This window comes from Benincasa hispida, chromosome 3 (genome assembly GCF_009727055.1).
Source record: "Benincasa hispida cultivar B227 chromosome 3, ASM972705v1, whole genome shotgun sequence".
In the NCBI taxonomy this organism is placed as follows: domain Eukaryota; kingdom Viridiplantae; phylum Streptophyta; class Magnoliopsida; order Cucurbitales; family Cucurbitaceae; genus Benincasa; species Benincasa hispida.
In genome coordinates this window covers 69,873,514-69,945,602 of record NC_052351.1, presented here as the reverse complement: position 1 = coordinate 69,945,602, position 72,089 = coordinate 69,873,514, and the positions used below count along the sequence as shown (strand labels likewise).

The 72,089-nt window shown below is 36.3% G+C and overlaps 4 protein-coding genes across 4 annotated transcripts in view; 3 read left to right on the top strand and 1 right to left on the bottom strand.

The window, feature by feature from the left end:
* LOC120072713 (RNA polymerase II transcriptional coactivator KIWI-like) overlaps window positions 1-7,161 on the top strand; it is a 13,517-nt gene extending 6,356 nt beyond the window's left edge. Inside the window, exons 3-4 of the mRNA XM_039025177.1 lie at window positions 6,745-6,767; window positions 6,872-7,161. Coding sequence (XP_038881105.1) covers window positions 6,745-6,767; window positions 6,872-6,940 — 92 coding nt within the window. The 3' untranslated portion in view covers window positions 6,941-7,161. The remainder of the gene's footprint in view (window positions 1-6,744; window positions 6,768-6,871) is intronic.
* A 13-nt stretch (window positions 7,162-7,174) lies between these two features.
* LOC120072712 (lipase-like PAD4) lies at window positions 7,175-13,858 on the bottom strand. The gene is made up of 4 exons (XM_039025176.1): window positions 13,724-13,858; window positions 13,309-13,642; window positions 8,144-8,863; window positions 7,175-8,061 (listed from the first exon to the last, which is right to left on the bottom strand). Exons 1-4 carry the CDS (start codon window positions 13,741-13,743, stop codon window positions 7,309-7,311), a joined length of 1,827 nt encoding a protein of 608 aa, XP_038881104.1. The 5' UTR covers window positions 13,744-13,858; the 3' UTR covers window positions 7,175-7,308.
* Window positions 13,859-45,125: 31,267 nt separating this feature from the next.
* On the top strand, window positions 45,126-45,602 carry LOC120073691. The gene has a single exon (XM_039026493.1). The coding sequence runs from the start codon at window positions 45,126-45,128 to the stop codon at window positions 45,600-45,602; it is 477 nt and encodes a 158-aa protein (XP_038882421.1).
* A 2,210-nt stretch (window positions 45,603-47,812) lies between these two features.
* On the top strand, window positions 47,813-48,507 carry LOC120073690. Its single transcript, XM_039026492.1, has 2 exons — window positions 47,813-48,012; window positions 48,108-48,507. Exons 1-2 carry the CDS (start codon window positions 47,813-47,815, stop codon window positions 48,505-48,507), a joined length of 600 nt encoding a protein of 199 aa, XP_038882420.1.
* The last annotated feature ends 23,582 nt before the right edge of the window (window positions 48,508-72,089 follow it).

The following is a 72,089-nucleotide window of genomic DNA, read 5'->3' as shown; positions in this document are numbered from 1 at the left end:
AAACTTATTTTTTATTTGATGAAAAATAGAGTAGGGAAAAGAAAACAACACACCAAAGATTTACGTGGAAAACCCTAATTAGGGAGAAAAACCAAGGGATAAAGGGATTCTTATTAGAAAACTGATACAATGGAATACAGTAGACCAACAACTTAAATAGAGAACAGGGAAACCCTAGGGTACAATGAAAAAGATAAAATTGTCTCTAGAGTGCAAAACCCTAATTTCAACACTCCCCCTCAAGTTAGGGCGTAGATGTCAATAAGTCCCAACTTGTTCACACATGCGTCAAACAACTGTCTGGAAAACCCCTTTGTTAGGACATCTGCAATTTGTTGATTGGAGGGAATATAAGGAACACAAATGTTGCCACTATCGAGTCTTTCCTTGATAAAGTTCCGGTCAATCTCCACATGCTTTGTTCTGTCATGTTGAACAGGGTTGTTTGCTATGCTTATGGCTGCTTTATTATCACATTAGAGTTTCATTGGATTGGTATGCTCTTGATCAAGGTCTTTCAAGACATTTTCAAGTCAGATCTCTTCACAGATTCCCAGACTCATGGCCCTGTATTCAGCCTTAACACTGCTTCTGGCAACAACACCTTGTTTTTTGCTTCTCCATGTAACAAGATTGCCCCATACAAAGGTACAATATCCTGATGTTGATTTTCTGTCTACTACAGATCTTGCCCAATCAGCATCGGTGTAAGCTTCGATACAACGTTTTTCAGTTTTCCTGAACATCAAGCCTTTCCCTAGAGAAGTTTTCAGATATCTCAAAATGCACTCTACTGCCCTCATGTGTTCTTCGTATGGTGACTGCATGAACTGACTTACCATACTTACTGCATAAGAGATGTCGGGTCTAGTATGAGAAAGATATATTAATTTCCCAACAAGTCGCTGATATCTTTCTTTGCTCACTGGAATACTTTTACTCATTTTACTCATATCAATTGGTTTACACCCCGTCATACCTGTTTCCTTGAGCAGGTCCAGAGTATACTTTCGTTGGGAAACTGAAATTCCTTCTCTTGATCGAGCTACTTCTATTCCGAGGAAGTATCTTAGTTTTCCAAGGTCCTTGATCTCGAATTCCTCAGCCATCTTTGCCTTCAATCGGTCAATATCTGAGGTATCATCATATGAAATAACAATGTCATCAACATAAACAATCAAAACTGCGATTTTCCCGGATACAGACCTTTTAGTAAACAGAGTATGATCAGAATGACCCTGTTTATATCTTTGAGACTTTACAAACATAGTAAATCTGCCAAACCAAGCCCTTGGTGACTGTTTTAGCCCATATATGGACTTTCTCAATCTGCAAACTCGGTGATCAAACTGTTTCTCAAATCCTGGGGGGAGACTCATGTAGACTTCTTCCTCCAGTTCTCCATTGAGAAAAGCATTCTTCACATCAAGCTGGTGAAGGGGCCAATCCTTATTAACTGCAATAGAAAGGAGGACCCGAACAATATTTAGCTTTACAACTGGCGAAAAGGTCTCTGAATAATCAACCCCAAACGTCTGAGTAAAACCCTTCGCCACTAATCTGGCTTTGTATCTGTTAACAGTTCCATCGAGCTTATATTTTATTGTGAACACCCATTTACATCCGACTGCTTTATGACCATTTGGAAGATTGACTTGATCCCACGTATGATTTTTCTCAAGAGCTTTCATTTCTTCCATAACTGCTGCTTTCCATTCAGGACTTTCCAATGTTGTGTGTAGGTATCACCACTGTGTCTAGGCTTGTAGTGAGGGCCTTGAATTCAGAAGATAAATTACTATAGGACAAGTAACTTTGCAACGGATATTTAGTACATGATCTCGTACCTTTCCTTAGGGCACTCGGAAGATCAAGGGATTCATCTCTATCTTTATTTCTTCTGACGTACTGCATTCTCCCTCCGGTTCTGTTATTTTTCCACTCTTAACATTTTTTCCAGCGGGAATAAGGGAAACTTCTTTTCCAGGTTCTACCATGTCCTCAAGAATCACACACTCATCTGTCTCTGCACCATCATCAACCTCAATCACATCCCTGCTGGCATTATCTTCCCTGCTTTTGCTCTCAACATTTTCAACACAAGCATCAGTATTATCACATTTATTATCATGATCAGGGATAGGACTACTAGTACCTGGAACTGATCTCTGTTCAGACTCATGAATTGGAGCCGGAGAGATAACAGGTGGCGCTATTTCCTTCCTGAGATTATTTCTATAGTATGTGATCCAAGGGACTTGTTCAGTTGGGAGGATAGGTGCGTTGGTATTGAGACATCAAGGATGGGTTCAGGTTCAGGTAAGGCAGAAAGGCTGGGACTCTAATTGGTTTCTTCACTGGAATGCTCCCCTTGAAGAGAACCATTGGGAAAAAATGGATGATCTTCGAAGGTCACATCCATAGAGACAAAGTATTTTCTGGAAGGAGGGTGATAACATTTTACCCACGTTGATGTAGAGGGTACCCTAAGGAGTAAACTTGGTACGGTTAGGTCTGTGTGTATGGATGAACACCACACAGCCAAAGACACGAAGGGGTACATCAGAAAGAAGTCTGGAGTTGGGGTAAGACTCTTTGAAGAAATCTAATGGGATTTGGAATTTTAGGACCCGGGATGGCATGTGGTTTATTAGATGGGTTGCTGTCAAGATAGCATCACCCCATAAATAAGAGGGAAGAGAGGTTGACAACATAAGAGAGCGAGCAACTTCGACCAGGTGACGGTTTTTCCGTTCGGCCACTCCATTTTGTTGAGGAGTGTATGCACAGGAACTCTGATGGACAACACCTTTGGAGATAAGGAATTCTCGTAAGGTGTTACTAGGGTATTCTTGACCATTATCACTCCTGAGAATAGCGATTCTAGCGTTGAACTGGGTTTCTATGGAATTGTAAAATTGTTGGAAAACTGAAGTGACTTCTGATTTATCTGTCAGAAGGAAAACCCAGGTTAGATGAGTATGATCGTCAATAAAGGTTACAAATCAACGCTTCCTAGTTATGGTAGTGACTGGTGAAGGACCCCAGACATCGCTATGGAATAGAGTAAACAGTTTAGAGGGTTTATAGGGATGAGAAGAGAAAGAAACACGAGGCTGTTTTTGCCTGGACACACACATCACATTTCAATTTAGAAATATTAATATTGCGAAAAAGATGAGGAAACAAATAGTTCATATACTGGAAATTAGGATGGCCAAGACGATAATGCCACAACATATAATCAGTTTCAGAAATGGAAAAATGAGAAGAAAACAAACTAATCCTATCACATAGCCTAAAGGAAGCTTCTTCAGTAGGGAAATAGAGTCCCCTGTCATGCTGGGCAGTGCTAATCGTCCTCCCCGAGGTCAGATCCTGAAAAACAATATCATCAGGTGAGAAACTAACACGACACTTCAAATCTCTTGTTAGTTTACTAATAGATAACAGATTGTAATACACTTTTGGCACATGCAACACATCTTGGAGTATTAAGCCGACAAAGGGTGACACTCGTCCTTTTCCAGCAACAGGAGCAAAGGACCCATCTGCAATTCTTATTTTTTCATTTCCAGCATCAGGTTGATGAGATAAAAATTGATTAGAAGAACCAGTGAGGTGATCTGTGGCTCCTGAGTCTAATATCCACGGTTTATTACCAGTTATACTCACAAGACCAAAAGATTGAAAAGTACCTGTATGGGCGATCGTACTTACACCCACTGTAGTAGTGTTCTGAGTAGTTTCCTGGTTCTGTGTCTGAGTATCTTTAGTAACAGATTCACCTACGAGAGCCCGACTTTCGTTTCTTACCATCAGGCGGTTGGTCGTGGAGTTTCCAGCACTGATCTTTAGTGTGCCAGGGTTTTTTGCAATGTTTTCGCATACTGGGGGCGGCTTACTGTTCTATTTATCTTGTACAGGGCCTGATGTTTTGAAAACAGCGGAATCTGTTGGTGTTACAGGTGTACTGTTCATGGCTCTCGACCTATCTTCTTCCAGGCGAACTTCAGAACAGACCTCCATTAGGGATGGTATAGGTTTGGTCCCCAGTATATGACTGCGCACTGTATCAAATTTAGAGTTGAGTCCCGCAAGAAAGTCATACACGCGATCCGTTTCTTCAGACTGATAATGTAACACTCCTCCACACGGACAGTTCCAAATCATCTCACGGCACAAATCCATCTCTTGCCACAACAGAGATAGCTTGTTAAAGTAAGCAGTAACGTCCATCGTTCCCTGTTTGCATTCATGAACCTGCTTACGTAGATTATATAACCGTGTGGCATTCTGTCTCATGGAGTAGAGTTTCTGGGCTGCCTCCCAAATATCACGGGCTGTAGCTGCATACAATAAAGGTTTCCCAACCTGAGGTTCCATACTTCCAATTAAAATCGACCTCAACAAAGAATCCTCTCCTTTCCACATTCGTTCTTGGGGATCACCGATCCTTGGTTTTGGTATTTCACCTGTCAGATATCTAAATTTATGACGACCCTCCAGGGCCATTTTAGTAGATTGAGACCAAGAGAAGTAATTATCACCATTCAACTTTTCTCCTATAACAATTTGCCTATAGTTCCAGAACATAAATTTGAGGGGTAAGTAGGGAACGAAGATACCGAGTTTTCAGGGTATGGTTGGATCTTGGATGTCGATCCTAGGGCTTCCCCAATAGCAGCGAGCTGCTGCTGAAACATCTCGTTCTGTCGATTAATCTGCAACTGCAACTGGGTAACTTGATCTTGGATTATATTTCCTTGGTTCTGGTGGTATGACGAAGAGTCACCCCTTCCAAATTCATCCGTGATCGGCAAAAACTGCCCTATTCGGTTGCTCATACCCGGCTGGAAAATACCCATAGTTCTCCCATCTGTCCTTTGGTGCGACATAGGTTGAGATGAGACTCCGATCTGAGATGAGAAGGCCGGCAGCACACGGAAACTTGACTGATCGGCGCTGGGCATCACGGTTCTGGACTGGTCGGCAGTGGGGATAGTAAATCGGGGCTCTAACAGATGGAAATTGGCAGTGGGCATCACAGATCTGGACCTGTCGCCGATGGGTACATCAGATCGGGGCTCCAAGCCGTCGGTCGGCACCGTCTGAGATCGGTCAAACAGGATTCAAGTGGCCGGTTGCGTTTGCGTGCGTCCAAACTGGGTAATATTGGCTGGTTCGCTGGTGTCTTCATCTGCGCGTGGCTGGATCGGGTGGGTAGCGGCTGGTTCGCTGGTCGCCGGTCGCTAGGTCTGGCGGCTAGTTGTTGGGTCTGCGAAGGAGATGGCCGTCGGTGGGTAGGGCGGCGGCAGTTGGTCTTCACGGAAGTGGGGAAGAAGGGTTTGGAAGTACCTGTTGATGGCTTTTTGGATAATATTGGTTATATCTGGGTTATTGGTTTGGGATTCTCCTGTTGGATTTTCCTCAATGGTGGCCAGGATTTCGTCTCCATATTCTGATACTGATGAAAAATAGAGTAGGGAAAAGAAAATAGCACACCAAAGATTTACGTGGAAAACCCTAATTAGGGAGAAAAACCACGGGATAAAGGGATTCTTATTAGAAAACTGATACAATGGAATACAGTAGACCAACAGCTTAAATAGAGAACAGGGAAACCCTAGGGTACAATGAAAAAGACAAAATTGCCCCTAGAGTGCAAAACCCTAATTTCAACATTATTTTTAAATTTGGACTTGCTGAGATGTTACTAGGGACAAGAGCATACATGCGAGCACTCATTTGTTCTATCTGTAGCCAAGCTTGACACAAGATAAGATAGGAAAACACAAAATATTTTGGATCCCACGTGTAAAGCTGATGTAAATTTGATCACAAGAGTGTTTCTCCTAATGAAAGATTACGCAATAAAAACACTGATAGGCCTCTGTTGTAAATGCCTCTCCAAGAAAGTGAAAAAGGGGAATAATTTGCTATTACTATTAGAGGGTCATGGGTAAGGTATTTGCAATTTTGGTAGGGTAATTGAGTATATGTTCAATCCCTCAGTTTGAACTTCTGTGGCTAAGGACTTTTAGTGTTTATGCATTATCTCATTCTTCTAAATTGGGGTTTTTTTTTGGTAGTTAGTCTTTTGTTCTTCGGCCATTTTGTTTTCCTAGTCTTGTATATTATTTCATTTGTTCTTGATGAAAGTTGCCCTTTTCATTTTTCTTTGATGATTAACCAACTTAACATTTGAAAAAAAAATGGAAACATTCAAGAAAAAAGAGAGCCCACTTCTTTGGAGACTTTGGTTTGAAAGAAATGCCACAATTTTTCGTAGTCAAGAAACTAACAGGGATAGTTTTGGGATTCAGTCACACTTTTTACATCTATGTGGTCCTCTACTTCAAAATTCTTTTTGTAATTTTAGCTAACGTAGAAGTTAGATCTACACCAGTTGGGCTCCTTTTTTGTAACCCGTGTATGGGGATATCTCATCTCCCCCTTTCTTTAGTCTCTCTTTGATTATTGAAAGTCTTGTTTCTTACCAAAGGGGCAAAAGAAAAAAGATAAAAAATTGGCCTTTGCAGTTAAAAAAATGTTGCTAACAATGAACTTACGTTGATAAATTAGTCATGCTTTTCGTTCCAAGTTATCCATTGTTGATTTCACTCTCGATCTCTTTTTTATCAGCATTAACTTGCCATAGACGATATGATTGATGTGTGGATTGCATATAATACTGCAAATGCAGAAGTTGAGTATGCTTTTTTATTTTCTTTTTGTTTCCAGGCATCTCGCTATCCTTGGATCAGGTATGCACCTATATTATTTTCTTGAGCTCTAATTTTTTCTTGTGCTTTTTTGTTTTAGAAAAAAGAATTATCTTCTGCTTTTTACAATGGTTGTCTTTCTGTAGTGGAACGTTCTCCGAAATCATGTAGAAGAAATTGACAAGGCTGTTAATGAAAACTCGTCAGGCGATTAGAGCAGGCATCTTTTGTTGATATTAGTTGCAAATGTATCGCTTCCTAGGGTTATTCTGCTTTATGATGACGTAACTGAGACCTTTGTACAGCTAATGGGCTTGTTTTTGGTGGAAATGAAGACCAGAGAGCATGTATATTAGCATTTGTATTGGATTGACATTTTGAATCGTAGACCAGAGACATGATATTATTATAATATAGTATGGCATAACTGACAACATTACTATTCTCAATTAGTAGATAATTGGGTATCAAATTGACATTTTCACCAATAATCTGATTAGGTTACAGCAATTTTAAAAGATACTTAGTCCAAGGTGCTAACTACTTTGAATCTCTTTGCCATAAAATTCTAACTACTTAGTTATTACATATTTAGCTTCAATGCCCTCAGTTCTTGAGCCCACAAAGTGTAGCTTGAATTCTTTGCTACAACATCTTTAGAAACCTCCTTTCTTTCAATCAATCCTCTGGCATACCTTTCAAAGTTATCTAGACTTTTCCATATTGGGGCCAACTTTCTCACATCTCCTTCACATTTAATTCTTTCCAGTAGGTCTTTTGCTTCCTCCAACCTTGCCCAAAAGCATGAATCTTGAGTCAAGCTTGCATATTTCATCCTCTGAGTATTCCCTTCCTCTGTAACTTCTCTCCCTTTCCACCATTTGTCAAAAATCTCATATCTTCTCTCCCTTCCGTATTTCAAATAATGACCATGGACAATGTGCTTATCACGACGATAATATTCGGCAATGTCCAATGGCTCTACCAGGAGTTTGTAGAAATGTGAAGCATTGACCCACTTTGCCCTTGTGTTAAAATCTGGAGGAAGCTCATTGTACTCCCACATGTCGATCACTCTGTTCCAGAATGTTGCGAGCTTGTGCCTGTTCATGTTTACTCGAGCATGTCTTACCGAAGCATCTACTTTCTTGAAGCAATCGTAGTAACCCAGTTGGTCATCTGCTTCATCACAAGAGACTTTATACCATTCTATCTCAGCTCTGTAAGGTGTAATCTTCGATAAGCTTATAGCTAGTTTTGCCGCATTCAAGTTCGGTGTTTGTCCTATTCTCCTTGCCGTTCTCAAGCTATGTTCGGCCATTCGAGCAACTTCATCCTGCAATTTTGAAATAAACTCTAGTTAGTTCTAAAATCTAAGTTGTAGGTTCTGTTATAAGGAAAGTTTTAAGGTTTATTACTTGGAAAGGTATTCCTGCTGACTGCAATGCTAGAGCAAGCCCTGCTTCATAGCTTGAATTAGGAAGACACTCTGAGGTGAAGCTTTTCCTCTCTATATATTGAACTCCAACTTTTTTCACATGATCTCCATAGTTGAGATGGTCCTCAATGCTCAAGTTTGGGGCACTTGTTTTGAGCATCAAATCGAGCATCTTCAGAACTGATATGGCATTATCCAAACAAATGGCACCATGTTTCGAGCAAAAGAAGAAGTTCCCAAATGGCCAAAGCTGACTTTGTACCGACCCCTCTAACCCTGGGTTAGATATCATGTTGGAGTGAGCCAATACGACCTGGAAGAGCTCGTCTTTCTCTCTTTCTGTCAATTGGGTAGCAAGCTTCCCAAAGTGTGGAGAGGCCATTGACAAATGCCAATATCTAAAAAGGATATGGAGTTTAGGGGAGAGAGAGGAAAGTGGAGTAGAGAGAAGCCTTGGCATAATGTCGTGGTTCGAGATGACATGGCAGAACTTGCCGCACCATCGTTCTCTTTGAATGGCTCTCGAAAGGGACTCGTTGCCTATCAATGGGGAGCCAAAGGTGATGCATAGAATTGGGTGATGAATTGTTTTGGGGTGAAAGAAAGAGAGCAGCCAAAGTGTACACAAAGTGGCTGCTGCTCCTCCAAGTGAATGACCTGTAATTACTATTGACTTGCTTTTCTCCAATACTCTTGTCGTCTGCAACATTTGAGATTGTGAATGGTATATACCAATAATACTTTTCAAAACACACACATATATATAAGCCTAGGCTTCTAATTGAAGGTCTTTAGGCCTTCCTGAGTCGGTTCAAAGGAAATTAATGAGCATATCAATTTCTCTTTGTACACAGGAAGGGAAAAGGTTTAAAGAAAATCAATGGAACAACAATAAATATCTTTTCAGCTTACCAACATAATATAATTTTTTAAAAATAGTTAATGCAGCTGATTTGAACATAATGTAGTTGTTCATTGTACATCTTTTTGCAGGTTAAAGGTTTCGATTATTAAAAGAAAGGAATGAAGTCAAATAAAATAAGTTAAATCCACCCAAATAAATGAGAAAAATAGTCTTTAAGTTTTGAGTTTAATTTTCATTCGATCCTTAGGGTTTCAAAATGTTATACATATAATTCTTATGTTTTAAGGTTGGTTTCAAATTACTTCCTCAGTTTTAAAATATTACTTTTTTATTTTTGAGATTTGAACTTTATTTTATTTTGGTTCTTGGTTTCAAGATTTACATTTTTAACCTTGATTTTTCATTAAATAATTGGTGCTTATTAATTAATTTAAATGAAATAAATAGTATAATTTACTTAGTTTTGCTATATTTGAAAATTCACTTCATAATTATTTTAAATTAATTAAGACATTGACACAAATGGTTGAAAGTGAGTATTTAATGTATAATAAATATTGAATTTAATGATCAAATCAAAATAAAATTCAAATCTCAAAGTCAAAATTGTAACATTTTGAAATCTAAAGACTAAATAAAAGTTGAACCCAAAACTTGGGACAAATATGTACTTTTATCCAAATAAATTTCACAATTCTTTTACTTTTTAAAAACTCGGGTTAATATTAAGATAGTTTTGAAAAATTGAAGCACGAGACGAAGAAAAAGAATCACTAATTTTGAAAATATGAGAAATTCATCGAACTTGTACGATTATTAAAAATTAAAAAGTAGCTAACTCATTGATACTTGATATGACATTCTTCTCTAGAGATTGGAGATTCGATCTTCTATCTTAGTCGTACTAATAAAATAAAAACTAAACTAAACACATCTAAATTTTCTCTTGATCGAAGAATGGTCCAAATGTACTCATCTAACTTTCTTGTGTAGTTTCCTTTTAATTTCCATTGCTTTTCAATCTATTTTTATTATAAATAAGAAAAGGAATTATATTTTTGGTCCAAAGAAGCTTTCACATTTTACACTATCTTTTGCAATCAATCATTAATTTCTTTCCCAATGAAACTTTAATATAAAAAAAAAAAATAGGAAAAGAAAAAGAATGAAAAAAAAAGAACCATATATCTTAATGATATTGACATTGGCCAAGGTTGGTAGAGGAAAAAGTGTGAAAGAAATTCAAACGCTATTTATCTACATCTCAATTAGTGTTAAGAAGTTTCTACCGACTTTCTAACGTTTATTTTCATAATAAATGAATGATTATTACTAGTTTTTCACAAAAATATGTCGTCGATAAGAGTTCATTTGGTAAGGCTTAGAAGAATTCTCTCTTTCTTCTCCCTCCTGAAAACTGTTGAAAATCTTTTCAAATATAACAAAATATCATTTTCTGTCTTTAAAAACTTATTTTTATTTTTGAAATTTGGTTAAAAATGCAACTATTATATTTAAGAAAGATGCAAATCATTGTAAGATACGAGGAGAAAATAGGCTTAATTTTTTTAAAAAATGAAATGGTTACCGAATGTGATCTTAGTTTTCCATTTTGTTAAAAGAATTTTTTACTTTAATTTTTTTTTTTATAAAATTTTAAAACTAAACTTTTTGATAGTTCTTTATTGAAATGATTGAGATTTCAATTTTCTTTTTGGCTTTAGAGACATAAAGGGAACTCTTTTTTTTTTTTCCTATTAAAAATGAAAAATAATCAAACTCAACAACTAAGAATAAACTTTTAAAAAGCTTCAGGCCCAGTTCATCACAATTTAAACATTATATTAAGCTATTTGCCTTTTTTTTTCCCCCCTTCTTCAACCCTTCTTAAAATAGTTTTACAGTCAATGGTCAAATTACAAAAACAAGATAAATTAGATTATTAAACAAGATATGTCATCAATGAAAAACTTAATATCATACTACATTTTAAAAATTACAAAACTAATAATAATAATAATTAAAAAATAATATTCACCACTTTCCCAATTTTCCATTCAAACTTCAAAGTATTATTTGGTGAATTAATGTAGACTTTCTAAGTCCCTTTCCCAGACTTGTAGTCAACCAGACCACATTTGGTCCAAAAATTCATAATTCAAATGTCATTATAAATGTAAATAACAATAATTATATAATTATTAGATTTTATATTTGGTTCCTCTAGTTTTTCTTTCTAAATTATATTGAATTTTTATAGGTCCAATTAAGCTAACTATAAATATATGGACAATGCTTGGATGTATCTACCCAGCATGTATCTAAGTATATTTATTTTTAATTTTAAAAAATTTCAAAAATCTTGAAAATATTTTTTAATAGTTTCTAAAATTTAGATGTAAAAAAAGAAACTGTCACGTACAACATTCATCATGTGGGAGTCTTGAATTTATTAAAAAATGATTATTAAAATATATAAAATAATTTAAATTAATAATTAAGTTATTTTTATATCTAATTATTATTAGAATTTAAAGTTATATCCTGAAAAATTGATGATATGAGTATTATATCCTATATCATAGATATCCAATTAATACTAATATCAATGTCGTTATCGACAAACGTATATATAATTTATATTAATTATGATTCAAACTATGTTGAGTTAGGTTGACTTTGACAAATGAAAAATATTTTAGAGAATCTAATTTTTATTCATAAAATACATTAATTTTATTTTACATGTCTAAATTATTAATTGAAGTTATAAAGTACGTTAAATTACATATTCAACTCATAAACATCGATTTTTTTTTTTCTAATTGGTCTTCAATTTTAAAAACTACAAATTTCGTTTTCTATGCTTTTAAATTTTTTAAAATTCAAAGATCTACTAAAAACAAAACAAAATAAAAAGTTAGGATTCCATTAAACATAAAATTAAATTTTATATCTAATGAATCAATTAATTTTTAAAAATTTTAAATTTGTCAGGGAACTACAAAAAATTGAAAATTTAAGAACCTATTAAATATTTTTGAAAGTTCGATAACCAAATAGACACACGTCTTAAAGTTATCATAAACATATTTTAACCTAAAAACTATAACCATTTTCGTTATTATCATTGTTTTGCCAATTGCTTAATAGGCACGACTACCTTCAAACACATATAATAAAGTGCTCATGCGTGCATATATTAAAAAGAACAAGATGTATCCATTTCTGTGCATCTTCGTTCTAATTAAAAAAAGAAAAATAAAAATAAAAAATAAAGAATAAAAAATTGAAAATACATTGGTTGCTAAGATAGGCATTGACAATTGGGTTGGCCGCAAAATAAATATTGGCTAAATATGTCAAATGGTTCATAATTATAGTTCTCAATTTCATTTTAATATTTAATATTCTCAAATTTATCTTTTAATATATTGAAAATCTTTAATCAATCCTTTAAAAAACATAGTCAAAATTTGTAATCAAATAATTGACTGTCACTAAATTATTGTTTGATATAATCGACATGGGTAACTTACAAGGATTTTATTTTTATTTTTATTTTTTTTCATATAGTATGTCCAAATTTCGAATTTAGGTTAATGATTTTTTTTTGTTAACAAAATTTGCACCAAATGATCTAACTAAAAGATTTGTCAATATGTGGCATACCATTTTGATAGATGTATTTTGAAATTTGTTAAATTTTAGTTCATATCATTTTAAATTTTTTATTTTAGCCTCTATCATTTTAATATATCTTAAATTTAGTACAAATTGATTGTTTATTGTATTTTTTCAATTCTTAATTTTAAAATCTTTATTAACATTTTATAAATAAATTTTAAAAATATATTTATATATTATATTTCTTATCTAAAAATTAGCTTCAAATAATAAAATTTAAGATTTATTGAAAACAGAGCAAATAAAATTGAATAGATTGAAGAGTAATGATTAGGCTGGAGCTAATTCGATGCTCAATTTTCTTTACACACTAAAAAAATTTGAAAAATGACGAGGATACTGCGAGAATGTCAAATCGGAAAAACAAAATAAAAAAATTTGTCACATGATATACTGTTACTTGATGATTGGACGTTGCTTGAGTTGTAGTTACCGTAGTACTAGAAATTCCGTAGCCCATGCTTTACTGAAGTTAGTTTATTTTATTTTATTTATTATTATTATTATTTTTATATTAAGATTCAAAGTATAAAGATTGGTAAACAAAAAAAAAAAGTAAATGGTTAAAATTTGGAAGAGATTTGAAAACTGACCTTTTCAAGAAGATTCTGATGAGTGTAAATATCAACAAACATCTTGAGGATGCCGGAATCCGCCATGGCCGGTTCCCGGAGCTCCTGACGGTGGCGGTTCAACGGCAGAAACATCTCCTCAACTCCCCCAGCATCCAACGCCACCAACTCTCTTCCATCGCCGCATTTCGGAAGAACTTGGACACCGGAGAAAGCAAGATAAGCCACATCTCCAATCACCTCCGCCGTGAAACTCTCCGGCGCGGCGGAGTTGGCGGCGGCGCAGAGCCTCCAGGACTGCAGAAGCAGAGGACTTGAACCCAAAAGAGCGGCCATAATCTCACAACTCTCGAATCTACAAAGAAAAGAAAAAGGAAATTGGGAATTGAAAAGAAAGTTGAAAAGTTGTAATTAGAAAAAAGTTGAATGAATCTACGTTGAAGCTTCGGACTCCATGGATGCAAATTCAAAGCTCTCTGTTTTCTCCTCCTCTCTCTCTCTGACTCTTGAAATTGAGTGGAAATGTGGTGACAATTGGTAGAGGGAACTTTGTTTTTCTTTCTTTTTATATATTCTCAGATCTTTTTATTATAAATGATTTTTGTCTTAGTATATAATTATTAAAGTTAGGTAATCATGTAGGTTTTTATTTTTGTTTTTGAAAATTAAGTCTATAACTACTATTTTCCCTTTCAAATTTCTTCATTTATTATTTACTTTTTACCAATGATTTAAAAAATTAAGTCAAATTTTAAAAACTAAGGCCTCATTTGATAATCGTTTAGTTTTTTGTTTTTGTTTTTTAAAATTAAGTTTATTTTACTCACATTTCTTACGATGATTTGCATCTTTATTAAGTACAATTGTTAAATTCTTAGCCAAATTCCAAAAACAAAAACAACTTTTGTAGTTCTTAAAATTTGGCTTTGGAAGTGGAAGTAGTGTCTATAGACTTAATTTTAAAAAACATAAAAAAAAGAAGAAAAATAGTTACCAAACGGAGCATAAAAAAGTAGTTTTTAAAATTTTATTTTCGTTTTTAGAATTTGACTAAGAATTCACCTATTGTATTTAAGAAAGATGTAATCAATGTAAGAGATGCGAGAGAAAACTGACTTAATTTTCAAAAAACAAAAAACAAAATGGTTACCAAACGAGATCTTAATTTTTTGTTTTTATTTTTGAAAATTAAGCCTATAGACATTACTTGCGCTTCCAATTTTCTTCATTTGTTATCTACTTTTTACCCATAGTTTAAAAAAACAAAGTCAAATTTTGAAACAAAAAAAAAATAGCTTTTAAAAATGATTTTGGAATTTGTCTAAGACTTCAACTATTATATTTAAGAAAGATGCAAATCGTTGTAAGAAATGAAGAAGAAATAGGATTAATTTTCAAAAAACCAAAAACAAAAAACAAAATAGTTACCAAACGGGGCTAAATTACAAGTTTAGTCAATGAACTCTTACGTTTGTATTAAATAAATTTTCTAAATAGGCCTGGAAAGTTTTGTTTTTGTTTTTTTTTTTTTTTAACAAATTTATAAAGTCCCAATGGATAACGATTTTGTTTTTAGTTCTAGGTTTTTAAAATTTAAGTTTCTTTTCTTTACATTATTGTATTATATGGTTTTCACATATTTCATATAAATATTGACTTTTAATCAAATTTTAAAAGAAAAGATTATGAAATTTTTTCTTTTTTGTTTTTTTAGTTTTCAAAATTTGAGTTGATTTTTGAAAATATGAAAAAAAAGTGAATAACGAAACATTGAAACTTATGAATAGAAAAAGTGTTTGTAAGGGTTATTTTTAAAAAATGAGAAATAAAAAATCAAACTTTAATGAGTTTTTAAGCCTTCAATTTTGTATCTATCCCTCGACTCATTCAATATATTTATTTTTCTAATTTAAGAATTTATTATGCAAAAGTTAAAAAATCTACAATCATATTATATACCTCTTCAATTCTATATTTTTTTAGTTTTGAAAAGTAGGGAATATAGAATGGATGTATTTGACACAAAATTAAAAATTGAGGATTCCTTTGATAACAATTTTTTTTTGTTTTCTATTTTTTGTAGATTAATCTCACAAAATGAAATAAATTTGTTAGACACATAAAGTTGTTTTTCTTTTTGTAAATTTAACATGTTTTTTTTTTTTTTTTAAAAAAAGGAAAACATGAGGCCACAAAAGAGGAATGTCTAAAACAATGGTACTCCAACTTGAAAAAAAGCAAACCCAAATAAACTTTGCAAATCAACAACTTTTTTAAATATCATACATGATCCATCTATATATCAATTTTACGTTGTTCAAGATTCAATAATTAAATAACGCATTAATTAGGAGGATCTAGATACACAATCTTGATACAAACTAATTTAGTCGTTGAAAGAAAATTTGAAACGTTTAGGTGAATATTTATTATATTTGATATATTAAATGAGAAAAAAATATATTTATTATATTTGATACATTAAATATCAAATAAAATTATTAATGTATTAAGATATAATAAATAGAATTAATATATTTATTTTAGAACTGAAAACAACAAAATTTAAAATTTGATTTGTAAAAATGACTAAAAAAATTTTAAATTAGAAGAATAGTAAAATGAATTTCAGAATGCGAAATCAATTTACATGGTATCCAAAAGGCAGATGACGTATATTTTGAAAATGCAAAATCAATTGCATATAATTTAGTTTAGTTTTTTTTTTTTTTTTAAATGTTCAAATAATCCTAAAACATGAACATGCAAATGAAAATACACTGTAACTAAACCTTCTAGAAGATTGACACAAATTTTGCAAATGAAAAACCTAAAGATAAATTGATAACATGAGAACCATTCAATCTTATTAGATTAGGTAAAAATGATTCATACCCCTGTACATGCATTACTCAACCAAAAATAAAAAATAAAAAATAAAAAAGAAAATAAAAAAAAAATAAAAAGAAAACTCCAAATGAACCTAACATTCACAAGAAATCCCTTATTTTGCTTGTGAATACCAAACATTAAAAATAAAAAATTTTGAGAATTCACAAATTTGATTCAAATCATTTTAAATAAATAAATAAATAAATATATAGCATTAACCAAAAAAAGAAAAAAAAACTTGAAACCAACATACTATTCACAAAATATTTCTTATTTTGCTTGTTAATACAAAACAGAAAAAATAGTGGAGTTTGGAAACGACGGGCTCGTAATCATATATTTTTATAAAAAATTAAAAAAATTAAAAATATAATTTATGACCTCATATTTTTTGGTTCACGTTACTTTTTTTTTCTTAAATTTGCATGAAAGGAACAATTTAATCTTTAAATATTAGTTGGTAGTGACTTAGTTCCTGTACTTTTAAGTTTATAACAGTTTAGTTTTTGAACTTTGATAAGCATCAATTTAGTCATGTATTTTGTAATTTGTAACAATTTAGTCTTTATAAAAAATATTATTAAAATTTAATAAAATTTCTTGTTATATAATAAAGTTGACACTTAGTTTTGAGGAGTCTTTCATAATATGGACTAAATTGTTACAAATTTTAAAGTATAAGGATTGAATTTTTATTTATTCAATTTTAGGGAGTAAAGGAAATCGTAATGGGTAGCAATTTAAGAATAGTGTTTGGCAACTATGTCTTCAACTTCTTGAAATTTTGCAAATATGGCAATATTTGTAGTCGAGATATTTCTTTTTTCCATATTCCAAAATTATCCCCATCTATAACCATTTTTTCTCATGCATTTCTCGCAGTTTAGCTACCTCTCTTCTGTTTTTCTTTGGTTTTCAACAATTGCTATTTGATTTTGATTTTTTCATTGGAAGATTCATCACGTTTTGTGTTCAGTTTTGTCCTTGAAGATCGATCAGTCCTTAATATCACTATCTGTTTCGTCTTTTTCGATTGCTATTTGTTTTTTTTTTTTTTGGTAGAAACTGATTTCGATTCTGAAGATCAATTTCGTCTTTGCCTCAAAGATTCTTCGATTCTTTTTGCTTGGTATTTTTCTCTGTTTTTTTTTACTGGTTGAAATTGTAATCTGGAATCATCAACGGTTTTCATTTTTCATTTTTGGTTGGAGATGATGCCTGATGAAGAACAATGAATTTTATTAGGGTTTTCATTGGTTGGGTTGGGCTGAATTGAAAGACTTTTCAAATCCAATTGTAAATTTTTTCAACCCAAATAACCCTTATTAAAAATGAACTCAATCCAACCCAACCATGAAATATTTGGGTTGGGTTGGTTCGGGTTAATCGGGTTATTTATTTAAAATTTTATTCTAAAAAGAGTAAAACGTAAATATGTAAAAATCTAATTTAATTATTTTCATATATTGAATTAAGATTAACAACTCAATTTCAATTTATATACTGAAAATTTTCTTTCTAGAGTGCAAAGAAACTAATTTTGAGAATTGTTGAATAATAAATTATTAAAAAAAGATTGAAATTAAATAAAATTAAAATCAATCCATGTATAAATAATTGTGTTATGAGTAATAAAAAAACATATTTTAAAGTTAATAATAAATTCGGGTTGGTTCGGGTTGGTTTGGGTTATATTAGGTGAACCTATAAACCAACTCAACCCATAAAATTTTCATTTATCTTAACCTAACCCAACCCAAATCACATGGATTGGGTTGGGTTGATCGTTTTTTCGGGTCATCGTATTTTTTGAACACCCCTAAATTTTATTGCCATAAACACGTAGTTTAATATTTCATCATCCTGTAATTTAGTTTCCAATCCCCAAGCATTATATTTTTTTGCTTGTTTTTCTTATATATTTTAGATTTTTGATTAACATATAACTTATTTTGATGCATAATATTTCAAGTGTATCATAAGTGTATCATATCAATATGAGTGTATTAGATATCAATCAATAAATACTTTAAATAACACATGAGTGTCCGAACAATATTTCTAACAACAATCAATATTCTAAGTGTATCAACAATATATCCAACACTAATCAATATTTTCAATCAATAGCTTATTTTGAAGTAAAACATGCATGTTTCATTTTATAAGTAGGATATTCCAAGTGCATTAGAAGTATATCAGACCAAAGACGAGAGAGTGTCAGATGTCAACCAATAAATACTTGAAGTAATACATGAGGGTATCGGTAGTATATTTAACATCAGTCAACATTTCAAGTGTATCAACAATATATCTAACAACAATCAACATTCAGTCAATAACTTAGTTTAGAGTAAAAGCATGTGTGTTACATTTGTCTCAAGGGTGCAAATGCATATCAATAGTATATCAATTGTATCAAGTATATCAACAAATATCAAATGTATGTTAGTAGTGTATTAGGTGTATCAAATATATATCAACAGTGAGAGCATTTGCGACATTTTATAAATTTTATATATGGGCTTGGCTTCGTGTTTGCTATTTTTGCAAAAAATAAATATGTGGACTATGGGCCTAATTAATGTTTGTTTGACCCTTTTTACAAGTGTCCCAAATTAAATTGTTACAAATTTACGATCATAGGGACTAAATCATTAACATCTAAAGTTCAAGAACTAAATTGTTACTCCAATGAAAGTTTAGGGACCAAAAACATTTTTTTAACTTTTTTTCTTTTTTTAGTATTTGTAAGATTTAAACCGTCTCTAACCATAAGATAAGTAGTACATGCTAATTACTGTTCAATTATGTTCACTTTGACAATTAGATTAAATGATTTTGGACAACAACAAAAGAAGACAAAAATGGGACGTCCTAAAAAGAGAGAGAGAGAAGAAAAAAAAAAAAAAAAAAAAAAAAAAAAAAAAAAAAAAAAAAAAAAAAAAAAAAAAAAAAAAAAAAAAAAAAAAAAGCAAAAAGAAAAAGAAAAAGAGAGGAGTACAAAATCTTAACCAAACCGCACGACACTCCCAAAGTAACAATCTAAAGAATGAATTATTTGACGTTATCACTACTACTGGGTTCTTCCCCACTTGCCCATTCCATACACTTTAGTACTAAAAGACAATGATTTCCCTACACTTGGATATATATATTGGAAATTATTTTAAATGATAAAATTGAAGGAATAGAATTCTCGAAGTGAAAGCATGTGAATACATTGTGTCTCTAATTTTGTTTTACGTAACTTTAAATATGCAAAATGACGAAAATAACAGGATAAATAATAGGCTCCTAAGCATGCTTCTACTGAGAAAATACAGAGAGGAAAGGGAAGGGATATCACATATCCTTGAAGAATTGTCTTCTCGCTTCCTCTCCACAGTAAGATCACGAACCGATCTCCTCTTCTTCTCCCATTCACAGTCAGGGGTGTTCAAATAACCCGACAATCCGAACAACCAAGACTACGCAACCCAAAATGTAAGGATTGGGTTGGGTTAATTTTGTTCTTGGGTTGGGTTGGGTTCAACTTTTTCTATTTTTATTGGGTTGAATTGGGTCGTGGGTTGGCTAAAAAAATTTGGGTTGACCAAACCCAACCCCAATTTTATATATATTAACAATATATATAAATCTTTGTTTAAAGTTTGATTACTTTGTATTGATTAATTTGTGATTTTTTAATATTTTTCTTTTAAAATTGTTATGATATTTTTCTTTGTTTAAAATTTGCAATAAATATTATAGATATTTGGTATTTAGTATTTGAATTTTATGAGATTTTAGTTATTAGTCATGTGTTGTATATAAATTTACATATTTTTAATTAAAACGAAAGAATAAGGTATAACCCGACAACCCAACTAAACCCAACTCGAATTTTAAGGGTTGGGTTGTGTTGGGTTGGTCCTAAATACATTTTCAACCCAGTCCAACCCATCCCATGTACACCCATATTAAAAGCAACACGAACACAATGAACAATGTAACAAAGATACCACTACAATGTCTTCCTCGTTATGCTCAAGGTAATAGGGAGTTGTGGACTTCTATTTGTTAATTTTGGTATAAGAAAGAGTTAAGATGTCTTTAATTTTTGTTTTATTTTTTTTTTCTTGAGAAAAAAATTGCATGAGATCAAGGAGCAAGATGAGAGAGAAGAGCACAGAACACTTCTGTGTGAGATCTTGAATATCATATACAAACTTCTCCCCAGATAACTCCCCGTTCCATCAAAATAACTTCCTAAGGAGTTATTATTTTTAAATTCAAAATTCAAAAACAATTTTAACTATATCAACCAATTAATATAATTAAACTACATATTATATCTTATATTATATATAACCTATAGCTTATTATATCACATATAATATAACCTATAGTTTACAATCTCTCAATATAACCTATAGTATTAATAGGAATCATCTTCATATTAATTTTAACCTGCAGTTTTTATATGAATCACATTCACATAATCAATATTTGAATCATATTCAAATATTTATTTTTCTTATTAAAAATTTAATTTATAATGTATCACATACATTATATTAATTGTATCATATACAATTAATTTTCTTTAATTAATTTGAACAATTCAAATTAATCCAAAATTAGTTTGATTCTCATTAATTCTTATATGCAAAAAAAGGGACCTTATGAACTTATAGATTGAAGCATGAATGATACGAGATTAATTAATTAAACTCTTTAATTAAATTAATCAACCTTTATTAACTGTCGGTCACTCCACTAAAGATCGACAACTACACTCTTTGCACTATAGATATATTTTTGTGTCCATTGGTTATAAACAATCAACAACGCAATGACCAATCATAAATTGCACGTAAGTGCAGCTAGGTAAAAATTACAGTTTTACCCCTATAGTTACATAAGAGTTAGGACATCAATCCCAACAATCTCCCACTTGTCCTAAAGCTTATGGGGTGTACAAATACAAAATACTAACCAATACAGTACACAAAAACAATAAACTAGAGCATACACTACGCACCCAGTAAAATCTCCTACTTGCCCTAGAGTAAATGCGACATGTCTCGTAGACATAGACTCTTAAGATGATCCTCAAACACTTTAGCCGTGAGAGCCTTTGTAAATGAATCATACTTGCGTATGAGATGATACTTGCGTTCTACATGCTTCCCACGCATGTGGCTTTTAGGCTCCTTGGAATTTGCCACAGCACCATTATTATCACAATAAAGGTTAATGAGTCTTGATATGTTTGGAACAACTTCTAAATTCGTTAGAAACTTCCTGAACCACACAGCCTCTTTGGCAGCTTACAAGCTATTACAAACTTTGTCTCCATGGTGAGTCAGTTATGCAACCTTGCTTTATGCTTCTCCAGATGATAACTCCTTCGTTAAGAGTGAACACTGATCCTAAAGTAGATTTTCTAGAATCACTATTAGTCTGAAAATCAGAGTTAGTGTACCTTGTAAGGATTAATTCCTTAGACCTTTACACAAGTATGTAGTCATTTGTTCTCCGAAGATACTTGAAGATGGTTTTAACTGATATCTAGTGATCTAATCTTGGATTAGATTGATATCTACTAACTATCCCCTCTGCATAGCGAATGTTAGGTCTGGTACATAACATTGCATACATTACGCTGCCAACAATCGATATATAGGGGATCCATCTCATCTCCCCAACCTCTTGAGGTATCTTAGGACATTGTTCTTTAGACAAGACAATTCCATGCCTGAAAGGTAATAAACCTCTTTTGGAATTATGCATCAAATATTTGACAAACCTCTTGTCGATGTACGATGCCTGTGATAAGGCTAGCGTGTTGTTTTTATGATCCCTGAAGATCTTGATCCTTAGAACAAATTGCACCTCTCCCAAATATTTTATTTGGAATTAGGCCTCTAACCACTATTTTACATCACTCAGTAGGCCTACATCATTCCCAGTGAGTAGGATATTGTCCACATACAATACTAAGAAAGCTACTGAACTTTTGATGATTTTTTTGTAACACAAGGCTCATCAACATTTCGATCAAAGCCATAAGATTTGATCGTAGTATTAAATCTTATATTCCATAATTGAGAAGCCTGTTTCACTCAATAAATGGATTGATTAAGCTTGCAAATCTTTTTCTCCTGACCTTGGGTGATGAATCCCTCTTATTATTGCATATAGATGGTCTCTTCAAGATTACCATTCAGAAAGGTAATCTTGACATCCATTTTCCAAATTTCATAGTCATAATATGCAGCAATGGACATGAGTATTCAGATAAAATTTAACATGGCAATTGGTGAGAAATTTTTCTCATAGTCAATTCCCTCAATCTGAGTTAACCCTTTGTCACCAATCTAGCTTTAAAGGTCTGTAACTTTTCATTAGCACCGCTTTTCCTCTTGTAGATTGATAGCTCTAAAAAGGAGTTATAATTCCTAGCTTAATTTAGGCTCGTTAATAGATTTTAATGTTAATTATCCTATTTTGCAGGTGTTAAGCACCAAAGAGGAATAACCGAGCTATTGTAGTCAAACAGGGTTAATTTGAAGCAATTTGAAGGTGATTTGAGCATTTGGACTTCAAAGGAGGAGAAAAAACCGAAATTCCCTTGATTGGAGCGTCGCAACGTTCACACATGAATAAGCTCGATGCTCATGCAACGTTGAATGACAGAACCTGAAGATGCAGGGCAACGTTGTAACACTGCCCAAGTGCATTGCAATGCTATGTACAATTAACGGAATGCCACCAATGCGCGCATGCAAGGTAGCGTCATGCCAGAGTTGCAATGCCATTCCAACACTTGAGGGCTTGATCGACAAGAGCGTTGCAACGCTTTTCCTAGCATTGCAACACCGTGAATATAATATAAATATGTTCTTTTCGAATTAGGTAAGGGGAGAGGAAAGTTAGGTCGTCTTAGAGAGCATGTTCCAGACTAAAACTCATGAGATTTTCTTTCATTTTGAGTTGTATTTGTAAATCTTGGTATCAAGAGTCAGATTCGATGAACGATTGAAGGCCACGACGTTGATTTTTTGAGATTTTAGGGATTTTCTTGAATTCTTTAAGGTTTGTTATGAATTTTTGATTGGATGTTTTTGTTTCTTTATGATTTCCATTCTTTAATTCAATTTCTAGTACAAGCATATAGGATTGACGATCTGATGACTCGAGTTGTTGTATGTTTGTCTTTACTATGTGTGTTTTTAATGTCTATAATGTTGGGGTTAATGCCAAAAATCTCATGGGTCTTGTAGTTTGTAATTGTAATATATATTTTATTTATTTAATAAAATATGAGATGTTTTATTTGACATTTGGTAGCATTAACCCCCAAACCAATAAACTAACATCCATGGTTATCTTTTGTAGCTTAAACTGTTGGGATTGGTGTCTTAAATCTCTTGCATTCTCGTAGTTTGTAAACATTATATAAACAAGTTAGTAATAAAATAATTGTTATTTTATAAGTATACACTCAATCTAATAAACTAAAGATCCTAGGTTATTTTATGTAATTTAAACAAGTATGTAGAGACATATAGATGGATCTTGTTTAAATAATAACCTAAACCGACTGTAGTAGATGGATAAGGCTAGGTACCTTATCCTGGTGACACTACGGATATGACTTGCTTTGTAGGTGCTATAAGTGTTGTAAAGTGCTACAAATGATTTGATCCTGATCATTCATGTGGAGACATGTGGCGGGGGTATCCTATACAAAGAGTTTGTATAAGATCAGACAATGAAATGATATAGTCTCATTATATAAAGCCGTTAATAATAGAGACTTACGTTTCACTACGATGACCATAGGTGATATGACCTGAATCCTGAGTGAGTTGTGAATTCCTGCTCATGAAGGGTGTCCTTTGATTTGTATGTGTGAGAGTGGCTAGATTGGCAACTCAATAAGCTTACCATTTTGGGGATTCATCTGACTAGGGAGCTGGAAACACAGTTACATAAGATGGGATTCACTCCTTCCCCGATGTCGGGGTAAGTAGATAAATTGCTCTCTTAAGGGTTGATTCCGGGGCTTGAACCATAGTGGCCCACTCTCTCTTGGACCGAGAGGGACTTGGTACTTAAGGAGTTAGATGTAATTATAGGGGCAAAATAGTAATTTTGGCTCAGCTGTACTTACGAGCAATTTGTGAAGGGTCATCGCACTGTTGATTGGTTTATATCCAATGAACACAGAAATATATCTGTAGTGCGAAGAGTGCAACTCTTGGTCTTTAGTGGAATGACCAACAGTTAATGGAAGTTGGATAATTTAATTAAAGAGTTTAATTAATTATCCAAGTACCATTGGAGCTTCAATCTACAGGTCCATAAGGTTCTCCTCTGTAGCTCAACAGGGATTTAATTGAGAATTAATTTTGGATTAATTTGAAGTGTTCAAATTAATTGAAATAAATTATATATGACATAATTAATTAAATTAATTATATATGTGATACAATTAATACAATGTATTTGATACATTATGATATAAGGTAATATGAGAGGAATTTGAATATGATTCCAATTATATGGATGAGATTCATATAAGTGAATTTAGTGTAAGTGTGATTTATATTAAATGCATGTATGGTTGAGAGAAAATAAATCAATAGGTTATATCGCATTTGATACAATATGTAACTATAGATTATGTGTTTATATGAGATACAACAAATAGTTTATATACATATAATAAGGTTATTATTATATATATAATTATTATTAATTTAATTTTATTAAATTAATATTAATTAATTAAAAAGGGAGGGAGATATAACTCTCCCCTCCCTAATTTATCTCAACTAAGTATGTGATGTGGGAAGAGAATGTGAGGTGTCTGATGCTCATTCATCTTCCTCCTTGAAACCTTGGAGAAAGGTTCTCTCTGAAGGAAATTACATAGAGAAAAAGTAATTCCCTTTCCTCCTTTTCATCTCCTTCTTGTTCCAAAACTCTTAGGAAGAGTCCACACCTCCTGCCTATTCTCAAACCCTGGGAGAATACAAGAGGCTTCTCTTTTGGTGTGTCCTTTTTAGAAGAAGAGACTGTGATCCGTTCAAGGGAGTTCATGAAGAATTTTTTCTTCAAAGGGTAAGTTTGTGCCCACACCTCATTGGTTGTCACCTTGATAGGCCCCACTGGTTAGAGCATGTTTTGCATGATGGGTTGTAATATTAGACTAAGAGGAAAGAAACGAATACTATTTTTGCCTAAAAATAAATAAATAAAGAGAAGAGTATACTCATGTGCTTAAAAGAAATATTTTTTTCTTATTGTAAACTTGTAATGTGTATGCATGGATGGGGGTAAAAAGAACTGCCTTTGCTATGATCAGTTAGGACACTTGGAAATTGACTATGTATGGTTCCCTGTAGTGAATGTGTGAAAGCTAGTGCTCCTAGGTAAAATGATATAAGTTTAGGACCCTTTTGTTGTTAAAATAAAAAGTAGAGAGAGATAAGGTACGTTAGTGGACATATTACTTCCTTAAGTGTGGTGACGCTTGATGATTGATGCTTAAGCTAGATTAGGGGGAAAACTGATGAAGCTTGATTAAATATTAAGTCATTTTTTGAGTTTTGAATTAAAGGAGGAGTCACATAAACACACAGAGAATAAAAAGTTTTGGCTTTAGAAACTCTCAATAATTTGGATGTGTCTGAATTTTTTTGTGGATGAGTGTTGTATATATTGAGAAGCTGATGAAACCGGAATAAGAGAATGCATGCCTTGAACCTTTCTCATCTTAGTATTCATTATTTCTCCTACTTTGTGTTTCTTTATTTTCTTTGCTCGGGACTAGCAAAGTTTTAAGTTTGGGGTGGTAAAAAGCATCTAAAAAATGCTTTTATTACCTTCAAATCTAGAACTAATATTTCTAGTTTTGTCTAGTTTGACGTGGTTTATTGAGTAATTTGAGGAAACTAAGAATCGGGAGCATTTTTTGCGAAAATGATAAAAAAAAAACCCCGGGCAAAACTCCAATTTTGAGCAATTATGGGTTGGCTATGGAATTAGGAAGAAACCAAGGACCCAAGATCAAGAAAAGAGGAAAATTTGAAAGGCAATCCGAGGAAGCCAGTGCTGGAAGAACGTTGCAACCCAAGACCAATTGGAAATAAGGCAGCATTGCAACGTTACTACTTTGACGTGTGACTGGCATGACACCAGCGTTGCAACGCTGCGAGCATATTACAAATAATAGTGTTGTGCTACCAGGTCTGAGGGGGAGAAAAAAAGCGAGCCGACTTTGATAGATTTTACCTAAATTCTAGTCCGTACAAGAGTAGAAACAAAGCAATTCTGATCGTTTTTGGTTGAAGACTCGAGATTTTGATTGAGAGTTGATTTGAGAGCGTTTCTAGATTGATCATGACAGGAAGATTAATCGTGATCGTGTAGTTTTGTTGAAGAACAATCCGGTATTCATGGTAAGAGTCAAGAAGATCGTGATTGGGATTTGAACCTATTGAGGGGAGATCATTCTTCTTTGTTAATTTATTTTTCGCCATAATGATTGTTTGTTATCGGAATCATGCGTGGCTAAACTCTGTTTCTAGGGTGTTTGTAGATTTTAGGGATGTCACTTTGAATATTGAATTTACAATTGATTGATTTTGCATGAGTTTCTAAATTATTTGCCCGTAATGCTTTTGATTAACATGCCACTAATTGAATTAACTTAAGTTAATTAAATATCTCGAGAGAGAGTTTAATTCGCTGAACCCAATAATTTAGATTGTTATTTCAAATTGCATGAGAATGAACTTAAAATAATAAGAGGTGCGATTGAAGGGTCTTAATCCTATAACTATTTAAGCGATAGAAGTGATTCGGGTCGATGGGTAGTTATTAGGATGGTTTGAGCTCGAGAGATGATTTCCTGATTTTAGAACTTCTAGCCTCAATCTATCAATTTCAATCAATTGGATGTTATATTCATTGTATTCCTTAAATGAAACAACACTATGGAATTGTTTTGCTCTGAATTGTTCTTATGTGTGATTGAATTTTTGTTATCTGTAGTTATAGATAAAAGTCATTTTTTGGTTGCCTGGATAAAATTGACGAAGAATTGTGATAGCTATGTTAGGAAAATTTTGTTTATGCCGATCCCTAAGGACGATACCCTATTTGGAATTTATTACTTCGATTGCATGCATTTGCACATATCGTCACCTCCTCAGGTCAGAAGAGGAAGTCAAAGCAGAAGGTTCCCAAGCTCCCGTAGAATAGTTTGACTTTGGTTGGATCATTATGACACTTTAAGCAACAATTTTCTGAGTCCGGATTGGTGTAAAGAAGCAAGTCGATTTGTATTTTTGTGGGAGAAGTCATCGAGGCATTGTTTAGCTAGAAGTCAGGTCTGTTATCTTTGCAAACATGGGGGCATATAGTTGAAAATTTCCATACCCAAAGCACGTAGGGTGGTAAGGTCCATTCCTTAAGTTCTATTCAAGAGGATTCGAACAAGAAACAGCAGTAGCATGGGTGGGTGTATACTACAACCTATTAGGAGGCTGACAAAGGAGGATGGTGGTGATAGATACGTTACCAATCTTGGGACACTATGCATTGGTATATTTTATTCCGACTCATCCAATTCATTTATATCATAAGTATTTTTGAAACATGCTATGTTAGAAGTAGAGTCTTTACATTATGTTTTACCATTTTCTACTCCGTTTGGAGAAATTATGATAGAAAATGAAAAGATAAAAGCATGTCAGATTGTAATAGCAAACCATACATTAGATGTGACTTTAATAGTTCTGGACATGCGTGATTTTGATGTAATGATAGACATGAATTGGTTGGCTGCTAACCATGCCAGTATAGACTGCTTCAACAATGAGGTGAATTTTAAACCTTCCATAGAAGCTATCTTTAAGTTTAAAAGGGCTAGGACCATGGTCTTATCCAAAGTAATTTCTGCTATGAAGCCAACAAGTTGTTTAACCAACAAACCTGAAGTATCTTGTCCATTGTGGTTGACACTAGAGAAATTGAGCTTGCCTTGACATTAGAACAAGTTGTAAGAAGATATCTAGACGTTTTTCTAGTGGATCTTCTAAGGTTGTCGCCGCACAGAGAAATTGATTTTACGATGGAGTTGGAACCAGACACCATTACTATCTCTAAAGCTCCATACAGAATGACTCCAACAGAATTAAATGAACTCAAGAACCAGTTGCAAGAATTTCTTGATAAGGGTTTTGTACGGCCGAGTGTGTCATCATTACGTGCACCAATGTTGTTTGCTAAGAAAAAGGATGGTTCATTACGCCTATATACAGACTACAAAAAATTGAACAAGGTAGCCATTAAGAACAAGTATCCTCTCCCTAGGATTGATGATTTTTTGTGATCAATTACAAGAAGCCATGATGTTTTCCAAGATTGATGTACGTTTAAGGTGAAGGAACACTATGAAAGACACTTGAGCGGAAGTGGATTGTCCTAACTTCCCATTTTTCATAAAATAGAATTTTACTGGGGAAAAAAAAATTATGCATTTAATTCTAAATATTCAGCTTGCTAAAAAACAAAACAGAAGAGGAAGAAGGGTTTTGAAACCCTTGCCTTTGAAGACGTTCTTTAATTGAATTCCCTTGAATGATAAGATCACCACCACGAAAGCTTCCTCGGTATTCTCTGGGTGAAAATCCAGGAGGAGTGGGCTATGACTATTTTGGTTGAGAGGGAATTGAGAAAGTAGATTGAAGGAGAGGAAGAAGGCAAAGAGGTTTATTTATTTACATAGAACCTTTTTCTATAAAAGCTCTCGCACCCTATATTTTCCAAAAAGGAGAAGAAGATAACTCTCACCTCAGCCCACTAACGTGATGGAGAGAAAGAAAGAGGTGGAGTTACAACTCCCTCCCAAAAAATAATTTTCAAAAATAAATAAATAAATTAAAATAAAATAAACTTATTTATTTAATAAATAATTTAATATTATTATATGATAACTACCTTATCTATTGATATATACTAAAATATATGTTATATCAAATATTACATATAACTTATAGTTTTAATATTGATTCATATACAATATAATCTATAGTTTCCTTTTCTCACCAATAACTTTTAATATAAATCACATTTGTATTAAATTTAACTATATGAATCCAATTCATATAATTAATATTTGAATCATATTCAAATATTTATTTCCTCCCATAAACACTTAATATTATAACGTATCAAATACATTATAGTAATTATATCAATATGATTATATTAACTTAATTATATTACATATAATTAATTCTCTCAATTAATTTGAACATTCAAGTTTAATCCAAACTGATTCTTATTAATTCCTGTTGAGCTACCGAAGGACTCATAGACTTGTAGCTTGAAGCTTCAACAGTACGTGAATAATTAATCAAACTCCTTTAGTAAAATTATCCACCATCCGTTAACTATCAGACACTCACAAAGATCGACAGTTCCACTCTTCGCACTACAGATATATTTCTGTCTCTATTGGATATAATCAATTAACAGTACGATGACCCTCACAAATTGCTTGTTAAGTACAGTTGGGCCAAAATTACCATTTCCCTATAGTACATCTAACTTCTTACGTACCACTGATCCTCTAATGAACAATAAATCATAGTCCAACTATGAACAAACTCCTCTCGAGCCAGGAAAGGGTGTGGCGTACATTGTTCAAGCCCTGGAATCAGCCCTTAAAGAAGCAATTTATCTACTTACCCTGACATCGGGGATGAAGTGAATTCCTTCTTATGTAGTTGTGTTTCTAACTCCTCAATTAGACGAATCCCCAAAATGGTAGGCTTGTTGAGTCGGCAGTTTGGCCACTCTCACCCATACAAATCAAAGGACCACCTTCATAGGCAGGAGTTCATAACTCACCCAGGATTCAGGTCATGTTACCTATGGTCATTCTGGTGAAATATAAGTCTCTATTATGAACAACGTTATATAATGAGACTAAATATTTCGTGGTCCGGTTTTATACAAACTCCTATGTATAGAATATCCTCGCTCACATGTCTCCACATGAATGATTAGGATCATATCACTTGTAGCACTTTACAACAATTATAACATCTACAAAGCAGGCCATATTCGTAGTGTCACTAGGATAAGGTATCTAGCCTTATCGATCTACTATAGACGATTTAGGTTATCACTTAAACATGATCTACTCGTATATCACTACATACATGTTTAGGATACAAGATAACCTTGGATCTTAGTTTATTGGTTTGTGGTTAATTCAATTAAAAAAGAAATAAAACATCACATATTTTATTACAGAAATAAAATGTTTGTAAATTATAATTACAAACTATAGGACCCTACGAGATTTAGGGCATGAAACCCAACAATATTCCACTTGATCTAAAGCTAGTGGGGTGTACAATATATAAGTCAAACTAATATACAACGTACACAAAAAATAAACTAGGGTATAACATGCCCAGTACAAATCTCTCACTTGCCCTAGTCTAAACGTGGTCTGTCTTATAGACCCATACTTTGCAGGTGACCCTCAAACACCTTAGCCGTGAGGGCCCTTATAAATGGAACAGTAACGTTGTGCTTCAAAGTTATCTGTATGACGATCATGTCCCTCGATGCACAATCTCTTGATTAGTGATGACGAAAATTTAGATTACCAAATCGTCAAGGACTTGATAACTAAAATTAGATGAACGCAATATGCGATGCATGCTCTTAATGTATGCGTTGATAATCATGCGTCGATGGTCATGCGTTGGAATGAGCTATGCATAACAAATGTATGCGATGACCATGTTTCCTGTCATAAGTTTTCTTGCGCTCACGCCAAGTATAACGCGAACGTAAGTTTCTCGGGTGATCCGAGGTCGAACTCAGGGACTTGTAACTAAATGCTATGCGGTAATGTGTATGCGGCGGTTGAATAAAAGAATGGATGGGAGGTTTTAAGCTAACACTACTCCTACTCCTAAGTAACAGACAACACAATGAGAATATGAATGAGAGGTAGAGACACGACAACCGTTGACGTGAAATAAATGGATGGGAAAAATAGATAAAATGTGAGAATGTCTTCATCGCAACCCTAAGCTTGACCGCAAGGGCAACCCTAGCCAACGCAAGCTATGCGATCATGCTACACACACTTGAGCCTAATTCTAGGAATTATGAGATGTATATGCGATAGTGCCGAGAAGCCTATGCCTAAACCTCCATAACCCGCTCACGTGCTTTCCTCACATGAACATGATAGCCGCATACCACCACCATATCCTATTTCTTGGGCGCATGCAATATCCTCTCCGTAGGGTGCATACGCTGTGTGATAGCAAATGGAGCTTATCTCTAGGTTCCCCATTCTTACTTATGCGTTCCAATCCTCTCTCTCGAGTCTTAGATTTGGATTTTAGACTACTCTCTCAAGTACGCCTAAATGATGAATGATGCACTCATAAGACAAGGTAACCACATAAACTTGGCTGACACAAGATTATTCCTATCTCTAGTGAACATTAGCTTACATTGCTTAATGTGACCAACCACTTACCCTCTCGGGCAGTTAATTGTTGCTGACTTTACTCATAGACAAGCATTGCATTTGTCTATAGACAGGCATTGTTACAGCTTCACACTAAGCAAATAAGGTTTTCTCACACACTCACGCAACACACACCTCTTAGTGGTTTGTTACATGCTTCTTATCTCTAATCCACATGACTAAGTATGCGATACTCTAGCAATTTCACTAAGTGATGCAATGAAAGTTAAGGATGCTAAGTAAAGAAGATGGAGATGGAATCGAAGGAAACATAGAAATGCATCGAACACATAATGTATTAATTCCTTAATCCCAAATGTAATACAATACAATATGAGAAAAGAAAAGAAAATGAAATAACCAGCTGGAAGCAATATCTTGCTTCTAGCAGATGTGTGTCAAGGCTACCGGTGGTGCCATGGACAGGCAATGGAGCTAACTCTCTCGAGATCTAACTCCAGTCGAAGGCTCCGGTCGTCACTCAGAATGGAGGAAGGAGATAAAGAACTCTTAAGCTTTCTTCTCATGCATTAGTTTGGATTGCAGGGATAACCCTGGATGATCTGAAATTCTGCTCATCGGCTTCTATATATAGAGCTTGAATCGCCGACAGTATTTATGAACTGCTCTGATTCTAACATTCACGGTGCATTAGTCCTTTTCTGAATCTCTACTGCTAACAACGTGGTAGGTGAAATGTCAACATCATCTTTTGGTTTTCCTGAGATATGCGTTGATGCGTTCATTCCACCAATCTTGCATCGATCCCTCTATTATGTGTTATCGTGTACGTGCAGTGACCATTTCACTTAATACCGCAACTCTACATGATGACCGCAATCACTTGACGATCACAACTCCTATGCGATGGACGCATGCGGCTGATCACCGCAACACCCATGTGTTGATCATATGCGTTTGCCTTTGCGATGGAGAGTTTCTCCGCATGCGGTCGTCTATGCGGTAATCTGGCTTTCGCGTTTGCGTCCACTTCATGCGTTAGCTACAAAAATAGACATTTGAACGCATAATAACGCATAATAATGAGTTAGTCGAGATTCTCAATGTTGAACACTGCAATCTCATTTTCTCATGAGTTCCTAACATAATTGCCGCATATTCTACTTAACAACCTTCATAATTCTAAATAAAAGGCCTAAGATAACACGCAGAATTAGATGATACTTCCCCTCTATGTGCTTATTGTGCTTGTGACTCCTAGGCTCTCGGAAATTAGCCAAACACCATTATTATCACAATAAATTTTGATGGGATTTGACATGTCTGAAACGACTTCCATATTAGTCAAGAAATTCCTTAGCCAAACAACTTCTTTAGCAGCTTCATAAGTCACAAGATACACAAGATTTAGGACATCAATCCCAACAATCTCTCACTTATCCAAAGCTAGTGAAATGTATCAAAATACAATAAAAGATGAGTGGGAAAGTAAAATATCAATATACAATGTAAGGTAAAGTATCAATATACAATACAATAAACTAGGGAATACAATATACCCAATAAAATCTAACACTTTCCCTAACTTAGGTGACTCAGATCTTGTAGACCCAGATCCTCCAGGTGACCCTAAAAAACTTCAGCCATGAGAGCCTTTATAAATGGATCAACAATATTATGCTACGAGGAAATATTTGTGATGATCACATCTCCCCGTTGCACAATCTCTTTAATAAGTTGATACTTGTGCTCTATATGCTTTCCACGTTTGTGGCTACAAGGCTCCTTGGAGTTTTCCATAGGACCACTGTTATCACAATAAAGTGTGATGGGCAAGGACATATTTGGAACAACTTCTAAATACGTGAGAAATTTTTTGAGTCGGATGACTTCCTTTTCAGCTTTACAGGCAACTAATACTCAACCTTCATGGAGGAATCCACAATACAACCTTACTTAAGGATGCGCCATACTATAGCTCCTCCATTCAGAGTGAACACTGATCGTGGATTTCCTTGAATCCTTATCAATCTATAAATCAGAGTCAATGTATCCTGTAAGGATCAAATCCTTAGCACCATACACAATCATATAGTTCCTCGTTCTCCTATGATACTCGAGAATAGCTTTAACTGCTGTCCAGTGATCAAATCTTGGATTAGATTGATATCTACTGAATAATCCCACTGCATGGTAGATGTTGGGTCTAGTACACAACATGACATACATAAGGCTACCTATTGCAGATGCATAAGGAATCCGTCTTATCTCCTAAACCTCTTGAGGTGTCTTAGGACACTGTTCCTTAGACAAGATAATTCCATTCCTAAAAGGTAACAAACTCTTCTTGGAATTTTGCATCAAATATCTGACAATATCTAACAAGAACTTTGTCAATATAGGATGCCTGAGACAAGGCTAGCGATCTGTTCTTTCGATCCCTTATAATTTGAATCCCTAAAACAAATTGTTCTTCACCTAAATATTTCATTTGTAATTGAGCAACTAGTCATTCTTTAATGGTAGTCACGTAACCTACATCATTCTTAATGAATAGAATATCATCCACATACAACACAAGAAAAGCTATTGAGTTATTGATGATCTTCTTTTTCCTTCTTTTTCTTGACCAAATATTTTGGGCGATTTCGTTTTCAATGTCCATCTTGGTTGCAATGGAAACAGGTTCCTTTTGCAACTTTGACCTTCTTGCCCTTTTGGACAGTAGTAGCAGTGGTGGCTTTATTCCCCTTTCCACCATTCTTCTTTTTCCACTTCTTCACACCAGATGAAAAGGAGGCACAAATTTAGTTCTAGAGGTCGAACTTTTAATGAACTTTTTCTTGTAGGCAGCATTTGCCTCACAATTAGTTCTTCTAACTATCATTAAAGACTAAAAAATCTGTAGCTTGTTAAGGAGGGTAGTGAGGTTGTAGTCAATTTTGTTCATAAAATAATTACTACAGAATTGCAGAAATTATCTGACAGCGATTGCATGATAAAATTCACTTGATTGGGCTCATTTATGAGACTTCCATTCATCTCAACAACATTAAAATAGTTTATCATGTTAAGGACATTGATAACTTGTAGAAATACAAGTTATTTGTGCCTTTTTCTTAGAAATATGCGACACTAGAAAGGAAAAAAACTGCGCCAATTATGGTGAATTATATAAGAAAATTAAAATTGTGCTAAGGTACTTAAAACACACCCACTGACTGCATTTCATGGTCAAAATGCGCCAAATTTTATGTTTTGTAGGAAAATAGAAATCATTGCATGCGTCAATCCTTCAAAGAGAAATGCAATCAACACATGCCTCAGGATTTCTGAAACCGTATAATAGATATTCTGGTATACTCCCTGATCGTTGACCATGATGCAACATTAACGTTCTCACCTACCTTGGCAAATGATAGCAACCAATTAGAGTAGGAGTTCCAAGATAGAACAGTGTAGGACTCCATAAGTAGAGCCTTAGCACATCAAGTGAAAGGATCTGAAGGCCTACAATCAAAGAGAACATTCTATTCCAAAATTCCATTCCTTTCTAGGAGGCTCACTGGAGAAAGATCCTGAGAACATCTAGCCGACAATCATTACCACCATCATATCATATCAAGAGATTGATATTGATCATGAATCCATTTCATTCCTTGATATTGATCGTGAATCCATTTCATTCCTTGTGTATTAACGAGTTGTAGAATTTGCTTGATTGATTTCTTGGAAAACTTGTATTCGAAAGATTTTCTTATCTTAATGTTATCATTATGTTCATCTTCACTTTACTCCATGTTCATGCATTCATCATCTCTTCTCTCGTGAATCACTAAACCCCTAGGGTAAGGGGAAAGTCATTTTTATAATTAAATCACATCTTAAGACATTACCATGTTCGCTTAACATATGTCGAAAGATACTTGCTTGCGAGAGAAGAGTTGAGTCATACAATCAACTCCTTGAAAGAGAAAAGTTGATATAACTTGTTAAGCAAAGCAAGAAGTATTTCTAGAGATAGAAACAACCTTGCGTCCTATAGCTTTCCCATTTACATCTCATAGAAATATGACCATTGAGGCAACCATCAAAAGGTGTGCGCCAATCAGGAACAAGAACTGTGTTAGTATCTATAATGAGATTTATTGATTCTTTAGTGCCTTCCCTCTAGCCCTTCCTTCTCTATATAGACCCTTATTTAGTCTGCGGCTTTACTCACCCATTTCAACCTCACGATTGTTAGGCCCTCAGTTATTTGGAATTTCATTATTTGTATTTATTTTATTGTCCTCGAAACAAACAACACATATTTTCACCTTTTCATGATTGACTTTACTTCAACAACATCGCATCAAATCCCCGTGTTCGACCTTGGATCATTCTGAGAAACTTGCGATCTTGTTATACTTGGCGAGATAACGAGAAAACTTGGGACAAGGATGCTTGATTATCGCATATACAGTTGACGTATAATGCATATTCTTCAAACCATCGCATGATCATCGCATGATAATTAACACATATCAACAAAACAATTTATCTTCAACAAGTTTTTGGCGCTGCTGTCGGGGATTTGAAAAAGTGATTAAGTGTTGAATTTATCTGTGAATTTGTGCAGGACTTTCTCTTTGGTGTATTGCAGGCTTAGGCGAGAAGTTGCAGATAGTATATGAGTATTGGGGCAGATCCTTATCTCAATATTGACCTAGAGATAAAGAACCTTTCACTGCAGAGCACGAGAAAACCGCAACCGGCGTGATGAAATATGGCCAACAATAATAATAATGAAAATAATCAGGCAGGATTGAACGATGGAGTAGGTCAACCGCTGCAAGATCCTGTTTTTCTGGCTACAGATCGCAATATCCCAATGTGAAACTGTGCAGCTCCAAACTTATATGATTTCTCACCAGGAATTGTGAGGCCTACAGTCGATGAGAATGCCAGGTTTGAAATCAAACCCGTAATGTTGCAAATGATTCAGAATGCTGGCCAGTTCGAAGACATGCAGGGTGAGGACCCACATACTCACCTCACAAGTTTTGTAGAGATGTGTAATACGTTCTCAATACCATGCATAACTCCAAAAGGGATTTGACTCTATTTATTCCCTTACATGCTCCAAGATGAGGCCAAAAAGTGGGCCCGTTCGTTAGAACCCAACGATATTGTTTCATGGGACCAACTTGTTGAGCGCTTCATGAGGAAAATTTTCCCTCTAGCGGTCAACGCAAGGAGAAGGCGGGAAGCTTTAAACTTTGAACAAGAGGATAATGAAACCTTGAGCACCACATGGGTGAGGTTTCTTCGCCTAGTAAAACATTGCTCGCACATTGGCATTCCTGACTGTGTCTTCATGGAAACATTCTATAACGGGCTGAACAGAGTAATACAAGCTGTTGCAGACGCATCTACAACAGGAGGTTTTATCGATAAAACCTACACAGAAGAAAAGGTGATATTAGATCAAATTTCAAGAAACACTGACGATTGGGTAGATGACGGCTATGAAGGCTAAAATATTGACAAGAGAAAGATGGAGGGTGCCATTATCCTAGTTGACACTGTAAGTTCATTAGCTGCGCATATGGCCGCAGTTACATCCCTCCTTCAGACTATGGCAATAAATCAAGGTGCGCTAAATCGAAATGCCGCACAAGCAAACACACTGACGCAAGCTACTGTGGCTAGTTGTGTCCAATGCGGTGATGCCCATTTAGTTGATGTCTGCCCATTGACCAGCAATCTGTATTCTCAATACATAATAACCCATTCAGCAACACCTACAACCCTGGTTGGAGAAATCACCCCAATTTTGGATGAGGTGGTAATGTAGACCATACAGGTCAAAAGAATTCACACCAGAATCAACAAGCATACAAAGGGAACCCTCTGGGATTCCACTCACCGCCGCAAGGCCACCAGCCACACCAAAATAGACATGCATACAATCACAACCAAGCATCTCGTTCCAATACCTCATCTCTGGAATCTCCGTCGAAAGAGTATATAAAAAAAATGATGCATCGATTCAATCACAACCTTCATCCATCAGAAATTTGGAAGTCCAAGTGGGACAACTAGCCAGTGATTTAGAAAATAGACAAGAGGGAGCCTTACCAAGAAATTCAGAGGCTCCTCGTGGGAGTGGAAAGGAGCAATGTCAAGCATTGCATAGCAGAAAAACGGCTGCCTCTCCGTCAACGGTCAACAAAGAAGTGAGGCGAACAGACAAAGCGGCTACCATTGAAAAAACATCCTGTTAATGATTCCATAGAAATTGCAGAAGAAGACACCAATACAACAAACACTTCAAACAACACTATACCTCCAACATTAGAACCACATACTGAAAAAGAATCAACATAGCTTGCTTCCCGAATCAACAATCCAACGCCTTCTTTGCAAGTAACGAAGAATACTGAAAAGTAGTCATCTACTCAGGAAGTAAGGCAAGACCCTCTGCCATTTCCTAGAAGATTGAGAAAAAAAGACGACAGCAAGCAATTCAGAAGATTCTTGGATGTTTTTAAGCAGCTTCACATCAACATACCCCTTGTGGAGGCGCTCGAACAAATGCCAAGCTGCTGTCTCTTTCTCACATCTAGATGTGTATAAATGCCAAGCTGTGTAAAGTTTCTTAAGGACATTCTTGCTAACAAAAGGAAACTTGAGGAGTATGAGACAGTTGCTGATAGCTTGTAGAAATACAAGCTATTGTAGCCTTTTATTTAGAATTATTAGGGCTAATAAGTAGAATATGCGTTGATAATACTAAGAATTCATGTGAAAAGTGAGCTTGCATTGATCAGCACTGAAAATATCGGCTAACCCAATATTTTGCATTATTCGGCGTCAACATGTCTATTTTTGTAGCTATCACAGGAGTTAATCACATGCGTTCATCGCAGGGATGTTGCAGCTACAGAGTAATAACCATGATAGAAAGGTGATCACAAGGTTAGTGGAATGTGATGGTACTTTGGAAAATAAGCATGAACGTATACCTTGGGAGTATAAAAAAGGTGATGTTGAAATTTCTCCTACCGCGCCAAAAGTAGCAGTGATTCAGAGCTGGATCATCAATGCTGTTAGCAATTGAGCTCTATAAATAGAGCCTTAGAGCCCAATTTCAAAGCATCCGAGCTTCTGCCTTAAGGCAGATCCTTGTGATCACAGATGAGAGCGTGAGAAGACATTCTTCGAGAGTCCTTCATTCCTTCAACCCATTCCGAGTGATAATCGGAGCTTTGCCGGAGATAGATCTCGAGAGAGACTACTCCACTGCCCATCCATGGCACCATCGGCCTTGACATACATCTGATGGAAGCAAGAGATTACCTACATCTAGCCCTCCATCTCTCTTCTTATCTCTGTATTGTATTACATTTTGTCTTAAGACATTAATACATTTTGTAATCAATGCATCTCTTTATTTCTTTCGACTCCATCTTCATTAACTTCTTTTTTATCATCCCTTACTTTCATTGCAACGAACTAAGTAAGATTGCAAGAGTTATCGCATACTCAATCATGCGACATAGAGATATGAAGCATGTAGCAAACCACCGAGAGGTGTGCATTGCGCGAGTATAGTGAGTTAATCTTCTTTGCTTAGTGTGAAGCTGTCACAATGCTTGTCTATGAGCTGATTAGCCGCGACTAACTACCTGAGAGGGTAAGTAGTGGAACTCACTAAGCAAAGTAAGAAGTGTTCCTAGAGATAGGAATAATCTTATGTTCGGCACAACCATGCGTTATAGAGATATAAGCATGTGGCTGACCACCGAGAGGTGTGCGACGCGTTAATGTGGTAAGCTGGGATTACCCTTACGACCAAGCTTAATGATGCGGTGAATTTATACCCTCCACCATTCTATTTATTTTTCTATGCATCTTATTATGTGTTAACAGTTGCCGTGTCTCTACCAACTCTCATAGTCATACTTCCATTGCTCAATCTGTTTAGTCAGGAGTAGGAGTAGTGCATAGTCTTTTAACTTCCCCATTCTTTTATTCATCGCCTCAAACGCATTGCTTCGCAACATTTAGTTACAAGTCCCTGAGTTCGACCTTGGATCACCTCGAGAAACTTGCGATCTCGTTATACTTGGCGAGAAAGCAAGAAAACTTGTGGCAGGAATGCATTCGCATGTATTCTTAAATGCATATTGCATATTTCTTAGTCCAACACATGACCATCGATTCATGGAGATCAACACATAGCATAAGACATGCATTATATATTTTCCTTGCACCAAGTTTTTGGTGCCGTTATGGGGGACTTGGCAGCTAATAGTTTGTTAAGTTTTGTGTTTTCGCAGGCACCCTTTTTATCATGATCGTATTGGATCTTGTGCGACCAAGTTGCAAACAATATTTGAGTGAAGGGGATGCGCCGAAAATAAATATTGACTCCGAGATAGAAAGGCTATCTGTCACACGAGCTGAAAGTAGTCTTAGGCGCGGGTCAACCGACATACGGCCATCAAATGCTGGAAGCTTTGATGGTCAGGACGAGTCTTTTGACCTAAGCAGTTGAGATTAATCTTCTGCATGAAAGACTCCTTGCGGTAGCTTCACTTCAATTTCTCCAGGGACGTCTNCTTTTGACCTAAGCAGTTGAGATTAATCTTCTGCATGAAAGACTCCTTGCGGTAGCTTCACTTCAATTTCTCCAGGGACGTCTTCTACTCTATCTTTACTTTGCTTTCCTAGTTAACTTTAGTTTATTTATTTGATTATTGTTATTTTGGATTTGCGGCTGCTTTCTTGGATGTGGTGTGTGTTCGCTCCGTGTGGATGCGATAATAATTCCTCTCGGAGCGTGGTTTCAATGGAAGAGTCCTCTCTATCATTCAATGCATGGCTATGAACGTATGAATTCTAAAGTATGGTCGCAATTGTTATTCTCCTCGGAGGTTCTTTCCTTGTTAACTTTTATGCATTATCCTTTTGAAATTCTCTTTTGTCCACTTGCCTACCTTTGTGTTGAAAGATTAGCACCCATGGCAATACTTATCATTCACTCCATCCGCTAACTAAACGTCACAAGGCTCACCTCACTTAATAGCTTCTTCAAGGTTTGACAGTCAAAGTTTTATCAACTCAAACATCTTTTACCGCATTCTTGAATGAGTTTGTTTTTAGCTTTTCGGCAAGAGCACTACCACTTTCTAAGTTTGAGGGTGGAAGTGCCCCGGGAAAATGCGTCCACCACATTGCGATGTTAAAATAAAAAAAATAATAAAAAATCATCATAAAAACTCCACTGTCAGCGCAAAGGGGAAACCCAAGCTGATAAGAGTTAAAGTTGTGAAAGGCACCTACCTGTAGTTGGATACTTCACATGACACCCGTGCAGGTAAGCCAAAACAAAAGTAAGCGGCCAAGATCAACACATAAAGACAACTCCTCTATTTGGTGCAAGCTCAAATTAAGCTAAGGCAAGAGTTGAGTTGAATATGGCGATATCCACATGACACCCATGGGGGCAAGCCAAAACGAAGAGCGTAGCCAGGTTCAACGCCCCACCCTAATAATGTATCGCAAAGCTTTGAATTGTTTTAAATGAACGCATTGTAAAAAGCTAAAAGCAAAGTTGCTTGAAATGAGTAAAAAGTTTTTGAGCAGAGGCTTGCCAGATTTAAACTTAGAAAAGATCTCTTTGAAGAAGTAGCCAAAGTTGAGGAGAACGTTGCTGCCAAGGTTAGAGGTGTGAGTGAATTATATTTTGAAAAGCTGGTCATCGCAAAGGAAAAGCCAGAGGGTGAATTTTGAATTTCCTAAGTATAAGACATGCTTAAGGACAAGCATGATTCTAAGTTTGGGAGTGTGATAGCTGGTAGAAATATAAGCTATTGTAGCCTTCTATTTAGAATTATGAGGGCTAACAAGTAGAATATGCGTTGATAATACTAAGAATTTATGTGAAAAGTGAGCTTGTGTCGATCAACACTGAAAATCTCGGCTAACCCAATATTATGCATTATTCAGCATCAACATGTCTATTTTTGTAGCTATCGTAGGAATTGATCGCATGCGTTCATCGCATGGATGTTGCGGCTATTGATCGGATGCGTTCATTGCATGGATGTTGTGGCTATTGATCGCATGCATTCATCGCATGGATGTTGTGGCTACAGAGTAATAACCATGATAGAAGGGTGATCGGAAGATTGGTGGAATGCGATGGTACTTCGAAAAATAAGCATGAACGTATACCTTGGGAGTATAAAAAAGGTGATGTTGACATTTTACCTACTGTGCCAAAAGTAGCAGTGATTCAGAGCAGGACCATCAATACTGTCGGCGATTGAGCTCTATAAATAGAGCCTTAGAGCCCAATTTCAAATCATCCAAGCTTTTGCCTTAAGGCAGATCCTTGTGATCACAGATGAGAGCATGAGAATACATTCTTCGAGAGTTCTTCATGTTTGATTTTATGTCCTAAATCTCATAGTTTGTAAATTAATAAACATATTCTGTGTTTTTTTTCGATAAAATTGTTATTGAAATTGTAATCATGAATCCAATAAACTAATGTCCTGAGGCTATTTAATGTAGTTTGAACTTTATGTAGTGACATAAATGTGGATCAAGTTCAAATATATAGCCAAAATGGTCTATAGTATATGAATAAGGTTGGGCGCCTTATTCTGGGGACACTATGGATGCGGCCCATTTTGTAGTTAGTACAAACGATGTGATCCTAAATTGTTCATGTGGAGACATAAAAATGGGGGCATCCTATGTAAAGAGTTTACATAAGACTGAACTATGAAATAGTCACTTTTTACGTTTTAAATGTCGTTTTATGTATAAAACTGACTATTTTGTTAATTGATGACCTAGGTAACTTAATCTTAATCCTGACCTAACTATAAATTCGTGCTCACTCAGAATTATCCTTAGATCTGCATAGGTGAGGGCAGCTCATTATCCTGGCCCAATAAGCCTCCCATTTCAGGGGTAAGATCAGGTGGATAGCTGGGAATATAGGGTGCAAGACGGAATTCACTCCTACCCGTTATAGGGATAGTAGATAGGTTGTTCCCTTTAGTACTAAATCCAGGTCTTGAAAAAGGGACCCCACCCTTTCCTTGGCCCGAGAGGGGTTCGATTTATAGGTTGGACCTTAAACCAATTGTTCATTAGAGGATCAGTGGAACTTAAAGAATAATATGTAGTCTTGGGGGTAAAACGGTTTTTATGACCCAGCCGAGATTACGAACAACCTGTGAAGCATTAGCTTATTAATCATGGTTATATCAAATGGACACAAATATATCTATAGTGAGGGGAGTGCAACTACAAGACTATAGTGGAATGACCCCGTTAGTAAACGAATATTGATTAGCTCAGTCTAAAGAGTTTAGCCAGCTAATCTCGGATCGTTGGAGCCCATGATCTATAGGTCCATTAGGTTTCTTTACCAGCTCATATGGAATAAACTTAGAACAATATGATAGAATAATTCATTGTTCGAATTAGGTGAAGAGAGAAAAACCGACAAGTATATGTGATATAGTAGTCGACTTTCAGTTTAGAGATACAACTTTAATATTTAAATGTGATTTAAATATCAAGAATATGAATACGTTTATATTCGGATGCTCGGAAATAATGGAAATGGTCAAAGATGTAAAAAGTCAAAGAGTTGACTTTTGACTTTGAAAAATCAAATTTTGACCGACCTTATATTCAAATGTGATTTGAATTCGAGAAAATGAATGCAGATTCATGTTCGGGAGGTCAAAATTAGTCAACATGAAAAAAATCATAAAAAGGTCAAAATGTTGACTTTTTGGTCAAAGTTTAACTTTGACAAAAGGACTATTTTGCCCTTTGACTACAGTTAGTGGAAAAATCCAAACTTTTGTTGGATAATTCCACTAACAAAATAGTGGGCTAGGTGTTGGCTTATAGTGGAGACATTTAAGCCCACTTCGATAGTGGATTCTAGGTGTTGGGTTTTTATGAATTGATTTCATGTAATTTTTACATGGCCTTTTTCTATAAATATGGACTTTGAATTTGAATTAAAAACTTTTGCCCATTTTTCCATTTTTAGTTTTAAAATTTGGGCTGGAAAAATCACAATTTTGGAGAAAATTTTTCAATCCAAACCCAACCCAGAATTTCATTTCTTTTTCCATCTCTCTCTCTCTCGGGTTCTTCATTCATCGGGTTCCACAATCTAGTTCTGAGTCCAGAGGATAGTAGGTCAACTCTAGTGGTAGTTCGGAAGAGTTCGGGTTGAGATTCAGTGAGAAAAAGCGTTTTTCGGGAGCTACAATGGTCGTATTCCATCCCTTTTATTTACTGTTTTTTCCTTCATTTGCATGCTAATTTCCTTTTAATTATAAGCAATTAGAGTGTAATTAGATCCTTATTCCGCTGCGTATGTCTCAAGTTCCATCACTTCATTCCTTCAACCCATTCTGAGTGACGACCGGAGCTTTGCCGGAGATAGATCTCGAGAGAGACTACTCCATTGCCCATCCATGACACCACCGGCAGCCTTGACATACATCTAATGAAAGCAAGTGATTGCCTACATCTAGCCCTCCATCTCTCTTCTTATCTCTGTATTGTATTACATTTTGGCTTAAGACATTAATACATTTTGTAATCAATGCATCTTTTTATTTTCTTCGACTCCATCTTCATTAACTTCTTCTTTATCACCCTTTACTTTCATTGCAACGAACTAAGTAAGATTGCAAGAGTTATCGCATACTCAATCATGCGGCATAAAGATATGAAGCATGTAGTAAACCACTGAGAGGTGTGCGTTGCGCGAGTATAGTGAGTTAATCCTCTTTGCTTAGTGTGAGGCTGTCGCAATGCTTGTCTATGAGCTGATTAGCCGCGACTGACTGGCCGAGAGGGTAAGTAGTGGAACTCACTATGCAAAGTAAGAAGTGTTCATAGAGATAGGAATAATCTTATGTTCAACATAACCATGTGTTATAGAGATATAAGCATGCGGCTGACCACCGAGAGGTGTGCGACGCGTTAGTGCGGTGAGTTGGGATTACCCTTGCGACTAAGCTTAATGATGCGGTGAATTTATACCCTCCACCATTCTATTTATTTTTCCATGCATCTTATTATGCGTTAACAGTTGCCATGTCTCCACCAACTCTCATAGTCATACTTCCATTGCTCAATCTGTTTAGTTAGGAGTAGGAGTAACGCATAGTCTTTTAACTTCCTCATTCTTTTATTCATTGCCTCGAATGCATTGCTTCGCAACATTTAGTTATAAGTCCCTGAGTTTGACCTCGGATCACCCCGAGAAACTTACGATCTTGTTATTCTTGGCGAGAAAGCAAGAAAACTTGTGGCAGGAACGTATGGTCATTTCATGTATTCTTAAATGCATATTGCATATTTCTTAGTCCAATACATGACCATCGATGCATGGATATCAATGCATAACATAAGACATGCATTATATATTTTCCTCTCACCAGTTTTGTTGACACATGAATGTAGTGCGTTGTTCCAAAACAACCTCCCTGAAAAGTTGAAAGACCCTGTAAGATTCACACTACCATGCTCCATTGGAGGAAAAGAGGTTGGCCATGCGCTATGTGACCTTGGAGCCAGCATCAATTTGATGCCGCTATCCATTTTCATGAAGCTGGGGATTGGTGAGGCAAGACCCACCATTGTAGCTCTTCAACTTGCTGATAGGTCAATAACGCATCCTGAAGAAAAAATTGAAGACGTGCTGGTACAAGTTGACAAGTTTATTTTTTCGGCCGATTTCATCATCCTGGATTATGAGGAAAATGTAGATGTCCTCATCATTTTGGGCCACCCGTTCTTGGCCATAGGTCATGTATTAACTGACGTACAGAAAGGGGAATTGACAATTTGAGTAGATGATCAAAAAGTCATGTTTAACGTATTTAATGTGTTAGAATACCCAGACGATGTTGAAACATGTCAATACATGGATGACCTCAGAATCTAGCATTGCGATGCAATACATAACAAACTTGAAGAGAAAGTCGAGGATGACGCAATCATGGAAGAAGTTTGTGCGTTGGCAAAGACAAACCTTGGTTTTGAATCATTAAATCTATTTGAGCACACTACGGAAAGGATTAAACCATCCTTAGAAGAGCCACCTACACTAGAGCTCTAAACTTTGCCAGCCCACCTCAAGTATGCCTACTTAGGAGATAATGACACTCTTCCTGTCATCATCTCAGCCACATTGAATGAGGAAGATGAGAAAGAATTATTGAGCGTGCTAAAAAGGCATACGAAGGCAATTGGTTGGACGTTGACTGACATTAGAGGGATTAGCCCCTCCTACTTTATGCACAAAATTTGGCTGGAAGAAGGAAAATGAGGCTCAGTGGATAGGCAGCGTAAATTAAATTGCCGTGCGTGAGGTAGTTAAGAAGAAAATTATTAAATGACTTGACGCATAAAATTATTAATTAGAAAATTAACTGGGTCAGCCCAGTCCAATGTGTACCTAAGAAAGGAGGGATGACTATTGTAGCCAACAACAAGAATGAGTTGATTTCTACAAGAACCATAACAGAATGGTGCATCTATATGGATAACCACAAACTGAATTAGGCCACCAAGAAAGATCATTTTGCCCTACCCTTTATTGATCAAATGCTTGACAGGCTTGCAGAAATGAGTTTTTTGTTTCTTAGATGGCTAGCCTTGCTATAACCAAATTTCCATCGCTGAAGGATCAGGAGAAGACCACCTTTACATGCCCGTTTTGCACTTTTACCTTTCGCTGCATGCCTTTCGAGCTTTGCAATGCGCTAGGCACCTTTCAGAAGTGTATGATGGTAATATTTTTCGAATTTCTGTAAAACTCGGTGGAGGTATTCATGGATGACTTTTCAGTCTCTGGTGATTCATATGGAGTGTGCCTCAAGAACCTAAAAATGTGCTGAAGAAATGCGAAGAGACCAATCTGGTATTGAAATGGGAAAAATGCCACTTTATGGTTACAAAGGGAATTATGTTGGGACAAAAAGTGTCCAAAGCAGTAATTGAAGTTGACCAAGCAAAAATCGATGTGATAGCCATGTTACCACCCCTAGTGAATATCAAAACACTGAGAAGCTTTTTAGGGCATGTTGGATTTTATCGACGATTCATTCGAAGCTTTTCCCAAATTGCAAGACCTCTTAGTGCACTTCTTGATGTTGATCAGGTGTACAACTTTAATAATGCTTGCGTTAAAGCATTCAAAACTTTGAGAGATGTGTTCATATCTGTGCCCATTTTGGTTGCGTCGGATTGGTCGCAACCCTTTGTAGTAATGTGTAACGTAAGTAACTATGCGGTGGGAGATGTACTGGGCCAACAACAAGATAAGATCCTTCATCCTATCTATTATGCCAGTAAAACCTTAAATGACTCATAAGAAAATTACACCACTACCAAAAAAAAAGAAATGCTTGCAGTGGTATTTGCGCTAGACAAATTCTGCTAATACTTGGTAGGGACGAATGTTGTGGTGTACACGAATCACTCAGCAATCGAGCATCTGATAACTAAAAAGGATGCAAAGTCAAGATTGATTCAGTGGGTCCTGCTTTTACAAGAATTTGACTTAGAAATCAAAGACAGGAAAGGGACTGAGAATCAAGTGGTCGACCACTTGTCAAGATTGGAAAATTTGGAGACTTAAAGGAAGGGAAAGGATATTGAAGACTATTTCCCTGAAGAGAAATTGATGGCAGTAAACGACAAAGAACCTTGGTATGCGGATATTGTTTTGGTTTGCGGTTAAATACTAGAGAATATTCTTCACAGCAAAAGAAGAAGTTGAGCATGATGCAAAATTATATTCCTGGGATGACCCCTTTTTGTATAAGTTGGGGCCAGATCACATTCTATGCAGATGCATTCCTAAACACAAAACTCAATGCATCCTGGAGCAATGTCATGAGTCCCTGTACGGAAGACACTTTGATGGGCAAAGAATTGCGGTAAAAGTCCTTTAAAGTGGCTACTTTTGGCCAACTCTATTCAAATATGCCCAAGCCCATGTGGTGAAATTTGATCGATGCCAAAGAACAGGTAACATGTCCCAGAAAGATGAAAATGCCACTAACTTCCATTTTGGAAGTAGAATTGTTTGATGTATGGGGCATAGATTTCATGGGCCTCTTTCCATCATTAGAAGGTCATCAATATATCCTGGTTGCAGTCGACTATGTCTCCAAATGGGTAGAGGCAATCTCTTGCGTTAAAAACGATGCAAACACGACGACAAAATTCTTGAAGAAAAATATATTCACACGGTTTGGCACACTTCGTGCGTTGATAAGCGACGAAGGTACACATTTTATTAACCACATTATTGCTAATCTGCTAATAAAGTTTAATGTCAGTATAGGGTTGCGACAACCTACCACCCGCAAACGAACGACCAAGCTGAAATCTCCAACAGAGAGATAAAATCCATTCTGGAGAAAGTTGTTAGCACGTTTATAAAAGATTGGGCACAGCGGCTGGACGAAGCTCTTCGGGCGTATTGTTCTGCCTACAAAATGCCCATTGGGATGTCTTCGTATGCGCTCGTATTTGGGAAAGCTTTCCATCTACCACTGGAGCTGGAGCATAAAGCACACTGGGCACTTAAGAAGCTGAACTTAGATTTATCCAACGCAGGGGAAGCCAGAAAACTACAACTGAACGAGTTGGCTGAATGGCGCTTTACCACATACGAGAAGCCAAGCTCTACAAAAAGCAGACAAAAAGATGGCATGAGAACAAAATCTATAAGAAAAATCTAGTTGTGGGGCAACAAGTTTTGTTATTTAATGCTCGACTTCGTTCGTTTCTAGGGAAACTCAAATCACGATGGTCTGGTCCTTTTGTTATCATACATCTCTTTCCTCATGAAGCAGTGGAGTTAGCCAATAAATGTGGCAGTAATATCGCCAATGAAGATGGTAGTAATATCTTTAAGGTCAATGGTCAACATATTAAGCCTTATTACGAAGGCGCGATAGAGTGCAACAAGGAGACCATTGATATGGCCGGGCAAGCTTGATCGCTCACGTGGATGCACTTTGCGGTAACACGATTTATTCTTTCAAAGGCATCGATTTTTATCCTTTTATTGCTTTCTTAGAATAGTTGATTCTTTCTTTGGTTTGAAATTGTTATTTTGAGAAGTTTCTGGTTTATCTACAATTGCGTTAATTTATCTGTCAAATGGATTTCGTTAATTCTTGCGGTTGTGGGCACTTATTGCGCCCATCGACAATTAAGCGTTCATTAAGCGTCAATGCAGGAATGCAGATGGGTTATTGGTTATCTTTTCGAGGTATCATTAAGGCACTGCAGACAAATTGTCCTTTCGTTTGACGGGCATTACATGATGGGCACACTTTTGGGATTCCCAAGTCTTCCGACGCACATCATTGCGATATTGGGAATTTCCAAGTGCCCAACCTTTAAAAGCACGCCTCATTCCGATCTTCTTGCCCATATGTATTCTAGTTTTCTCTTGAGTTTTTAACTTTCTCGTTCCTCTCATCCGATCATTTCTTCGCTTTTCGAACCCTCACCAGATTCCATGGCCGAGCAATCCTTCAACACCTTTTATGGCTTTCATCTTCCCTTTCCAAAGCGTCGTTTTCCGCTCGGGAGGCTGCCATTTTGGCAGCAAACTGCCCTATTGTCGCCCAACCTAAGCCGATTCTCTGACTTCCCGTTAAACCTAGAAAAAGAATCGTTTCCTCCATCGACGATTCGCTGTCTGTCCGTCGAGAGGGGCCGAGCAAGGAGAGTGCCCCAGCCACCAGCACTGAGGTGTTCGCTTCACAACTCCCATCTAAAAGTGAGCTGAAGAGGAAAGACGACAAGGAAATTTTTAGGAGCATCTTAAGCAATATGGAGCGCAAATGGGGGTTACCAGAAACAGGAGTGGTTGACCAGCCATTGCCTTAAGAAGATGCGCTGCAAGCTGAAATCCATGCGACAACAGATCCTAAGGAGAATGCGCTAGTAGGCTCCAATGAGGGACCTATAAGGGCAATGTTGGAAAATGTACGAAGAAAGGGTGACAAAGGGAAGCTCGCTAAGAAGCCAGAAGGTTTGGAGAATGAGAAGTGAGTACAAAGAAGAAAAGAAAAGAAGGAGAGGAAGAAAGCTGAAAAGAAATAGCACAAGAAAGAGAAAGCGCATCAAGCACGAAGAAGAACGCAAACAACGGGCAAAAAACCCAACTATAGAAGGAGAGTCCACCACCATAATGGTGGAAATGGCGCATATGGGGACATTAGCACAAGACCCATCCATAATCCATCATAATCGACTGGCTACATCAGGGACTCAATTACGAAGTGATGAGAAAGAAGATGATGCCATGCCAGGCGCTCCACTTGTCCGACGATTGAGAAAACAAACTGAAGAAGATGAAGGGGTGGAAGTGGTGGATGCACTGAGGGAGAAAAAGAAAATCGGGAGCGTGAATTAAGGGACCAAGATGCCAAAAGGGAGTAGGCATGCCAAATGATCACATCTGCAGATTTGGCAAGAAGACTCCATGATGAAGAAGTGTGCCGCATGAATGCGATAGCAGAAGAAGAAGCTAAGAAAAAAGGTTGAGGATAAATGAAGCACCACACTTGCCTCTGAGTAGTTGGAAAGGGAATTGAAGGAGGAAGAGGAGGCAGAAAAGAAGAATAAGAAGGAAAAGAAGATGCGCCGTAGGAAAAAATTCCAGCGCAACCTTGAGTTGAAAAGAAAAGAGAGAGAAGAATGGGAGAAAGAAAAAATGGGCAAAGAAAGGGCGAAGGAGCGCACCAAGTGCCAGAAGGCTCAACTAGCTGTTGCCAAGCCAAGGGTAAGGAAACAGTTGAAGGTAGAGGTTATCCCTTGCCTAGAAGCGCCCAACGGCCAGAAAGGGAAATGACGACTTGCTCATGGAGATAGGATTATTCCCTGCGTCAACCCCACTACTAGAATTCATTACAAGCATTATAGTCAAACTTAGATAGGAAATATTTTGTCAATGCCCATCCATAGTCATCCCAATGGTAGTGCGAGCACTTTATCAAGGCAACGTGCATACATTCGAGGATTCGGTGATGATTGACGGTAGGGTTGTGCCATTCAGTGCACAGGACATCAACCAACTTTACAAGTTAAAAGACTTTTCGGAAGCGCCCGACAATAGGTTGATTGGGAATCCTGATAACGAGCACTTGGAGAACGTGTTAAGAATATTGACACAACCTGTAGCCTAATGGACCGTCTCCTTAACTGACATTCACACTTTAGCATCCAACCGTCTGCTGTCAGAAGCGCGCCTATGGGTTTACTTGGTGAAGACGCGACTCATCCTAACAACGCATGATAAGACTATTTCAAGGGATTGAGTCATGGTCGCTTATTGCATTGCACGTGGCATCCCCATTGATGTTGGACATTTGATTCTGAAGCAAATTCGTGGATATGTTGGCAGACCCCGTGGGCAGCTGTACTTTCCCTGGACCATCACCAACCTATACTTATCGGTGGGTTATGGAACAGAAGAAGAACCTATGGCTGAAGTTCACAGTCTGATCAACACTAAGATCTTGCCAATCTTACTGAAGGATTCTTCGCATTATCTTGAGCCTCCGCGCAATCGTCCAATTATCGATCTAAATGCACCGCAACCACTTAAACCCTAGAGGCAGTGCCGAAATAACAAAGGGAAAGAGATTGCGATAGAAAGCCCTGAGTGCATCCTTCTCGATGAGCCTACCAATCAACCTTCCCCTTTAACCATTCTCTCTCTAAGCCCATTTACTCCTTTATCCCCTCTCCCTGAAGCTTACACCAATATTCTTCTTCATCATGACTCTCATCATCAATCCCCAGCAACTTTGCCCCATCGACCATTGCAATCCCATTTTTCACCACATCACCTACCTCATGTTCATGACCCACACGATTTGGGTGCTGGTCCTTCTAATCAGCAGCGAAATGAAGTTGGTGAGACATCGATGGCATCCCCTCCACAACCCTCTTCCATGGTATCCTTAGTTGGTGCTATTAATGAGATGCGACCGTGATGGTCAATGAGTTTTTCTTTTTTCGGCAGTCACTTACAGAATTACACGCCAATAATGATATGATGTGCACGCTGGTCAATTTGCATATCTATTTACTATCCGCTAGAACCAACGGCAATAGGTTGAGCGCAACCATGAGTACTTCAATTTCCTAACAGCCTACCTACATGGGCCCCTGGTTCCCTCTCATCTGCACCAATCCCAAGAAGCACTAGTAACAGCACCGCAAGCGTCTCCCAGCAACGTGCCTCCCAACACTGATCCCTCGCCGCAATTGTAAATTTAGGGGAGTGCTTCCCGGAGTCCATTTTTTTGATCTGATCATTTTTTTTTATTTTACTTCTAATAGTGTTTATGTACCTTCCAATTTATTGATTCTTTTATACAATTCCGATGATTATGCAATCTTTTCACTGTTCATATTTGCCTTATGCGCCATTTTATCCTATTGAAATTCATTCTTTTTGTTCATTCTTTTGCATTGATAGTCTAACGGCTATGATGACTTGTATGCCAATACTTAACGAATCTCATTACAATCACATGCTTCTTTTGATCTTAGAACCTTCTTAATTACTTATTAGTTTTACCTTATTTTTGCATAAGCCTTTGCTCAAACCTTTATTCAAAATTTGGACTAAGTCTATTTCCATTTTTCTTTTAGTAGTGCAATGAGGACCTTGTATCTCCAAATTTGGGGTTGGGAGAGGTCTGAGCAGGTGAGTTCAATCAAGAACATGCGTTATCCTCTCGTCTTCAAAAAAAAAAAAAAAAAAAAAAAAAGAGAAAAATGATAATAATAAAGCTCCACTATCAGTGCAAAGGAAAAAAAAATCCTAACCTGATATGAGTTAAGTTGAGAAAGGAACTTGCCCGTAGTTGGATACTTCGCATGACACTCGTGCAGATACTCCAAAATGAAAATAGGTTACTAGGATCAATGCAATTCAAATAATGAAACAAAGACAACTCCACTGTCTAGCAAAAGTAAAAACTTAGCTACAATAAGAGTTGAGTTAAACCTGGAACACAACCATATTTGGATGTCTGCATGACACCCGTGGGGGCAAGCCAAAATGAAGAGTGTAACCATGCCCAACGTTCTTTGAATCAAAACAAAAACCAAGCTTCTTTATAAGTAACACATACTATTTTAGAAAAACGAACATAAAAGGAATTGTCTAAATCAAGAAAAGGACTTTTGAGTAGAAGTTTGTTGAATTTAAGACTAAGAAAGATTTACCTGAAGAAGCAACCAAGTGTTAAAAGGAACAAATGATTTTAAAGAGATTATGTAAAGCTAAAGCATTATGAGTAGCTAATGGGCGCATTATGATGATGTAAATGAGTTTAAATTTCTTCAGTATAAGATATGCTTGAGGATAAGAATAATTCTAAATTTGGGGGTATGATAACTTGTAGAAATATAAGTTATTTGTGCATTTTTCTTAGAAATATGCGTCAACAAAAAGGAAAAAAATGCGCCAATCATGGTGAAATTATATAAGAATATTAAAATTGTTCTAAGGTACTTAATACACACCTGTTGACCGCATTTCATGGTCAAAGTGCGCCGAAGTTTATGTTTTGCAAGAAAACAGGAATCATCGCATGCGCCAATCCTTCAAGGGGAAACGCAATCAATGCATGCCTTAAGATTTCTGAAATCGTACAGCAGATATTATGATGTACTCCTTGATCGTTGACCATGATGCAACACTGACGTTCTCACCTACCTTGACAAATGATAGCAACCAATCAGAGTGGGAGTTCCAAGAGAAAATAGTGCAAGACTCTATAAATAGTGCCTCAGCACATCAAGTGAAAGGATTTGAAGACTGACAATCAGAGAGAACATTCTATTCTAAAATTCCATTCTTTTCTAGGAGGCTCACTGGAGAAAGATCCTGAGAAGGGCTTTCACCACTCCATCCATCACATCTAGCCGGTAGTCATTACCACCATCATATCATATCAAGAGATTGATATTGGTCGTGAATCCATTTCATTCCTTGTGTATTAACGAGTTGTAGAATTTGCTTGATTGATTTCTTGGACAACTTGTATTCGAAAGATTCTCTTATCTTAATATTATCAATATGTTCATCTTCACTTTACTCCATGTTCATGCATTCGTCATCTCTTTTCTCATGAATCACTAAACCCTTAGGGTAAGGGGGAAGGTCACTTTTATGATTTAAATCACATCTTAAGACATTACCACGTTCGCTTAACATATGTCGAAAGATAGTTGCCTACGAGAGTAGAGTTGAGTCATACAATCAACTCCTCGAAAGAGAAAAGTTGATAGAACCTATTAAGAAAAGCAAGAAGTATTTCTAGAAAAGTTGATATTTTTCCAAGTTGTATAATTTTCTCCAGTTTATTTTTCGACGTCAAGGAAGGTAGTGATTGAGCTAGACATGCTAATACAAAAACAAATTACATATATTAGAAATTTGTGCACAAATTCATTTTTCATTTTAATCCAATCAATTTAACAAAATCAATGAACCCCAACATTATTGAATTTTGCAATGATACATTCAGTGATTTGGAATAAAGGCCACCTCAGAGTGTACAATTATTCCTTATCACTGAAATGAGACACTCTCAATAAAATATTATCCCAGAGTAACTCCCAATTCATATAATATTTAATTACAACTCATTTGGTCAATAAATCATTAATTGCCTTAATGCTTTATTGTAAGTGTAACCCTTCATTTTCAATCCATAACCCCGCTCCAACGAGTCTGCGTCAGGGGAGAACATAATCGGTGCAATTGGTTATAGAGGTCTTATCAATTTTTGGAGTTTGTAATGCCCTTCCCTAATGCAAATACCTTCCTAAGGGAAGGTGCGCCCAGGGCACCATGAGACCGAGCATGAATCTCACCTTATAGATTCTTTAGGAGAATGTGAGTAGAAAAACGACATATCATGTATATCTTTTTCCTCCCACTAAGTGTTCTACCTTTTGACTACCTTTTGGATTTATTAACTTAGTAAAATCCGGCTAATCAATTTTTAGCTAAGTCTTTGTTAATTTGCTCAATAGAATGCTTATATTGAATACTTTTAACAATATGTGATCTCATTCATTAAACTATTCAAAAATCAATCACTTACTGCATGCATATAAAATATTTTCTCAATTCATCTTCTAGGTCCGTTCCCAGGTAGAAGTGTTCCATTTCTGTCAGGTTAAGAACCTCAGCCTAGACAGAACGTTCCTTAGACAAAGATCCCTTATGGGCAATTATTTTATAAATTTAATCTTTTAACCAAGTTCATTTTAGTCCTATTAAAACAAATTAAAAGATTAATCATATTTCTAATCCTCATGAGAAATGTGTTTAATATAAGTCTTGGTGAATTAATTTTAAACCATTTAAAATTAATTTTTTTTACCTATGTTTGCATGCAACTCTTGATTATAGATTTTAATTCTAGTTTCATTGAACTTATAATCTCTATAAAACAATGAATTTGTCAAAAACCTTCTTCATTTGTATTAGGACGACTTTGATTAAATATAACGTTTATACTAATCTAAGTAATGTCATGCTCAATGAAAAGTTCATTTTTCATCTAATTATAATGCTTATAATTATCATACATGAAAAATAAACATACATATTCATTTCTCTACATCATACATTATAACATTTATGATACATGAATAGGCTTACTCAAAACATGCATTCAAATAATATAACAATTATATTATAATGCATGAGCATACTTGTATATATCATGTAACCATATAACTTTTATATGATGCATGATCATATTTATTCTAAGGTGGGATGTTAAAGCTATATGGCCTTCATTATGCAACATATAAAACATATAGCTAAATAATATATCATATGCATATAAAACTATATAAAAGCTATGATAGACCAAATATTGACACCCTAATTTTAACAAAATTAGAATTACAAAGGATAGCTGCCATACTTGCGTCGAAGAGACTCTTGTGATCAGCTATCTGTCGGGTACCTTCTATGATGCACAAACCGAGATGAACAAGGGATTTTCACTGAACTCCACGCATGGAAGACGAAGAGCTTGACACATGGTGCCTCGCTCGACGCATGGTGCCTTGCTCGATGCATGGGTTTCGAGTACCGCATTTGTTAGACAATGAAGTTCATCGCATGAGCATCGTCCCTCTTCATGCGACTATGAGCATTGCATCCACTGCACCTAAGTCCCTTCACTGCATGGGCATCGACTCGCTACATGGGCATTGACTCGCTGCATGGGTATTCTACCTTTCACATGGGTTTGCGTTTAGCCTTGTAAATGTCAACGCATGGTATACGTTGACACACTTATCTTCAAGCTCCTTTGCTTTGCAAGGCCATTACCCCATCATATGGAATGCATCCTGCCACAAGCCATCATTGCATGCCATTGCCACAAGCCATCATCGCATGCCATCTCGTCGCAAGCCATTATCGCATGCCAAGATACTAGGTGTTGCGAGACAGAAGCAAATCCTCTGTTTTTCTTTGAAAAAATGGGCTCCGGACAACTTCGTTTCTGACCCCAAATGACCTAAAAATACAGACTCGATTGCAAAAATAAAATGCCCAAACAATAGGCTCTTACATTGATCAAATAAACATAAAATTTTACAATCTATGGTGCAAATAAATGAAATTATCTATCAAGAAAACCTCATATATTTTCAAGAAAAATGTAGAAATATAACCCACCTCATCAACTGATTTTTGATTCAAAAAACAAAAAATCAAAATGCAAGAAAACATTGATTCTAATACCAATTGAAGGAATCAAATTCCCACAGAAGCGTGTGAACGTCTTTCTAAACATTCGTTTCTTATAGAAACAAAAATTGTAAAATAAAAGATGCATTTGTAGGATAAACATTCAAACAAAAACATAAGCATGCTAGAAAAGAAGAATAAGCGAAGAAATAAAATCTCACATTCGTTGATTCATCTAGCTTTCCTCTTCCACTATTATCAATGATCTTGAACTTCTCGAAGAAGGACACCACCAACAAAGTTATTTTGCTATTCTCTAGGATTCCAATGAATTTGGAAGAGTAGTTTCCAAGAACTTTTGAGGTGGAAAATGGTAGAGAATTTCTAAAGAGAAGGTAGAGGTTTGGAGGTTAAGGGGTTTTTTTTTTTTTTTTTTTTTTTTTTTTTTTTTTTTGTTGTAATAAAAAACCCCCTTGCCCTAAATGGGCTATATAAGGATATATTTATTTGGGAAGTATTAACCCTTTTTCCAATAATTTTGATTTTTACCCTTAGTGCTAATTAATTAAATAGCCTTTGGTTAACTAATTGGCACATTAATTAAATAACTATGTCTCAAATCCTATTTATTATACATTTAATTAATTATCATAAATATCATATATTCATACTAACCTCCCATCTTCATTATTTCTTAATCAAATAATTAACCATTAATTAATCAATTAAATAACTATATTAAATCATATTTAATATGCAGTTAATTAACATATAAATATCACATATTTATATGTATACATCTCTTTATAAATCCAATTCATACAAATCTAATATTTGAATCTTATCCAAATATATCTCTCTTACGTGATTTGGATTATAAATCATATCTATAGTTAACCATTATATATTAATCTTATTAGTATAAAATTTCCTCATTTGATTTGAACAATTTAAATCATTCCTCATTACTATCCTTTAGTGAGCTAACAAGGGGACTTTATAGACCAAAAGATTAGAAGCTCCAATGATATGAGATTAATTGATTAAACTCCTTTAATCCAATTAATCAAATTCATTAACTACTTATCACACCACTAAAGATCGATAGCTACACTCTTTGCACTGTAGATTTATTTTCGTGTCCATGGATATAATGAATCAATAGAGCGATGACCCTTCACAAATGCTCATAACTATAGTTGGGTCAAAATATCGTTTTACCCTTGCAGTTACATCTAACTCCTTAAGTTCCACCGATTCCTCTAATGAACAAACAATTTATTGTCTAATTATAAACTAACACCTCTTAGACAAGTGAAAGGTTAAGACCTCATCGTTTAAGACTCGGAACCACCTATTAAGGAAATAATTTATCTACTTTCCCAAGGAATGGGAAGGAGTGAATTCCATCTTGTGTAGCTGTGTTTCCAACTCTCTAATAAGACAAATCCCCAAAATGGTAGACTTATTGAGTTGGCTATCACGGTCACTCTCACCCATTATAGATCAAAGGACTGTCGTCATAAACAGGAGCTCACAACTCACTCAGGATTAAGGTCAAGTCTCCTATGATCAACCTAGTGAAATATTAGTTTCTTCAAGTAACGGTGTTATAAAGAGAAACTAGTTATTTCGTGGTCCGGTCTATGTATAAATTCCTTCAGGATACCCTGACTAACATGTCTTTACATGAACGATATGGTTCATATTGTTTGTAACACTTATATCTCATGTAATAGTTACAAAGTGGTCGTATCCGTAGTGTTACCAAGATGGCACCAAACCTTCATCTATTTACTGCGGACTTTTAGGCTATTACTTGAACATGAATGACTTGTATGTCAACCACACACTGTTCAAGTGACATCATATAATCTTGGATCTTAGTTTATCGGATTGAATTAATGCTGTCTAAATGTCAAATAAAATACCTCTAATTTTATTAGATAATTTGTGTTAACAAAACTACAAACCATGAGATACACTAAATTTAGGATATCAATCCCAACATTCATGTTATTGCTTGATCAAATCTTGAAGGAGATACTACATTAAGGTAAGTAATCTAGTTTAGTTTAGGTAGATTCTTAATTTTCTTGGTATGATGCTGAATCTTTTATAATTTCTCATGTAATTTCTTGATTTCTGTAATAAACTCTTGCTGAAATTGATTCTTGAATGTGAAATAATTTCTATGCATTGGATTTAAGATTTCTTGGTCAACTTTCTTTTATTCAGTGAATGCTAGAAATAACAGCATGTCTATGTGCTTAATTTCTTAGGGCACCACAACTAAAAAGTGCAAATATGTGAATTTAGGTTATTGGGATTAATCTTGTTCACAATTATGCATGTAGTAATTCAAGAATAATTGGGCCAGTAACCTAGACTTTCTGAATTAGTAATCCAATCTTAGTCAAGAATTACTCTTTCTTAATGCAAATTGAGTCTTTTAGGTTTGATTAATAATTTAATCAAGAAATTAAGATTATATATTCCTATGCTTTTAGGGTGTATAGACTAAGTAAATAACTAGCAAGAATCTTGATTTTGTTAAATGCCTATGATTACCAAGAAAAATTAAGATGAAACCTAACTAAACTAGATCAATAAAAGAAATAGATTTCATTTTTCAATTACATATTTACATTCTCGCCTTTACATTCTTGCACAATTTTATCAATTTGTTTACAAAAACCCCTCCCAATTACCAGCCAAAGTAAAAATTAGTTTAAACAACCATTAGATTCTCTTTGGATGATCCCTTTCTTGCCATCTCTACTATGTGTTAGTGTAGGTTGTTAGATTGGAATTACAAATTTATTTGGTCTTTGGAAGTGTGATAACGATATGCATTTCCACGCTAATCAAATTGGCACCATTATTGGAGAATCTTGGCAATTGTTCAGCCGATTTGAATTTGAATTTGTGTGTGTGCGTCTCTTGTTGCTTTTAAACCTTTCTTTTCGAGGTCCTAGGCTTCAATATTTTTCAAGAAATAAATAAAAGAATGACAAAGATTTCAACAAGAGTGGTGAAGGAGACAAGGAGAAAGTGAGCTTCAATTGAATTAATTTGAGGAGAAAGAAGAGTAAAAAGAAGAGAATAAGAGAGCTTAAATTTAAAAAAAAAAAAAAAAAAAAAAAAAAGAGATGGGAGAAGAAGTAACAGAAAAGACCTTAAGGGAGTTAGCCGAACCAAATTCAACCAAACAACCCTTACATAGTTTATCTAGAAACTACCTCCCTTTTGAACTAAATCTTGGGTTAATCCATTTACTACCTATCTTCAAGGGTAACCCCACTGAAGATCCTCTCAAGTATATTAAGGGTTTCCACCTTGTATGCATGGGATGTGTCCTCACGTTGTTACCCAAGAGCAACTAAATTTTAGAGCCTTTCCTTTTTCTTTAAAGAATGTAGCTAAATATTGGTTGTACTACTTGCCCGCCGGTTCAATAACTACTTGGAATGGTTATAAAAAGAAGTTTACAGAGAGATTCTTCCCGGCTTTTAAAGCCCACTTGATTAGGAAAGAAATTTATAGGACTAAGAAAATTGTTGGAGAAACCTTCTACGAGTGTTGGGAACCCTACAATCAACTTTGTGCGAGCTTCCCACATCACCAAATTTTTGACCATGATTTGATTCAATACTTTTACTCAGGTTTGCTTCCTTCTGATAGGAGTAATATCGATGCGGCTGTCGAAGATATATTAGCCGATAAAACACCCTCGAAAGTGAGCTGACTCATTTTTACCATAGCTCGAGGCCCACCGAACTCAACCCTTTTGAGACACAAAAGGTAAAGGAATTATGCTCTCAAGTTTCTAATCTTAGTACTCTTATCTAGCAAATGGCTCTGGCATAGAGGAATAGTCAAGGGCAAATGGAAGAAGTCAATTATCTTTGAGGGCAAAAATGTGATCCTTATAGAAACACTTACAAAGAGGGATAACAAGATCATCCTAATCTAAAATGGGGAACTCAAGGTGACCAAAAAGGGAGTACATCTAGTTCTAGTGGACCACTAGAAGATATGATGAAGTCATTGACAAGCACTATGATGACATTTTAAAAAGATGTAAATGTTGGGGTTGATGCCTTAAATCTCGCAGGGTCCTGTAATTTGTAAACACTTGTATGAGCAAACATTTTGTGATTAATAATAGGTGATATTTTATTCACTTCTATCTATGAAATATATGATATTTTAGTTTCATTAACCACAAAGCAATAAACTAAGGTCCATGGTTATCATTGTAATTTAAACATGTATGTGGAGACATACAAGTGGATCATATTTAGTGATAACTTAAATTGTCTGTAGTATATGGATCAGGCTGGGTACCTTATCCTAGTGACCTACGAGTATGGCATGCTTTGTAGGTGTTACAAATATTGTAAAGTGTTACAAATGATCTGATCCTGATCATTCGTATGCGAGCGGGGATATTCGATACAAAGGAGTTTGTATAAGACTGGACCACGAAATGTTTAGTCTCATTATATAACGCTATTCATAATTGAGACTTTCATTTCACTAGGATGGCCATAGGTAACATGACCTTAATCTTGAGTGAGTTGTGAATTCCTACCTATGAGGGCGGTCCTTTGATTTGCATGGGTGAGAGTGGCCAGATTGTCGACTCAACAAGCCTACCATTTTGGGAATTTGTCTGATTGGGGAGCCGGGAACTCAGCTATACAAAATGAAATTCACTCCTTCCTCGAAGTAGGGTAAGTAGATAAATTTCTCCTTTAAGAGCTTATTCCAAGGCTTGAACAATGTGGTGCCACACCCTCTCTTGGCCCGAGAGGGGTTTAGTCATAGTAGGACTATTATTTATTGTTCATTAGAGGGATCAGTGGTACTTAAGAAGTTAGATGTAACTATGGGGGCAAACGATAATTTGGCCCAACGGTACTTACGAACGATTTATGAAGGGTCATTGTACTGTTGATTGGTTATATCCAATAGACACAGAAATATATCTGTAGTGCGAAGAGTGCAGTTGTCGGTCTTTAGTGGAGTGCCCGACAGTTTACGGATGGTGGATAATATGATTAAAGAGTTTAATAAGTTATTTGCGTACAGTTGGAGCTTCAAACTACAGGTCCATAAGGTCCCCTTGGTAGCTCAATGGATTTAAGAGAATCAATTTTTGGGTTAATTTGAAAATTTCAAATTAATAAGAGGGAATTTGATTATATATGACATAATTAAATTAATTGAATTATATATGATATAATTGATATAATGTATTTCATACATTATTGTTTAATTGGAGGAACAAATATTTGAATATGGTTCAAATATATTTTCTATGAATAAGATTCATAGTTATTAAATTTAATAAAAGTATGATTTATATTAAATGCCATAAAATAGAGAAAAAAACTATGGTTTAGATATTGTATATGATGCAAAAACTATAAGTTATAAATATAATATTATAAGTTAGTTATCATATTTATTTATAATTATTAATTATTTGATAATTAAATCCTTTTTCTCCATAACCACCCTGTGGGTAGTTATTTAGTTTTTGTGGCAAAAATGGATAAATGAAATTTGATTTCAGAACTCCAAGAACAGATGTGATTAACAATCGAGTATCTATACGTTAGTTTTGAGAGACTAAACGATCGAGTAAGCTTGTGTATGCGATATACTTCGCCGTCTACACGACTGTGTTATTTTTTACTCATTCGTCTTCCTCCTCCAAACTCAAAACTTCCCCTCTAACCAAAATTAGCTAGAGCCCACTACTCCTGGATTCTCACACTGAGAATACCAAGGTCACCAAGTTGTAGTGTCTTGTTGGTTCGAGGATCGAGTTTTTTCTTGCTGCTTGTTTGAGGAGTGTTCGAGTTATTGGATGCGTTTGTTAACGAGTTCGTTCGAGGGATTACTTGAAGAATGGTTCGTCAAAGGTATAGTCTCTTAATCCTTCGTTTTTATTTTGAAGCATGCTGTAATTTAAGATTTATGCATAATTTGTTCTTGTATGATTGTAAACGTATACGTTCATTCACAATGGGATTTGGACAATCCGCTCCGCTCAAAGGTTCTCTGTAAATAGAGTTCCTTCAGTAAGTACCTTCAAACATGAGTCAAAGAAGTTACAAGAAGAAAATACTCTTTTCCAAAAAGAGACAAAACAAGGTATACTGCATCAAGGTAATCAAATCTTCGAGTTTTCCTCCACGGCAAGTAATCTTGATATTAAATGTGGTAAGCTCCTTGAACAACCCTAACACTCATTTAAGAATGTAAGTGCTTTTACTATAGTTAAAGTCTATGCTTCTCTTGAATATTCTGAACCCGAATGTTCTATTTTTGTGAACACTGAATCTTTTGTATCTCTTGATTGTCTTGAATCTTCTAAATTTAAATCCTTTGAATATGTTAATCCTCAATCTTTAAACTCTTCAATACTTGAATTCATGAAATATGAATATTTTAATTTAATCTCTGAATAAAAATTTAATCAACTGTTTGGTTTTGGTGAATATGATAATAGACCTCGAGCATGGAGCTCTAGAAAGGTTACTTCCGATTCTTTAGAAAAACCTGATTTTAAAGAATATACCATTTTTCTCTTTTTCTAGGTGGACTCTTGGGTCCTGAGAAGAAAGAAGAAAAAGATAAACAAACTAAGAGCCTTGGAAAGAAGACTGCTAGCTCTCCTGAGATGAGCTCAAAGTAGTGGGTGAAGAAAGAGGAAGAAATGATTATTGCTCAAGCATCAACAGTAATGCCAAGTAAGCTACCTTCAAAACCAGACAATCCAAGTATGTTTTACTTACCTTGCACTGTAGGTAAGAAGAAGTTTCAAAATTCTCTGTTAGATCTATGATCAGATGTGTGTATTATGCCCGCGTCTTTGTTTTATGAGCTTAGGTTGCTAGATCTTAAAAGCACAAATGTTGTAATCTAATTGGCAGGCCATAGTTTGAGTAAGCCATTAAGAGTAGTACATGGTGTCTTAGTAAATGTAGATGACTTAATATTATCTCTAAATCTACTATGCATTATGACTCAATGTGTTTCTAGCTATCCTATTATGTGGCATGATTTTAGCTGAGATAACTTCAACCAGATGATCAAAATGATTAAAGCTTTAGAAATTAAGCATTCAACGAGTCACAAACGCATCTATCACACACTAGAATACAAGCAGAGGCAAATGTGATGGATCAAATGCACAATTTTATAAAGAAAAAATCTGTCTTTACAATGATAACACTTAATCACATGAGATGAAAAATGGAAATGAAAGTGAAAAGAAAAGAGTCAAGCCATAGAGTTCAATCTCTTGTCCTCTTTGGCTTAATCTAAATGTGTGTACAACCAACTTGGTGAAGAAATGAAGAAGAATTCTCTCTCGAGCTTGGTCTTCTACAATTCTCCTTTATCAACAATGACAATGGTTCTTTCCCTCCTGTGTTATTCTTGCAGCAACAAAACAAATACAATCTAAGTTATAAAGTTCTCTATCTATATTATGGTCTCCATCTTTGGCTGCAAGTTTTTCTATTTATAGGTGTTTTTTCTCAGCAACTTGTGATATGACAGCATTAATTTCCATGCCCTGGTCAGCCGCTTGCCATTTCAGTTGCTTTTCAGACACCGACAGTTAGATACCCATACCTGCAGGTGGTGATTTGACAGGAACAACACGAACAAATATATCTTCTCTACGTTGGAATTCTTCAGACGCATATCTTTGCGTTAGCTGAGGCTGCGACACTTAGCTAATTTTATTGAAATCCTATGATAAGACGACGCAGTTTGATAAAAAAGAATGCTTTTAGGATCACAGATACAAAACTAAATTTTACAAAAGATTAATTAAATTCACAAAACACAAACAACACCTTCAAATTCCTATTGAGCTAGCGTGTCATCCCTGCGTTTAGGTACAAGGTCTTCATCCATAAAATGTAATGGGTTAGCCAGGTGGACAGGCAGAGTGGGCATGGCAAACATCCCTATTAGGACTTGGTTAATGTCAGCTTGATGCGTAAAGGAGAAGGGCAGGGGATAAGGGTCTCACCAACTTGATCTTCATTCATGTCATCTTGATGTGTTGGATCAAGTGGTTCATCGATTGGTAAGGGCAAAGTTAAGGCGGGGAGAGGCAAGTTTAAATCAAAGCACGCTTCTTCGTGCTCCAACACCAACTCCGCTTCAGATTCTTGTTCATTTATGAAAGCATCATTCCCGTGTTCAACTTCCTGGATGCGTCTTTTCTTTATCGTGTGCTTAGAGGATCGAGGTCTTGCTGCCATAGTTCTAAGAGGAAAGGCAGGTTGGTTAGGCAAACCACGGAGCAAATGCCTAATTAGCTTGATGTTCATATGACCATCGACCTCTTCATAGTCATACTCTAAAGGGATGCCTACGCATTCACACAGCGCGAAAATAAGCCACGGGAAGTATAGTTGGCCACCTTACTTCCCCTTGATAGCCTTGATTTAGTCTACTATTATTGTTCCAATGTCAAAGGGGATGCCAAGATGCGTTCCCTAGAAATCGTCTCATCATGCGTTGTTGGCATGATATAGTTTTTGATCAGGTAAAGCCATATGTTCACGTCTAGTATGAGATTTCTGGAAGCCAGAATCATGACACCCGTTCTTGAGATTTGCCATGTGCTTCCAGGTTTGGCCACTATTCTTAACACATCCTCTAAGTGATCTGGAGTTGGTTTTTCCAAGTTGCGGTTACCTTCTGCGATTGGATTATCATTTGCATTGAGCATCTCATTGATCCTGCTGCGAAAGAAGCATACCAAAGTGTTGTTTACAAGGGCCGCATCCTTCTTCTCATCAAACTCACTCTCATAGAAATGGCGGACAAGGTTAGGCCAGATCCTTGTAGGGCCAACACAAAGCTGAGGCTAGCCCATTGTGTCGACTGTATCCGTTATGTATGTTGGCAGTAGACTGTATTTTGGGAAGGATCCCTTCTCTGTCAATATATCTATAAATTGGTGCTTTCTTCCCTTAATTTGCCTTTGTGATGCAGCTGTCACCTTGCTTTTCCCAGCTTCATACTACTTCACCTCACGAGCTAGCTCCTTTACTTCTTCTTCTAATTCTCTTTGCAGGGCTATTTTTCTCTGCCCTTGATGTGCAAGCCTATATTTTTCGAGCGTGCATTCCATCGTACTTGAGTTGGAGCTGTGTTCATGCATTGCACCTAGAGGGCCAGGTGCAAGATACTCTTCATCCTCATCATCTTCAACAACTTCATCCATAATTGATCTTCTTTCTCTTCTTGATGGCCTATCATTTGCATCAGATTGTCGTGGATGTGATGCGTCAGGGCTAACTTCTCTCTCTCTTTCCTCATTTTCTTCTTCCTTCAATTCTTTTTCAAGCTTAATTGTGTAATGATTAGCCTCATCCATCACCTTGGCTGATGCATTGGCTGGTTCTGGACACATCATTTGGTCCATTTCGTCCATCTTTCTGGGGTCTAAACTGGCTAATATAGGTCCAAAGACCTTTTACTCTTCTCTACGAGCCAGTTTTGTGGGGTCGGTTAGGTTGTGCTCTAACACAGAACTGTTAGAGCTAGGTGGATTGCTGGTGGGTTTAGGTGGTGTGATAGGTGGGGTAGTAGAAGGGGTATGCAACGAACCAGGTGAGGATATAATGATGGATGAAGATGGTTGGGTGGCTTGGCTGGTTTGGTCCCCTTTAGAAGAAAAAATTGTGGCTAAGGGTTGAATGGAGAGGGGAGCCAATAGACGCATGACTGGTGATGGAGCAGTGCGGAGATGCTCCGGGATTCGGTCGTGCGTCGAGATTAAAGGGGTGATGTTTGGGATGGTTGGTGGTGGGGTACGTTTTCTATAGGGTTGCGCGGCAGAAGATGAGGCAGAACGTGTAGATGCCTGCTACTACATTGGCTTGGCTGGGGCAGAGGATTGGGGTTTTGGAAGGGCTCGAGTTGAGAGTTTTTGTCTGTGGAAGCTTGGGGTTTTTGAAGGGTTTTAGGAGATGTCAAAGCACGAGTGATGGCTGTTGCCAGAGTTGGTTTTGTGGCTGATTAAGGTTGAGACAGTCTCCGAAAAGCAGAAGATGAATCACCTTGCTGTTTGGCTGAAATAGAAGGCNCAGTGAACTTGGTGACTGTTGCGGGAGATGAGGAAGATGAAGAAGAACGAGAAGGGGAAGAGAAAGAGTTTTCCAGGCAGTCTCCGGCGAAGCTCATCGACTTATTCTGACTATCTGAGGCGTCTGACATTGCGAGCATGAGAGATGAGCGAAGCTTTGATCGAACGGAGCGGCTGCTTGGTCGGACAACGAGGGCTGAACGATTTTTTATTTAAAATAGAGGGCTCAGGGAAGAAGGGGAAGATGAGAAAAAGGGTTTGTGAGCCTTTTTATAGACCAACCTAGGAGGGAGAGATGAAGAGAGAGCTCTGATGTGTCAGATGACTGGGACGTTTGGGCTGCCCATTAAATGCAGATGTGAAGAGACGCAACTTAGGCTTCGAAATAGTCGAGTGGTTGGTCCCGTCGAAGAGCGTCTTTTCAACTTCTTAAGCACGACTCTGCATCAACCTAATTCTAACGAATTTACTTTACAATTTCTCAAGGTTGTTCAACAAACATTAAAAAACATGCAAGATAATGCGTTTTTTTTCTTTCTTTTCTTTCTTTTTTTCCTAAAAAAGCAATACAAACAAGAATCAAAGGAAGGATAAATTTAAACAAGAATCAAAGTAAAGAGAAAATCAATCGCATAAAATACAGAAAGCAAAAAGTGATGAAGAAGAAGCGTCCCTGGAATATGTGTCTGATCAAACGCAAGGAAGCTTCAACACGAGCTTCAGATAGCTTCGCGCAGCTCAAGGGATGATTTTTGGCGTTCTAGATTTCCTTCAAATTAAGGCTTCACCCTCTAGCCATTTACCTTGAATATTTTTGTACCATCCTCTCGCGTGAGCTCCACTGTCCATGAGGAAAGATCGTTTTAATGATGAATGGACCTGACCACCTGGATTTCATTTTCCTAGGAACAATTGAAAACGTGAGTTAAACTGCAAGACCTTTTGACCAATAGAAAAATCTTTCTTACTGATGCTTTAGTCATGCCAACATTTGGTCTTCTCTTTGTAGATCTTGGTATTTTCATATGTCTTAAGCCACCACTCATCAAGCTCGTTGAGTTGCAGCTTGCGATGTTCATCCGCAGCCTCCAAATTCAGATTAAGCTTCTTACTAACCAAAATGCCTTGTGCTCTAAAGAGGGTGGGCCAGAAATACCCACTTTGAAGATCTTTTACAGAAGTTTTTTGTCCTACGAAATGACCCCCATAAGAAGAGTTATGACATTAAGCCAGGATGCATTGTGTTTCAACTTCTAAAATGCATCAACGCATAATGGAGTCAGGAACTTGCTATTAGAGAAACAGTTCATTCCAAAAAAAGAATTTGCTATCATGTATAAGCCGTTTCTTCTGTTGTGCATTGAAGTGCTCAGGAAACTATTTTATGGTTAAGTAATTAACAATGTCTGCATACCAGAGTTCATTATCTTCAATTTTAAGTACGCATTCATTAGGGAATGCATCTTTGATTTCAACTTGTCTTTCCTATCCGGCTTAAGTAGGCGTTCATTAACAATGTCTGCATACCAGAGTTCATTGTCTTCAATTCTCAGTCCCCTTTCTGTCTTTGATATCTACATCAAACTCTTGTAATAGCAGTACCCTTGAATCAACCTTGGTTTTGAGCCCTTTTTGTCCATCAGAAACTTAATAGCAGAGTGGTTTGTGTAGATTGTTGCTGCCACACCAACCAAATACGCTCTAAACTTTTCAACACCGAACACTACTACCAACATCTTTTTTTCCATAGTGGTATAATGTTCCTGGGACTCATTTAATATTTTTGACGCATAAGAAATGGGATTTATCAAATTTTCGTTTTTTTGCCCCAACATGGCTTCAACTATTACATCACTCGCATCGGACATCAAAATGAAGGGCTGCATCCAGTCTGAGGCAATCAGTCTCGAAGTTGTTGTTAATGTATAATTCAATGTCTTGAATATGTTGAGGCAGTCTTCATTAATATAAAAGGCCTATTTAATTCTTACAATGCGCTCAGAGGTAGCGCAATTTGAGAAAACCTCTTCACAAACCTTTTGTAGAAGCTTGCGTGGCCTAAGAAACTTCGCAATGCTTTGACATTCGCAAGCAGGGGAAGTTTGGCTATAACGTCAATTTTTGCTTCATTAACTTGCAATCTGGATTTTGATACCTTATGTCCCAAAACAACGCCTTCAGTCACCATAAAGTGACATTTCTCCAAATTCAGTACTAGATTTATTTCCTCGCATCACGCGAGAATAACCTCTAAGTTGTCTAAGCAGGATCGAACGGAGTCCCCAAAAACTGAGAAATTGTCCATAAAAACTTCAACGATCTATTCTAGAAAGTTAGAGAAAATTGCCATCATGCATATCTGGAAAGTCCCTGGTGCGTTACATAGCCCAAAGGGCATACGTTTTAATGTGAATGTTCCAAAGGGGCATGGGAACGTTGTTTTCTCTTGGTCTTCAGGGTTAGTAAGGATTTGGTTATATCCTCAGTACTGTCTAAGAAACAGTTAATTCTTTGCTAGCTGATAACAAGGTAGTCGTACTGGAAGGTGCGACTGGATCACCTCCTTTTTAGGGAGAGCTAATGCTTGTTGGGTATTTTGGTTTGACACTACTTCACACCCAAAAAGAAGCGAGCTACGTCTGAGTTAAACTTGGAGATGGAAGTCTTCTTTTGTTTCTCGACAGTGAAGTAAGACTAAGCTCATGAGCTTATTATCCTAGGTCGGAAGAAGTTGATAGGATCCCTTTTTTTTACGTCCCCGTGTGGCGACATGGGGGAAAAAAAGGAAAGAGAGGGATGGGGTTTCTCTCGCTTTTGACATAGCGGGCCCCCAGCGGGAGGCTCGCACGACGGGCTATTAGCTCAGTAAGCATTTGATCAATGAAGGGAAGAGAGAAGTGGTCTTTCTATGCTGACGCATTGAGTTTCCAATAACCCATGCATATGTGCCACTCTATGACAGTTCTTGAGGGAATGAGTTCATTGTTGCTATTGACTATCACAGTGGTGCCTCCCTTTTTCGGGATGCATTGGACTAGGCTCACCCAACTGCTTTAGAGATGGGGTAGATTATTCCTGCATCGAGCCACTTAATAATTTCTTTCTTCACCACTTCTTTCACTACAGGACTTAGTCTGCGTTGAGGTTCGATCAATCCAGTTTTCCCTTCTTCCAGCCAAATCTTGTGCATACAGTTGGATGGGCTGATGCAACGAATGTCAGCTAGCGTCCAACCAATTGCATGCGTATGCTTTTGTAACATCTGCCATTTGGCTTAGAGAGATTAGCTGAAATAATCATAGACGAAGTATTATTGGATCCAAGAAAGACATATTTTAAATGATCAGGTAGAGGTTTTAATTCCAGTGCTGGTGGTTCTTCGAAGGATGGATGCGTTGGTTTAGTTTGCCACTCATCCAGACTTAGCGGTTCAAATTTTCTTATGGTTTCATCTAACGTATGGACCTCACAGATTTTTCCATTTCTTCTTATTCAGGCAACTCAATTGGACTGTTAGGTTGACATTGTTGATCATCTGTGAACTTCAATGCATTCAACACATTAAATTTTACTTCCTAGTTGTCCACGTGCATAGTAAGCTCCCCCTTGTGCACGTCTATCAATACCTTCCTAGTGGAAAGGAATTAGTGTCCAAGGATGATTGGAACATCCCGATCTGCTTCATAATCTATGATAATGAAATCAGTTGGGAATATAAACTTGTCAACCTTCACCAAACCATCTTCAATCTTTCCTTCAGGGTACGTGATTGTCCTGTCAGCCAGCTAAAGTGTTACAGAAGTGGGTTGCGCTTCACCAATTCCTAATTTTTTGAAGATCGAAAGGGGCATGAGGTTAATGCTTGCTCCAAGGTCGCATAACGCATAACCTACGTCTATCCCTCCAATTGAACAAGGGACTGTAAAGCTGTCTGAATCCTTCTGCTTCTTAGGAATTTTATTGTTGATCAGCGCATTGCATTCCTGTGTCAGTGCTACTACTTCCAACTCACCGACTTTTCTTTTCTTTGTTAGAAAATCCTTTAGGAATTTTTCGTACTTCGAAATTTGTTCCAAGGCTTCTATAAGAGGAATGTTGATGTACAATTGCTTAGGATTTCAAGGAAATACTTGATTTGCTGTTCGTCATTCTTCTTTTGCAGGCATCTAGGGAATGGTGCACTTAGTTGCACCGTAGGTGACCCTGCGTTAGACGTGCTTGGGTCGGACTTATTTGCATATCCAGGCATTCTTTCTTCTCGATCTTCAAATGCTTTTGTGTGCGTTGTGTGCTCATCTACTGAAGAATTGTTGTTGTTTTTTGGGTTCATCTTTTTCTCCACTAGAGGTCTACTGCTTCGCAATGTCACCACATGGCATTGCTCCTTCCCATTATTACTTCCCAGAGTTTCCGTGTTGCTAGGTAACACTCCTTGTGACCGGTTCTTCAGTTCGCTAGCAATCTGTCCCACTTGCATCTCCAAGTTCCTGATAGACTACGCTTGGCTCGTTAGCAATTCGTCATTCTGGGCTATGTACTCCTTCAAGAGATTTTCAAGCGGAGATGTTGAACCCAATGGCTGACCACCTCTATTGAAGGATTGATGCTGAGGTTACTGTGATGACTGAAATCCAGGCGACGATCCTTACCTGTGCTGTTGGTTTATCCCGATTGATGTTGTTCCTACTGGTGACCTCTACAAGAAAATTTTGGATGGTTTCTCTATCCAGGGTTGTATGTGTTTGAGAATGGGTTGTTCTTGATAAAACAGACTGACTGAGGGTTATGCAGGCAGTCATTATATGAGTGAGGTTCTCCACAACCCACACAACTAGCCATGGACTGCATGAATGCGTCCACCTGATTCACCTTTTGAGTGCGAGCTGCATTTCCTAGTGATAGAGTTTGCAGAAGGTTTGTCATGGTAGCCACCTATGCAGAAAGTGATGCTATTGCATTTGAATCAACATTGTTCACATTCTGAGAATGCCTCCTATTTAAGTATCATTCACCCATTACATGTTGTGTTTGGCGATGCGATCTAATATTTCCTTAGCTTCATTATAAGACTTATCCATTATGCCGCCAACTGCGACTGCGTCAGCTGCCATCTGAGAAGCTCTATTCAGCCCCCCGTAAAAAGTTTCCATTTGAACAGTTAAAGGTAGTCTGTGGTTAGGAAAATTCTTGACTAATCCCTTGAAGTGTTCCCATGCGACACGTAAAGTCTCAAACTCTCCTTGTTTATAGTTCATAATTTCTCTATGCCTCCTTGCGTTAGTAGTGGGAGGGAAATACTTTTGCATGAACTTTTCTACTAATTTCTCCCACGTTGTTATCTCGCTAGGTTCCAAGGAACTCGCCCATTGCTTTGCATCATCGCGGAGAGAGTAGAGGAATAAAGAGAATCTGATGGCTTTTGGGGTGATTCT

Coding starts and splice junctions, on each gene's coding strand:
- LOC120072712 (XM_039025176.1), bottom strand. CDS start 13,743: ATGGAGTCCGAAGCTTCAAC. Junction 13,643..13,723: donor ATGGAGTCCGAAGCTTCAAC/GTAGATTCATTC, acceptor TTTTCTTTGTAG/ATTCGAGAGTTGTGAGATTA. Junction 8,062..8,143: donor CAGCAGGAATACCTTTCCAA/GTAATAAACCTT, acceptor TCAAAATTGCAG/GATGAAGTTGCTCGAATGGC.
- LOC120073691 (XM_039026493.1), top strand. CDS start 45,126: ATGACCATCGATGCATGGATATCAATGCATAACATAAGACATGCATTA.
- LOC120073690 (XM_039026492.1), top strand. CDS start 47,813: ATGCCACTAACTTCCATTTTGGAAGTAGAATTGTTTGATGTATGGGGC. Junction 48,013..48,107: donor AAGAAAAATATATTCACACG/GTTTGGCACACT, acceptor ATGTCAGTATAG/GGTTGCGACAACCTACCACC.